General features: G+C 35.5%; 1 protein-coding gene across 4 annotated transcripts; it reads left to right on the top strand.

Moving 5' to 3' along the window:
* Positions 1-12,856: 12,856 nt before the first annotated feature.
* LOC106875780 (monocarboxylate transporter 12-B) lies at positions 12,857-45,683 on the top strand. Of its 4 annotated transcripts, none has more exons than XM_014924041.3 (8): positions 12,857-12,933; positions 24,125-24,301; positions 26,477-26,593; positions 33,137-33,280; positions 34,624-34,885; positions 36,419-36,943; positions 40,649-40,887; positions 42,684-45,683. In XM_014924041.3, the coding sequence occupies exons 2-8, from the start codon at positions 24,151-24,153 to the stop codon at positions 42,833-42,835; spliced, it is 1,590 nt and encodes a 529-aa protein (XP_014779527.1). In that variant the 5' UTR covers positions 12,857-12,933; positions 24,125-24,150; the 3' UTR covers positions 42,836-45,683. The 4 variants fall into 4 exon arrangements, with proteins under 4 accessions (XP_014779527.1, XP_089199848.1, XP_089199859.1 ...); XM_089343722.1 differs by lacking the exon at positions 12,857-12,933 and adding an exon at positions 16,477-16,741; XM_089343733.1 differs by lacking the exon at positions 12,857-12,933 and adding an exon at positions 16,575-16,662.
* Positions 45,684-72,089: the final 26,406 nt, after the last annotated feature.

Raw genomic sequence — 72,089 nt, 5'->3', positions numbered from 1 at the left:
TCCTAAGTTGACAGATCAGATCTCGTTAGCTGCAGAACTGCTCTCCCCAAGCCGGGTGCAGAGAATTGAAAGTGAAATCTGAATAAAGCTTGCTTCAGCTTAACTTGCCAAGCCACCTTTCCTGGTTGGTAATCCAATGATACGGTCGAAAAAACAAGGAAATCTATGAATCTAGACACAAATAAAAAAAAAAAAAAAAGAAAAAGAGAAAAAAAAATTAGAATTCGGTCCAGGGAATGTCAGTACACCGCTGAATAGTGACAACAGACCAGATTGTGCAGAACTGTTGTAATAGCCAGAACACTGAGCAGATACATCATCAGCATAGCTGCACTGAGTGAAGCAAAATTTGAAGAGAAGAGTTAGTTAGGGAAGGTCAGTGCGGGTTATGCAGTCATCTGGATTGGTAAGTCGAAAGAGGTGCCCAGATAAGCCCAGATAATAGTACATAACATAAAAGTACACGCTGTTGTAAACTCTGAGCGGAGCGTCATGTTCTACGTGAAAAATTCTACCAGAATTCGAAATTTCAAACAGTTTAGTTTTAAAAAATTAATTTAAAAATCTGTGATTGAGATGGAATAGAACCCCCACACGGCAGGAAAGACTAACATTTTAGTCGCCGCTTCCACCAGTCTTGGCCATGAAACTGTTTTGTAGTTTTGTCTAACCCTATTTCATTTCCAATTTGATTTAATATTTTAATTTTAATTTCTACAGAAATCGGCCTTCTTTTTTTTGGGCGGGGGTAGTTTTTTTTGGGGGGGGGGTCTCTTGTACGACTTTTGAAACTTGTATTCAAACTCTGAGATATTTTAACTTAATGTAACAAGAAAAGAAAAAGCTCTTTACCACATTCACAGAAGTGAAATGAAAGTAAAATGAAAAGCCGAAATGGAAACGACGAAATAACGAGTTTGTGTTTCTAAAAAAAACAAAACATCATAATGATCCTTTTTACTGAAGGCACAAGACCTGAAATTTTGTGCGAGGAGACAAGTCGATCATATCGACCCCAGTACATGACTTTTATCGACCCTGAAAGGATGAAAGACAAAATCGACAAAATTTGAACTCAAATCGGCAGAATTTTTACTCAGAACTTAAAGGCGCTTCCATGCCTATAGAGTTTATCACGAACTGACTGTGTTCCTCGGTAGCACTGCCAAGCCATGGATTTCTGTAAGTTATCCATAGCAGTACCAGACCCGAAAGTCTTCTGAAACAGATCAGTTAATTCATCGTCGTTGACTCCAAGAGTTACCCCGAGAACATCATCGTTCTTACCCACCACTAGATTTCTATATATTCAGTGGTGGATCGTTGATAAAATTAGTTGGGTTGCAGCTTCAGAAAATTTTAATATTGTGTAAAAGGACACTTACATATAAAAAGAAAATTCATTCTTAACCTTTATCGGTTTGCGTTTTAGCCACTGCCGGGTAGTGTGTTTAATTTGGTCACTGAATACTGCCCGCGAATTCCCCCTTGTTTTTCAAAAATCCCCACCAAATCACAAAATAAGGTGGGGGAAATGTGCCTTATTTTTCAAATCCTGGCAGCAGAATAATAATCTAACTCTACATTTTATCACATTCAAGAATATAAACACGTTTTTAAGCACAACACATGCCTAGTCGAAAAGAAGCCCTACCTTTCAACTGGCACTGTCTTTCACGCAGTGCTCTCTCTACCTTGTGTGAATCTTTCTATCTCGGACATATGGAACTGTGAAGCGCGCAGTTCTATACAAGGACTTATGTATTTTTTTCTATAAACTAGGGGATGGTTACTAACATTAAGCTTAAGGATTATATAATGTACAAGTAGAAAGAAAGAATTAAAGAAAAAAGGACTCGTTGTATTGAATGTTGTCGATAATATCGAGTGGAAATAGTGGGTGATGTAGTTACGTAGTTCCTATACATGAGTCGCCACTGTATATATTACTACCGTAGAACCTCAACCAACCGTCCGACAAGTTGAGAGCAATGAACGCCTAACAACATTCCAAATGCCAGTCGCCTAATCTTAATAATGGTTCAAATTTTGGCACAAGGACAATAATTTCCGAGAATGGGGTACATCAATTACATCAACTCCAGTGATCAACTGGTACTTATTTTATCGACCCCGAAAGGATAAAAGGCAAAGTCGACTCGGCAGAATTTGAACTCAGAACTTAAAGACGGACGAAATGCCGTAAAGCATTTTGCCTGGCATGCTAACGATTCTTACTTCTTTATTGCCCACAAGGGGCTAAACATAGAGGGGTCAAACAAGGACAGACAAAGGGATTAGGTCGATTACATCGACCCCAGTGCGTAACTGGTACTTAATTTATCGACCCCGAAAGGATGAAAGGCAAAGTTGACCTCGGCGGAATTTGAACTCAGAACGTAACGGCAGACTAAATACCGCTAAGCATTTCGTTCAGCGTGCTAACGATTCTGTCAGCTCGCCGCCTTCTTAACAACAACAACAACAACAACAATAATAATAATAATACTTTCTACTAAAAGCATAAGACCTGAAATTTTGTGGGAGAGGACTAGTCGATTACATCGACTCCAATGTTCCACTCGCGTTTAATTTATCGACCCCGAAAGCATGAAATGCAAAGTCGATTCGGCGGAATTTGAAATCAGAACACGAAAACAGAAGAAAGCTGTAAAGCATTTTGCCCGGCGTGCTAACGATTCTTTTCTACTCTAGGCACAAGGCCCGAAATTTTGGGAGAGGGGGGGGCAGTCGATTAGATCGACCCCAGTACGCAACTGGTACTTAATTTATCGACCCCAAAAAGATGAAAGGCAAAGTCGACCTCGGCGGAATTTGAACTCAGAACGTAAAGACAGACGAAATACCGATTTGTTTATTACCCATAAAGGGCTATACAAAGAATTTTTAAAACATCACAAAACATAAAGACAGTACAAAACGCAAACATAAAATCGGAGTAATTAAAATAAAATGATAATATGCAAGAATGAAAAAAATGAGGCGCAATGTCCACTCGATCCCCAAAATCGGGTGGTTACATTTATCCAGTTTTTCACTTTTACGTTCAACGTCATGTAAACATTTTAACGGTTTTGTAACTCAAAAAATTGAAACACTCGCGTAACCTTTCTTCCATTAATCATTGTTACGTCCGTCCTTAACAACTGCAAATAATCAGTTCTAGGGGGTGGTGTCTCCACCAACCATATCCGTTTCGTTATTATATTTTCACCAAGTTCTTTTATGCGCTCGAAGCATCTTTCCTCACGTATCAAAATGCATTTTTCAGCACATTTCTCTGGCATTTTCACTCTTATTATTTCTTCTAACCTCTCGACTTTTCTCTCCATCTGCTCGCAATTCTCGTACTTTATCAAAAGCCCCTTGTATTTCACATCTTTATCCGTTCTCTCCTCTTCTTCTTGTACATTATTAGTTTCTGGCTTTTTTATCTCTTTTTTGTTTTCTGTTGACCGTTCCTTTGACTTATTTTTCCTTCGCTTTTTAGGGTTAGTAGCTCCATTTTCGTTCTTCTCCTTTGTTTTCTCTGTTTCACACTTCTGTCTCTCTTTTATTTCCTCAGTGTGGTCTACAATTATTTCCTCCTCTGTTTGTGCTTTCTCTTGCTGTGGCTGTGTGAACTCATATAGGGGGGCATTTGGTCTTCATATGACCTCTCTCCCCGCATATATAACAATTTGGTTTTCTTCCCTCGACTATGACATTTAACGTTTTCTCGTCCTCCACTTCTATCTGGTATGTAATTCTTTCTATGTCCTTGAATGTGGCAAAAAGCCACATTTCGAGTCCAAATCCCCACCATTTGCACACTTTTGTTTTCGCCACTGGTCCCAATTCCGGCTCCTCCTTGGTTGCAGCCAGCACTGTTGCAACCAACCACTCTGGTTTAATATCTGGTGTAACTCTGGGAATTCGTATTTTCACACTTCTTCCTCTATAGCTTGGTAGCAATGCTATTTTCTCACTTCTTAATATGTTGATTGCATGCTTGGTTGCCTCTTCTATAGTGGCGAACCTCACCTCAACCGTACCGAACTTTCTTCCTCTGCTGATGTACGTGGCTTCATTGACAATTTCACCCATACACTCCTCGATTTCCTCTTCTGTCACCATTTCAATTTTACCGGTTTCGACAGCTTGTGTACGATACACTACTGTCCTCAGAATTTTATTTTCTTTAGTCTCTTTTGGGGGACACAATTTGTACGAGTCTCCCTCAACCTCTATCAAATTCCTGCTTCTGGTCGCCTCCTCCATATAGAACTTGATTAGTTTGGTTTCCAGCGGCACTGGCTTCCTCACCGCAGTGGCTTTGGCGTAGCTCTCCATACTGGAGACACTACCACTTGCCATAGCTGGAGAAAATGCAGCAGCTCACGTGAAATGCAACCGTAATAATTCCACAAAAATCACAATTATTCACCGAGACTGTTTTCACAAAGTAATACAACAGTATTCACAATAATTCACAGAGCCGGGATCTTTTTTAAAACGGGGGTCACATTTTTCATTAACGAAACACTGGTAGAATGTGTCATATAAAACATCTTTTTCTCTTAGTCTTCTTTAAAAAAAAGAAATCCCTAAGTTATTCCATGTTAAAGTTGTCGTATTTCTGTAATTTCAACCAATCACTGACGTCCATTCAGCCGATATACATTAAGTGTCGACTACATAAACAAACGATTCTGAAACAATTCTATCGGTGATAGGGTTAGGGTTGGGGTAAAACAGCAAATTTAAAATGAAAAAAGCAAATAAAACGAAGCTATGGCTTAATCAGCCAAATGAGTAAATATAAACAACTGAATACTTGTCAGTGATTGGTTGAAATTATCGAAATAAGACAATTTTTTACATGAAATAAATTCGAATACAAAAATATTTTTCTGTTCTATAACACAAAATAGATAAGTATACGAAGTTTGAAAGTCTTTCGGTACCAAAAACACTACGTAAAACATTAATGAAAAATGTGGCCCTCGTTTTAAAAAAGATCCCAGAGCCGTTATACCGCGAAGCAGTTCGACCGGCGAGCTAACGATTCTGTCAGCTCACCGCCTTAATAATAATAATAATAATAAATGCCCGGATGCAGTACCAGGCAGTGGTTCTCATGGCTTCTGACCTTAATTGATTGGAAGTGTTATCATGTACATTGTTTTGTCTTGGTATAAAAGATGGGCCACAACACAATATTCTGCTCAATACCACAGATTTGCTTGTCAGTTGTTTGACCTTAACCAGTTGAGCATGTCCCTTAGAGGCTGACGATATGTACATCTCTGATCACGAGCAGAAGTAGTGGGGGAGCATCATAGCCATGTGTTGAGAGGAATTCTTTGGGGCTTGTATAATTCACTTCTGGAAACATGGGTGTTTCGTTCAACATCCTTAAACAACCCTTATTCAGGGTCCTTTTGCGCGGGATGGGCTACTCAACCTGAAGAAAATTCTAACTGGGCCCCACTTGCAGGGTCATGCGCTGTTTATCTTGATATGAGATCACCATGTCGCGCACATATGGTTGTGATGCATGGGCCTGGTGTACCCTTATCAGACGAGTAGTCATGGTGGGTATATTGGGCTTCGTATATTTTACCCCAGTGTCACTTTGATGGCGTGCACTACTCTCTCACTTAATGATAATAATAATACTTTCTACTATAGGCACAAGACCTGAAATTCCGCGAGAGGAGTCTAGTCGATTACATCGACCCCAATGGTCGACTGGTACTTATTTTATTGACTTTGAGTGGATAAAAGGCAAAAGTCGACTTCGGTAGCATTTGAACTCAGAACATAAAGCCGGACGAAATGCCGCATGGCATTTTGCCCGGCATGCTAACGATTCTGCCAGTTCGCCGCCTTCTTTGTTCTCGTGTTAGCTAGAGCACTCGGCACAACACCAAAACCGCTACCTAAGAAGTTGAATGATTCATGTTGTTGAGTTGCAGGGAAGTACTCTCCTCTATTCTGCTAATATTCTTGATATTTGAGAAGACTTGTCACAAAACCTCTGGTTAACATTCCGGTTACTTAAATTAGCATGCAATGGTTTTTAAATAGATAAATCTTTTATCTTTTTCTTATTTCAGTTATAGGAAAGTGGGTTATACATCATTAGATGTATACCTGACTTTCCTATATAATATTAAGAATTAACGGAACGCTGAACTCCAGACTATCAACACAACAACATTTATTTAAGGTGGTTAATATATGCATCATTAGCTCTTCTGTGTTGAGACGTCTTCTGTGTGTGTGAGCATGGTTGTTGGGACGTTGGTATGTAGATGTGAGCGAGCTGTCTAGAGAGAAAGAGACAGAATGAAGCGGGAAAGCTTGGTTGTTGAATTCCACGCATGCGCACAGCGTTACTACACAGTCATTTGACTGCGTCCATGCTGGGGTACCGCCTTCAAGAGCTTTTTTTTTTTTTTTTTAGTCGAATGAATCGACCCTGCTACTTATTTTAAAGCTTGGTACTTATTCTATGGGTCTCTTTGCTGAACCGCCAAGTTACGGGGATGTAAACACCCCAACACCGGTTGACAAGAGGTGGTGGGAGACAAACACCGACACGAAGACACACACACACAAGTATATTAGATTTGCGACCAAATAATTATATTAGTGTATGTTGCTGCCGCAGCTAATAGCTGTTGTATTGTTTTCAGGAGATTAAGATAACACTTTGCCTACTGTATTAAATTATTATGCTAGAGATTTACAATGTTAATGACAATAAATCTCAATAATTCTCAATACTAATTCAATACAAATCTCTTTGTCTATTATCTCTCTTGCCTCCTCGTCTCTCTCTTTCTCCTTGTACATATATATATATATATATATATATATATATATATATATATATATATATATATATATATATATACATACATATATACATACATACATATATATATATATATATATATACACACATTTATATATACATATATATAGGAAAATGAAAAAAAAGCCAGAATGCTGAACTGGAAGCATAATTTAATAAAGATATATATATATATATATATATACATACATATGTATATATATATATATATATATATATATATATATATATATACACACACACATATATATATATATAGTGTGTGTGTGTATCACTATATCGATCGGCCTATCATATGTTGTTTACGGGAGCGTATTCCAAGTGAGATAATTCGAGAAAGGAGCGGAGAATACCGAAAACACCAGTTCCGCTGGGCCGTACACGTCGCAGTTGCCGAATGGTATTCAAGAGATTAGAAAAGGTGTCGTGGAAAGTCTCCACGACGATGGGAAAATGATTCACACACACGTGTATGTATGTATGTATACACAGGTACGTTCGTACATAGTACATACATACATACACAGTGAAAGAAGATAATGCGCTTACGTGTAATGCTGAAGCTGTTGAAAGAAAACTAAGCACCAGTATATAACTCAGTGCTGCTCACACACGTGCACACACATACCCATAGAAATACGTACATTTACATATACACACATCAGCGCTCTTTCAACAGCCTTTAGAATATTTGTGACTTCCGTCGTATTTCAATAGGCGACTAAGCGAAATGATAATTTGTAATATGGTACTTAAAATAGCATGATCTAGGGAATGCATGGAGAAATTATTAGCATAACATCAACCATTCCCACGCAAGAACTAGGCTGATATCTCTTTATAGAGGAGCAAAGGCTTTTCACACCGGAAAACATGCCAAAGATCCATGACTTTTATTTAGTTGGAGAGTTACAACAAAAGGCAGGAGAGATAGGTGTTACACTCGCGGTAGCACCGCTCACCAGAGTGATTTCTGTCTTAACGCAAAATTACCCTGCCCCACCTTGTTGCCAGAGCTACAATTACAATGCCAACGACAAAGCAGTAACAGAAACATCAGAGTAGAAACCCAAACCGCTACCGTGTCAACTAACAGGTTTAATTGCACCACCTTCGAAATAGGAAGCCTCATGCGAATGTTCTCTTTCTCCAAACAACACGAGCACAAATTATACAAACACAATTTTATCAACCAGCGTGTATTCTACCTTTTCGATTTCTCGTTAACTGACAAGAAGGAGATTATCATAGCAAACCATCATCAGAAGTAAAAAAAAATAATAAAATTAAAAAAAAACAAAAAACGAATCACATGATGATAATACTACCACCAAAAAGGCTACAAACTTTATGGATAAAAAACGAAAACAGTGCAACCGCAACAGTAACATCAAGAACAGTAAAAAGACGTCTTTTATGAGGGAAAGTAGCTGATACTTTATTAGAGGCACCTATCCGAACTGACGCAGGAAAATAGTGCAACATACATGACTGATATTGTTCTTTATTTTAATGGGTCACCACATCAAGTTGGGGATTAAAAAATGAAAACTTCTTAGAACTGCTTTGAAGATGGGATCCTTATCTCCTAGAGCATGTGCTACAAGTAGAGCAATATTAAGTTCCCTACCTATCTCCTTTATCGCAGAATGAGTTTGTTTGAGAATGTTCTAATTTTGTGAAGCAGTTTTCAAAATATGTTCGCAGACAATGTTTAGGTTAATATATGTTAAATTAAAAGACGGTAGGTATAAGGTGATTTAAGTTCGCATATTGTAGCGATAAACATAGAAAAGAAATTGCTCGTTTAATCATGGACACCTCGGAAGAACATATGATGCAAATATATAACAACGGTACTAACATGGCACGAAAATATAATGGCGCTCATGCGAAAATACCAGATCAGTATTCAATAGTCATCTTTTCCTCATGTGGCAGGCATTGGCGCAGCTGAGTGTACACCGGACGGCATAACATATTTTATAACGGTTTAAACAGTTTATAACTCATTTAGTGTTGAACCATGGAAGTTATTTATAAATCGCGTAATTTGTTCTATTCACAGTATATCAGATATCATGTAATCTGACAGACTAGAAGATATCAAAACTTTTGTTTCACCTTGCTGGTATTCGAATAGTATTTGAAGTTTAAGTTAACAGCCAAGGAAAAGGAATGCATTGAATGGATTATAAGCATGTGGAAGTATCTAACATTTTAAATCTCCTTGAAGGGTTGGTGAAGTTACGAAACAATTGGAAAAGTATCTGGAATGAAGCCAAAAAGTTGGTGCCAGATTTTGAAATGGAAATCAAAATCTCTTATTGTAAGCGGAACGGCAAGAGCTGAAAGCTAAGACGAACACTCAACGGCATAACACATGATGCCAACTAGACAGAAATGGCTGATATATGTGATTCGCAAAAAGAAGCCTACTTCAGATAATCTGCATTTTATGGTTTGACTGATAATGTTATGGTAGGATTAACTCTACGTAAACGGTTGAAATATTTCACGATGTCTGAAAGTAAGGAGAAAAAGTGAAAGTGTTAACCCAACGATATCCTATTGAATTTAATGACGATTTTGCAAGAGAAAGCTGGTTGGCAGAAGTGTTAACATATCGGGCAAAATGCTTAGCAGCATTTTTCCGGCTCTTTACGCTCTGAGTTCAAATCCTACCGGCTTTCATCCTTTTGGGATCCATAAACTAAGTACCAGCTGAGCAGTGGGGCCGATGTAATCGATTTTAAAGGCACAAGCATGGTATAGGTGCAGGCATATGCTGCGTGGTTAAAAGTTCGCTTTGCAAACATGTGGTTTTTGATTTTGTCCCACTACGCAGCCTTGGACACAGGTCTTCCAACCGACAAATGTCTTGTAAGTAATTTTGGTAGACGGAAACTGTGCGGAAGTCCGTCGTGTGTGTGTGTGTGAGATTCTGGTCAAAAGAGAGAAATTCGAACTTACAAAAGTCCTGTAACAATGAGCATTAAATATCAAAGAGAAAAATAATTTTGTTCAGTTGACAAAATAAATGATTTTGTTCTTGTTAGCCTGAATGGAAGAACCCATCTGACTGACAAAGAATTTTGGAAGGGCTTTTATTTTTAGACTGAGGTCAAACGGCCAAATCCATTCAACCATGCGGTCAATCTTTAGCGACACCAATTAAAGAACAGAGCGAAAGGTATCGAGGATAGGTATTTGAAAACTCCAATTTACGGTCCCCTAATTCCTCTGATTGTAATCATATGGATTACAACGTGTGGGGCGCAACACTAAGGCCGAGGCTGGTGGCCACGATCGAAGATGTGTTCGAAGATTTTCTCAGGGACACAGTGTCGAACACAGATGCCAGGTTCCGGCGCTGTCACGAGGCATGGTGGAATCGGTTACTTTGAGTAAACTGTTATCTCCCAGCCATAATCTAATTGATATATTGAAAAAATTTTTTACTCTTTTACTTGTTTCAGTCATTTGACTGCGGCCATGCTGGAGCACCACCTTTAGTTGAATCAAATCGACCCCAGGACTTATTCTTTGCAAGCCTAGTACTTGTTCTATCGGTCTCTTTTGCCGATCCGCTAAGTTACGGGGACCTAAACACACCAGCATCGGTTGTCAAGCGATGTTGGGGGGACAAACACAGATACACACACACACACATATATATATATATATATATATATATATATATATATATATATATATACGATAAGCTTCTTTCAGTTTCCGTCTACCATATCCACTCACAAGGCTTTGATCGGCCTGAGGCTATAGTAGAAGACACTTGCCTAAGGTGCCACGCAATGGGACTGAACCCGGAACTATGTGGTTTGTAAGCAAGCTACTTACCACACAGCCACTACTTTTATTTTTGGATGGGATATTGTGTTTTCTTTCCTTTTATGCAAACTGTCGAACTTAGTCCGAACATACTGTATTCCTACAAAAAGAGGAAAACTAAAAAGTATCTTTCTCGAAAAGGTGTAATTGAGGAATACGGTTTATTTGGATGATAAAGTTCTGGTTTTAGGAGAAATGTCCACATTCCAAACACCCGCTAAAATAGTTGTGTTACAAATGCAGGGGAACTGCCCGGAAGGGTTTAATCGAACAAACCAACATCAGTAATTTTATTTTTAAGCCGGGTACTTATTCAATCCGTTCTCTTTTGCCGAGCCGCTAGATTACAAGGATGTAAAGAAAACAACACCAGTTGCCAGGCGGTGGTGGAGGACAAACATAAATACATACAGACAGACAGATAGATTCGACGTGTTTCTCTCTATCAAATTTACTCACAAGGCCGCCTAGGGCTGTAGTTGGAGATATTTCCCTCAGGTACCGCGCAGTGAAACTGAATCCAAGATGACATTGTTGAGAGGCAAGTTCTTTATCACATAGGCCTGCCTATATACATCTATACACACGCACGCGTGTATGTGTCTGCGTATATGCATATATGTGTATCTGCGACCGTATGTATGTGTACAAAACGCACAAGTATACACAAGCGCACGCACACACACACACACATACGCGCTCGCGCACGCACACACATGTGTGCGCGCCCACACGTTAAGAGAAAACTGGAAATTTCAGTACAGCTATATATATCTTAAAATATTCTTTCTTACGTAAGCACAAAGCCTCACTTGGCAAAGTTTCGGAATGGCTATCCCTCGAAGCCTTATATCCAGAATCGTAATTTCTGTTATAGGAATTCTTGAAAATGAGAAAAATAAGTCTATCCTTTCTCTTCTCATGAAGAATAGAACTTCGAAGGACAGTGATTACAAAGATACGCTTCACACACATTTAGCGTGAGAGATGTATTTGGTCGATATCAACTCCAGTACTCAAGTGGTACTATATTTTATCAACACCGGCGGGATTTGAACTCAGAACGTAAAGAACTCTTGCTACATATCGTTCCACTTTCTAACAGTTCTTTATACATATGCCGCAAAAATCTCCCACCACCCAACATTTAACAACCGGTGTTGCTTTACGTCCTCGTAACTTAGCGGTTCGGCCAGAAAGACCCGATGGAATGAGTACCAAACTTTAAAATAAATATTGTATATTTGTTCGACTAAACCCTTCAAATACCGTAATCTCCACTCCCACCGCTTGACAAACGGTATTGGTTTGTTAACATTCTTGTAAATTAGCGGTTCAGCGATTTACAATAAGTGTAAATAATCGAATAAGTGGACAGACAAAGGCCTTTTGAGTGAGTTTGGTAAACGGAAACTAAAAGAAGTCTGATGTATGTATGTATGTTGAAAGCTCGGATGGACCTAGTGCAGGCTCAACGGCTATCTAGCAATAGCACGGGTACGCAGAAATTCCGGAATGGTGTCCGGCGTGCTGAAAGACCACTGGGAGTGAGGCACCCCTCAGCTTTTGTTGAAGCATGTCTGTAGGAGAAGGTTACTCTGATGTAAAATCAGATATGCAGGGAATGGCATTGGACGTTTTGGGGATCTTTGGTTTGTGCTAGAGATCACGGCGCTCCCACATCCCTGAGCCTACTACTCATATTGGCACCAGTCATCTTCCTCCGGCTTGTCTCTGGATAATGTCAATAAAATGGAGAGGGTCTATGAGGTGTTGTGCAAGCCTTATTGGGCATAAAACTCTGCACAGGCATTGCCGACCTCTGTTCGATATGTGCATGCCCTCCCCCCTATATATGTATGTATGTATGTTACTTTGTTTACGCCCTATAAATTATTTGTTCAACAAAAGAGATCAATAGCGGAAGAAGCAGGCTTTAAAAAATAAATACTGGAGTTCGATTTCGATTAAAACCCTTCTAGGTGGTGCCCCAATATAGCCGCAGTCCAACGACTAAAAACAGTATAAAAATAGATACTCAATCTTTCTCTGAACAGATGATGTATTAACACTAATCATTGCATAATGTAGTTATCTGAGTGACCTCCCTTGTTCTGGACTAAACATTGTAATATTGAAATGTAAACTCGTGTTTGTCTTTCTGCTGCTTGGAAATAATCTCAAACGAAAATTCGGTAAATATAATTCATTTAATTTTTCTTTGGGTTGTGTTTATATGATATTGCGAATGAAGTTAATCAAATGTTGTTTTACCTTTACCGAATTTGTTTAAAAAATCTACTTTAGCATTATATTCGTTTAGGTAATGCTATATTTTTATTGTATTTTAATGTATTCATTCGCTTTTTATCGTAATCTAAGATAACTTATTTCAGCGATTGTTTCTGTTAAAGCGACAATCACTGACAAGAAGAGAACGCATGTACTATAACGCACACACATTAACTAACCACATTGACAATAGAAGAAAGATAAATTACAGAGAGAGAGAGAGAAAGAGAGAACGCATAAACTGACTACAGAGAGTCAATAGAAGAAAGATAAATTACAGAGAGAGAGAGAGAGAAAGAGAGAACGCATAAACTGACTACAGAGAGACAATAGAAGAAAGATAAATTACAGAGAGTGAGAGAGAAAGAGAGAACGCATAAACTGACTACAGAGAGACAATAGAAGAAAGATAAATTACAGAGAGAGAGAGAGAGAGAACGCATAAACTGACTACAGAGAGACAATAGAAGAAAGATAAATTACAGAGAGATTGGTGAGCCTTCTGCAAAAAGCGTCAATTTAGATACAACGAACAATAATTAGGAAAGTGCAAAAATAACTTTGATACAGGTATTATGAATGAAGCGACAGTCAGTAAATAGTATCATTTCGAAATTTATTTTGATTATAACACAGCGTTACATTTACTTGTAATGTATATTATATTTAACTCTTGTTGATATTGATATACACCCCCCCCCCATTCATAAACTTCCCTGACGAAAACTTTCAAATGGATATTTTTTTGTTAAACTTCTGAAATGATTTATTAAAATACGAAATGTCTTATTCTGAACAATGATTGCTTATAATTAACTAAACGCTGTCGCTGAGAAATGAAACAGTTATCTTACAGAAATACTTTTGCCATATGAATACCCTAATTTTAAGCATTTTTTTCGTTTCGGCCATCAAAATAGCCACGGTATTTTTATACATTCCACATTATTCTTACATTTTAATTGACGCCGCTTTAGTTAAAGGTTTCTCAGAAACTGGATCAATTCTTTTTTTGACCAAGTACTCAACCTTCTACATATTAAGTTATAAGGAAGAAAGGATACATTATTTAATAGGATCTTGCGTATGAAAAAAAAAAAAAAAAAAGGGACTGAGTAACAGCCGAAACGCCTAGCACGATCAGTTTCAATACAGCTAAGGCTAAATAATTAATTCGTTTTATTGGCCACAAGGGCTAATATCAATTAAAAACATATAAGGACAAAGACAGGACGAAAGTTACAAAAGGTTTTGTCCGAAAAGGTAGGAAAGTTCGTCTAAACAGAGGAAGAAAACGGAGAAAAGATATAATAAATAAATAGATAAATAAATAAGTAGAACTCCCAAAGGGGGAGGCGCTTCGAAAAAGGAAAGGTTACACGTGGAAAAACCCATAAAACCACGGGAGCCTGGTCAGAAAAAATAAGAAAGCGGTATAGAGCCCTTTCTCCTTTTACATTACCTTTTTTTTCTACAGGTGTATTCTCAGAATTGGTCCGTTTATACTGGCCATTCTTCCAACAGTCACCCATCTTTCAACGAATTTGCTATGAGACAGCACTTCCCTCTCTACTCTCATCTTCCTTTTCAAGTGGAACTTGAAAAAGTTGAGGCTAAATAATAACTTGAAATAATTTTCACCTACTTAAAAATGAATTTAAAATCTGAACACAAAAGTAACAGAGCAAATACTGAAACCGACTTTAAAGACAAACTATTCTGTGCTACTTTGTCAAGCTTGTTACTCCTTTGTTTGGCGGTCGTGGTATTTTTCTTATTAGTCGATTTTTATTTTAGACGTGTGTGGTGAGCTGGTTCTCGGGGATGTTTATTGCAATTAAAATTTTTGTACAGTTATTCTTTTCAATATTGTAGTTGTTGAATTTATTTGTGTTGTTTACATCACAAGGAAACCTTTACGCTTATCGTGGGCAAGCTACAGTCTGCGGGAGTTTCTAAGCGGCACACCTAATGAAAAATTACCTTTTTTTTTTTTTTAATAGTGCGGTTGGTTTGATGATGAGCCATGTCCCTTGAGGCCCATTTCTCGAAAAAGTTTGTCCATGCCTGCTATCTACGCGGTTGTGCGATGTACGAGAAATCGCAACCAGATATCCCTAGAATCACACACTCTTAAGGAACACGAACAGCAAAAAATAATAATAATAATCCACTTTGAACAGGTATAGTTTCAGAAAGTGGAGGCGCAATGGCCCAGTGGTTAGGGCAGCGGACTCGCGGTAATAGGATCGCGGTTTCGATTCCCAAACCGGACGTTGTGAGTGTTTAAAGCTCCACGAGGCTCCGGCAGGGGATGGTGGCGAACCCTGCTGTACTCTTCCACCACAACTTTCTCTCACTCTAACTTCCTGTTTCTGTTGTGCCTGTAATTCAAAGGGTCAGCCTTGTCATACTGTTTCACGCTGAATATCCTCGAGAACTACGTGTCTGTGGAGTGCTCAGCCACTTACATGTTAATTTCACGAGCAGGCTGTTCCGTTGATCGGATCAACTGGAACCCTCGACGTCGTAAGCGACGGAGAGCCAACAACAAGTTTCAGAAAACCTGGTTCCAAAACCTGTAAAATTAGGGGTGGCAAAGTGATTGGATCTGAGACTATATTGAAACTAAAACAGTTACAGCGTGAAAGTAGCCAATCAAAAACACACAAAAACTGTCACCATTCTTTTTTTTAATTTGATGCCAAAATTTCGTAGCACCAACTGCGACCTGGTCCCACTGCATCACTGTAAAATTGAATAAGCTCGTTCTTCATGAGCTTAGAGTGGGAGTGAATTCTAATGATTCGAAGGGCGCAGTAAGGAAGATCGTAGTACTGGATACCACATTCGTGGAGTAACCTCATGAAATGAAATGTTGGACCTGCTGGCGCTTCGGGCAAGCTTTTTTCGCAGCCCTTACTAGTATAACCTTTAAAAAATTATTTCGAAGAATAAAGATGCAAATCTTAAAAGAAGAAATAAAATGTTTATTTTCTTATTTCCACATTTTCCGCTTTGTATTTCGAAACTTCCGGGTTCAGTCCTACTGCGTGACACCTTGGGCAAGTGTCCTTCTATTACAGCCTCGAGCTGACCAAAGCCTTGAGAGTAGATTTGGTAGACAGAAAGTGAAAGAAGCCTGTCGTATATATGTATTTGTTTGTGTCTGTGTTTGTTCCCCACCATCGCTTAACATCCCCGTAACTTAGTGACACCGATTTGTTCGACTAAAAGCAGTGCTCCAGCATGGCCGCAGTCAAATGACTGAAACAAACGAAGAAAAGACTATATACAATGAGTTGCATTCAGTTTCCATCAACCAAATCCCGGAGCTATAATAGAAGGTGTCATGTATTGGACTGAACCACATTTATTATGGGGGATGGGGGGAAACTAACTGGTTTTTTATAACGTAATCTCTTAAACTATTAAAAAATTCGGTTACTTATATTAAGTGGATTAACAGGAACAAAGAGCCAGACATCAACGAATCTCATTTCCTTTTTGTTAATAGCAATTTTTTTAATTTTAATTTCAATCTATTACAAGGCCGAATTTCTGAGGAAACGGACCAATTGGTTGTATCGACTCCAGGCCAAAGTCATCGAGGGCGGGATCTAAACTGAAAAGTAAAGGAACACTTATTTACATATTCCAAAGCATGTTATCTGTCAGTCTAACTAATTCGCTACTTTTGACAGTTAACAAGTAAGAATTTCCTATCTATCTATCTATCTATCATCAAACAATCAATCAGCCACAAAAATGCGATTGCAATGTATACCTTTCAGCATTTTTTTCAAACATGTTTTCTACTAAAGGCACAAGGCCTGAAATTTAGTGGGTGGAGACTAGTCAATTATATCGGCCTCAATGTTTCACTGGTACTTACATCGACCTCAGTGTTTCACTTGTACCAGTGTTTCACTGATACTTCGAAACGATGAAAGGCAAAGTCGCTAATGGAACTTGTTTTGCTTCGCTGATTACGTCTAATAACCGCAAAATATGTCTGCAGTTATCACCCATTCCTTAGATTGACCTTTCACGTGCCATTTCGATTGATTTCCAAAGTAAAGTAAAACACATTTTACATTTTTCTTACTCACATAAACGGAACAATTTACCTTTAGATTATATTAAAATGATATCGCTAACTAAATTATTATTTTCTTCTCATCACTGCCTAAATATTATTTATTAGATATTGTTTTTCTCGTTATGTTTCAAGCATGATAACACAAACTTAACTGTGTTTTTCAACTCACCTCGTTTTATCCATGGTCCCTAACCTTTTCTCACATCACAGACTGGTTTCATACAAGGCATTTTTTCCACGGACCTGGAGATCACGCGCATAACAAACACAATAAAGTGCATAATATATAATTTAATTATATCATAATATAATTACATCATATATATATAATTTATTCTTTCTGTGCGGCCCAGTACCAAATGATCCATAGCCCGGTGGTTGGGGACTCCTGTTGTAGTTTATACAAGAGAGTAGATCTTGCAACAGAAACCATGTTTATGTTTTTTAAAGATTTGTAAGTGGAATCAGCGGAGAAAATGTTTAATGAGAAAATCCAGAAACGAGATATTTTCTCTTAAAGATCCTTCACTAATTTGCTAATTAGTGTTCAAAGAATTAAATAAATTAAATCACTCATCAAAATTTGTAAACCCCAAAGCAATGTATTTACTTTCTATTTAGAATTCGTATAATTTAACACACTCGCCGGTAAAATTTCCACTCATTTACTTTTGTAATGTAGCTCATTTCTAAATGGTTTTCTATATAATTCGGTAACTTAAACACCCTAATACTCAATTAAATGCATGTAGGAGAATTGAAGTGAGGTCCCATTCGGAAAGCCCCACGGGCGAGAGGTTACCCATGATTTTCTACATAACCCTGAAATTTAGACACCCTAATACTCAAATGCTTGCAGTAGAATTGAAATGAAGTCCTACAGGTTTCATTTCAATTCCATAACTATAGTTTTAACAGCACAACCATTCAGCCACTCACTTCTTTAAACATATTTTCACATGTAGTTAGACTATGATTCAAATCATGCACAGGCGACCTTTTACTAGAAGCGGGCTAGTCGCACTACTAAAAAAAAAAAAAAATTCTATGTAATTTTTTTAGGTGTTTCATTCGGGATCCGGTCAAAAGCCCCACGGTTGTATTTTTCGGTTATTTTTTCGTTTTTAGAATTTTTAGTTGAATGTATCGCCCCCAAGATTTTCTTTTACTTGTTGCTGTTATGAGACTGCAGCCGGCCATGGTGGGGAGAAGAATTTTTAGATGGCTGTGTGGAATCCAGAATTTTTTTTTTTAAGCTTGATGAAAACCACTCCTGTGATATAATTCATTTTTGTTTTTCTTTTTACTTGTTGCAGTCATTAGACTGCGGCCATGCTGGGACACCACCTTGAGGAATGTTTAGGCGATTATATCGACCCCAAAATTTCTTTAGATGATTTCCAACCAGTGAATGAAGTTAAGCCTAGGTCTCTCGACATGCTAGAAATAACAGCTAAATCTCTCGAAATTTTTTTATAACCCCTCCACCACACGGTTATATTTTTTGGTTATTTTTTTTTATTCTCTAAAACTCTTTTCACTTGTTTCAGTCACTGGACTGCGGCCATGCTGGGACACCGCCTTGAGGAATTTTTAGTCGAATGTATCAATCCCAGAATCTTTTTTGGGTGATTTTCAACCAACTCATAAAGTTAAGCCTAGAAAGTCTCTCCACATGCTAGAAATAACAGCCAAATCTTACAAATTTTTTTTTAATAATTTCACATTGACAAAAACGGAAATCACGGCTGTGAAAAAAAATTATTTTCCAAAATTCTAGTTTTTAAGTAAACAAAATATATTCGATCAAAAAATGGTGTCAAAAATCTATGCCCCTCACAAATAGTATATTGCATATGTTTCAATTATTTTCCACGTTTTTAGAATAATTGTAAAGTTTGAAAATGAAAATAAATTGGTACTACTTAAATATAGAGGTCCCTTAACAGTACTACTTAAATACAGAGGTATTACGTAAATACAGGTGTTACATACAAAACATTTCAAATGTAAGTTGTGTGGATGTATAATGACACCCTAGCCCTAAAGCTAACCCTCCCCTTCATATTGTTACGTAGATGCATCGGGACCTTTGTATCTAAGTAGTGCCAATAAATCAACTGTAACATCAATTATAAATTAACAGAACACAAGACTCTTTACTACTCAATGTACATGTCTGAATTCTAACAAAAGGGAAAGCATTTACTTCAAGAAGTGTGTAGAAACATACAAATGATAAGAAGTATGTTTGAATGACTAGCTTTTGGTGCCATAATTCTGTTAGACCTACAACAGCCGAGGAAAGGTTTCTACAAAATAAAATAAAAACCAAGGAGATTATGAAAAAATTTCAAGAGATTTGGCTGTTATTTCTAGCATGTGGAGATACCTTTTAGGCTTAACTTCGTGGCTTGTTGAAAATCATTAAAAAAATTCTGGGATCGTGACATTTGACTAAGAATTCTTCAAGGTGGTGCCTCAGCATGGCCTCAGTCTAATGACTGAAACAAGTAAAAAGTGAAGAAAAAAACGAAAAAATAATCAAAAAATATAACCATGGGACTTTTGTCCTCTTTCACACTTTAACTATGGAGCTTTTGACCAAGGAGCTTTTGTCCTAGGGGACTTCTGTCTTACACTCATTTCATTCATAAAGTCCCACGGGTGACAGATTACACATGATTGATTCAAAGTATAATAAATATACCTTTTCCATCATTAATTGTTTACATTCTGGGGTTTATGTTTAGCTAAGACTGAAAGAAAAGACAATGAAAAAAATAAACATTTTTTTTGTTAATAAATTAAAATAATTTCCATTTTTTTATTAATACCTGATAGTCTATTTACATAATACTTAGCTTTAATGCTTAGATTTTTAACAATTTCAAAGGCTTAACCTTTTATATCATTCACAAGATAAATTATGGAGCAAAATTGATGATATATCTTAGAAACACAAGATTTATATTTTTTTATATTATTCTTAAGATTTGAAAATAAATACTTATCGCTTTAACGTTCACTTTTCCATGCCTACATGAGTCAGACAGAATTTGTTGAAGTCAATTTTCTACATCTGGAAGCCTTTCCTGTTGCCAAACCTCACCTGTTTTCTTGTAAGGTAATATTTCCTTATGACTAGACACAGAAGATTGAAAACAAAGGATACTGCTGGCATTATGGTGACACTAGTTTACAACTGTTAGGTGACGTCAGGGCAAGGATACAGTAACACAAACATACCCACACATACACATGCACACAGGCACACACATGTATACATATAGATCTCTCTTCAGGTATACATAAAGATCTTCTTCAGGTAAAGAAAGATCTTTACAATAGTTAAAGCATACTCATCTCCATTTGGGATGTATGTATGTATGTATATATATATCATCATCATCATCATCATCATTTAACGTCCGCTTTCCATGCTAGCATGGGTTGGATGATTTGACTGAGGACTGGTGAAACCGGATGGCAACACCAGGCTCCAGTCTAATTTGGCAGAGTTTCTACAGCTGGATGCCCTTCCTAACGCCAACCACTCAGATATATATATATATATATATATATATATATATATATATATGTGTGTGTGTATATATATATATATATATATATATATATATATATGTATGTATATATATATATATATATATATGGAGAGAGAGAGAGAGAGGTAATGATGATAATGAATTCTCACATTGATATTGATGTATGTGAATCCATTTGCTTGATTAACTGGACAACCTACTCATTGAATAAGTGTGTAAAATGGTTGAGTATTCCATAGAAATTCTCAGGTAGAATCAATGTAACAAGGCTGGACCACTGATTTACAGGTAGAGCCCATCAATGCATTTCTGTTCTTCCCAATGGCGTTTGAGATATCATAAAATCAAAATAAGTGAAACACTTTGAAAAAACCAAAGCTGAACTGTAAAACTTCACATTTAAGTGTTTCTGATTATTTTATTTTATTTATTTATTTGTTGTTATTAATGTTCCTAATAACATCAAACATTAAAATTAGTTACAGAACAGTCTGACAAAAATAATTACACTGCCAAGACAAAAGAAACTAAAAATTATCCATTGTTCTTGAATTGAAACTCATTATCTGGGGAAAACTTTTATATAGAGGAATCTCTGTGGAATTTTCAAAATGGTTAAGCTTAAGTAATGTTGCCTTGGCCAAGAATAGTATCTGCTAAATTGCTGTGATAACAAGGATTATCTCTTGTGGTAAATGTGACACTGATATAAATTAGAGGATAATGAATTCAAGCTAGAAAACTAAATGGTGCAACTTGGTTATATGATAATATAGTAAATGATGCTAAAAGCACTATATGAGAAATATTGAAAGAGTGGAAAAAAATGGATTTTTTTTTTTTGTTCTGTTTATGATAAAAGCCAAATGGCTCGTATTTTGTACTGGGAAGATGAAATGTATGAAGTGTTTTGTATCTGGACTTTTGAGAGCAGATAAATGGATCTAAGCTTATTTGAGTTTACTTTTCATTTGAATATAGAATATAATGAATATTCTTGATGAATAAAGTATATGAAGAGAACAAAGGAAACCTTAATCTTTTATCTGTGAAATTAATTTTTCATGGTTATTCCAGTAATGATGTTCAAAAATAGAACTGGTATTTTATGCAAGTCTCAATAAACGTGACATATTATCATCGTCATCATTCAACGTCTTTCATGCTGACATAAATTGGACTCTCAATAGAAAATAGTTTCAAACATGACATTCTTTAACCAAAGATAGATTGGTGTATAAAACTGCTTTTCACAGTTAAAGGTAATGAAATTTTGAATGGATATATCTGATTTCTGCAGTAAAAGAGCTAACCCAATAAATTAAATAGAAGGGACAGAAGTAGAAATATATATATATATATATATATATATATATATATATATATAATATAAATAAAATATATATATATATATATACCCACACACATGCATATATGGGTACAGGACGTCACCAATAGTAAACAACTGCTCAAAGGGTGCTTTTTACATGCCACCACCACGGGATTCAGTCAAGAGAGAGAGAGAGAGAGTTGTCTAATTGATGATATAAAGACAGAAAGCAACATATCTTTCATTAATACTTTCCAAGAAATTGACTAAATTTATAAAAAAATGAATAAAACAGACAGTGCTTCAACAATGATTTATCTTTATTCTTTTGATTATATGCTAACATCTTCATATGAATGCTATGAGTTTTTACTATCGGACATACTAATTTATAACAAAATGTTACAGTGCAGATGAAGCTAAAGTTAATTAACAAATTGTCAGAGGTATGAATAAAGGAAAAACTTTAAGCAATACAATTAGTGCTTAAGACTTTTTATAAATTAAAGTTAATTATATAAACAGGCCAGTTTACTGACTTTCTTTTAATTAAAGTTAAGATAATCATTTAATGAATTTCAAAGTCAATAGAATTTCAGTTGATGTTTGGTTTCTTTTGAAATAAATAAACAAAACACAATTCTTCTGAGACAAAATACCAGTCTAAGGCAAGTAAATTTCCCAAAGTTCTGGTTTGTATTTTCCATACCTAAGAAAAGTTGACATACAAAGAAATTCTTGTAATAGATTTGAGTTTTTAAACCATATAAGCTGGTAAGTCCATACCATTTCCACCCAGGTTTTTCATTTTGGCAGCAATGAAACAAAGCAAGCATTAAATATAACTATTTTGACTAACCTAAAAGTATTTGATTTAGAATTACAATATGAATAATGGCACAGAAATATTATTCACGCTTTTGGTATTAGGAAGAACATCTAACCACAGAAAGCATGCCAAAGTTGACACTGGAGCTTGGTGCAGCACTGCAGCTTGCCAGGTTCTATCAGACCACCCAGCTCATGCTAGCATGGAAAATGGATGTTAAATGATGATGATGGTGGTGGCAGGGATGACAACGACAACAACAGTAATGATGAGTTTACATGTGTTTGAGGAAGTTATTATGAACTACACTGAAGCAAAGCAGAGTTTGAGTTCTAAGCTCTTAGATATATTTTGCATACATTTTTCCATGCTAGTATGGGTTTGATGAATATTTTATTGAGGTATTGCTTTACCGTTGGGTGTCCTTCTTGTCACAAATCTTCAACTACTTTTCGAGTAAAGAATCTCTTATCGCTTCTCAAAATACATTTCTAAAACCAACTTATACTGCTCATTATTAGCTTCATAGTTACTCTTAAGCTTAAGTAGAAGTTAAAATAATATTCCCTATTACTCTGCTCTATTGCAAGGATTATCCAGAGGAAATTAAGAAAATCTACAACTTCACTTAGCTGTTTGTTGTTAAACTTTCGGTTTTATTACAGATTGGAAATATCAAATGATGTTTGTTGAGTTAATATCTTACAATGTGAAGGCAGCGAGCTGGCGGAATCCTTAGTGTGCTGAGTAAAATGCTTAGTGGCGTTTTATCAGTCTTTGTGTTCTGAGTTCAAAGCCTGCCAAAGTTGACTCTGCTTTCATCCTTTTAAGATCGATGTAATTGACTTAACCCCTCCCCTGAACTTACTGGCTTTGTGCCAAAATTTGAAACCAATATCTAACAATGTAGGTGTTCGAACCAGTTATTTTCAGAACTTGTGGATGTAACTCATGGAAAAGAGGAAGACAATCGAGACATGGGATTTATTGATTTTGAAGTTAATTAGTAAATAAATTTATTTAATGCAGAACAATAAAAATTAATTTAAAATAGAAGTGTTTTTCTTCTATTCCAATTTTTGAATGCTCTTCAAAAACTAGCATATGTGAGGAGATACTTTGATTTATGCAATGTTATTACCATTCACTGCGTTTTTCTCATGGAGAAAATTTCTCACTGTAGACAAATGGTGTAAATACACCTAAATTAGCATGCAGCACCAACTATTCAGACTTATTGATTTATGTTTAATGTTTATATCTACAGTTCTATGATATATAAATACAAGGAAAATGAATTGCTTGAAAAAAACTGAAGACAATCAGACTTATTCAAAAAAGGTGCATCCAGTAGAAACCAAACCAACTGGTGAGTTGAAGGCACCTGATGGTGGTTGGGGCTGGTTTATAGTTCTTGCCAGTGCTCTTACACATGCCATAATCGGTAAGTATCAATTTAAAATGTGATCCTTCTAATTTATGTAATGTTATCATAGTTGCTTTGTAAGGCTGAAGTTTGCAATTTCATGTGTGTGCATGCATGCACATATATAGTATTTGTAATATTTCACTGTGAACAAATTAAAAAGTATTCAATACATATAATAGAATTACAACCTTTTGTATTTATTAATACAGTTGGTTGTTATTAAACCATCAGTGCCAACTGAACAGTCTTCACATGGAATTTTGATAAAGAAAGCTTTTTTCAAATGATAACAAGCTCAACATTGACATTTAGCATAATTAACAAAATGCGTTTGTTTACTTCCACTAGGTGAGTCAAACTTTGGGCTCATGGCCATAGTTCTAAACATAGGACTATTTTCATGGATATATTTTCGTAACCTTTCTATTTCTACATTGATGTATCAAAATACTATTTCAAGATAATATAGCCATCTGTGTATCATATTCAATGTATATACATCATTGATTGGCTAGTTGCTGCCTTGTTCATCCTGTAATAACATTCTTATGAACGTATTGTGTTCAAATCGCAATATTGGAGGGAGACAAAAATCACCCCAGTAGCAGCCTAAGTAACATAAAAAGAGGGCTATTTTAATTTAATACTACCTCACTTGCATATACCAGATCAAAAGATGGCTATTTTAATTTAATACTACCTCACTTGCATATACCAGATCAAGATAATATATTTTAAAGCAGTATGTAATTGGTAATATCTGATTCCATTTACATAGGTTATTGTGTTCTTGAGGCTTGAACATTCAATTCATGTGCGTTTTCCATAAATGATAATACGGAGATGTTAATATGGTGCATACAGACTACTAACTTCTAAATGAAAAATGAAATACACCAATGAGTTGATGGGAAGGTTATGGGTTCACCATTATCATCAATAATAGCTAAAGTCTATATGGAGCACTTAAAAGATTTTGCTTTAGAAAGTACAGCACTGAAACCTGTGCTTGATTAAGATGCATGGATGACACTTTTCTTCTTTGGCAACAGCAAGATATCCAAGTTGTTGTAGAACAGAGACTTATTAAATAATTCCATGTAGTTCACTCTTGAGAGATAAAACAATATCCTATTGCCATTATCAGATTATTATTGCATAAAAAAACCCAACATCTCTAGACTCTACTTAAATTATTAGTTTAGTTATTCATACAGCTTTAAGAAAGTTATTGTCAAAGGCCCAGGACATTAAACAAAGCTGATTCTCACCATTAAGTCATTTTACAAAGAAGAAATAGCATCTCAAAATACATTTCTAAAACCAGTGTATACTGCTCATTATAAGCTCCACAGTGAGTCTTAAGCTAAAGTAGAAGTTAAAACAACATTTCTTCATTACAAGGGCCTGCTAGAGGTAATTAAGAAAACCTACAACTTCAGTTAGCAGTTTGTATTTTACCTTTTTGTTTTATTACAGGTTAGAATTGTCAAAAGATGCTTGTGGAATTAATATCTGACAATGGAGGTGTTCAAAACAGTTATATTTCAGACTTGTAAAATATAGCTAATGGGAGAGAGGAAAACAGATACAAACATACAGTTTATTGATTTTGAAATTAAATAGTAAATAAATTTGTTTCATGCCAAACAATAAAAATTAGTTTAACCCTTTAGGATTTAAACTAGCCATACCCAGCCAAAATAATCTACTTTTTTTATGTTCAAACTGGCCAGATTCAGCCTCTCACACCTACGTTACAATGTCATTCTAAAAATAAATAATCACATCATTGAAATCTCAAAGCTACGAGATAATGCTTGATTATTTTAAAACAATGTGAATAAATAAGCATTACATTTGACAGAATAATCTGAGTGCTAAGTGGTTAAAGTAGAAAGGTTTTCTTTTATTCAATTTTTTTAATGCTCTTCAAAAAAGTAGATAATTTAAGGAGACGATATATAAAAAAAGTGTCTTTAAATGAAATGGCATAACAAAATTGTTTATGAATAACATCTCTGAACTAAACATCTTCAGAAACTGTGGTGTCACAACAACTTTATTTTAAAAAAAATATTTTTTGTGTAAAGTAGCCAGTACTGTATTTAGTTGACATTGAATATCAATTCTACATATCTACAAATGCAATAATAATAATACAGCTGTCACTGCTTTCTCTTTGAAAAGGTGGTCAAGAACGGTCAGGTGGTATTTTATATTTGGAGTTACTACGTAAGTTTAACAAAAGTTCAACAGAAACTGCCTGGGTAACCTCCTTATCTGGTGCACTCCGATTACTCTGTGGTATGTATTGTAATCTCTTATCATGCTGTCATTATAGTACATTTTTAATATAAGGTTGCATTTAGCTGTTTATTCAACATTAAATACAACATATTCATCACATTTAACTAAAAAGAAAAATAAACATTTATTCAATACAATCAGCTGTACAATTCACATCATCATCATCGTTATTATTATTACTGGCTGACCCTGTGCTGTCAAAAATTACAACTAATTGTAGTATTTTATATATAAATAAAGTATAAAATGAGGTACATAATAATCACAGATCCCTTGTACATGCACACATTTACACACATATATTCAAACAGAGTTGAAATGCTGTTTGATTTTTCTTTTTAGCATTGAACATTCACCATCCCATTTCCATTGCACACACACACACACACACACACACACACACACAAACAAACATTCACATACCTTCCTTTTACATACACACACACAGTTGGAATGCTGATTTTTTTCACCCCCTCCTTCCTTATTCATCTATCACCTCTTCCTTTCTCCATTGTTATTACTCTCTCTCACTCTCTCTCTCTCAGTCAGGGCTATTACTCTCACTACTCTCCTTCACTGAATTACTATTTTCTCTCCTTTCCCTTTAATTATACTACTCTTTCTCCTACTCTGTGATTTTGGACCGCCTGACTGGCCTTCGTAGGATTTTCGAGTGAGATCGTTGTCAGTGCCCCTGGACTGGCTCTTGTGCGGGTGGCACATAAAATACACCATTTTGAGCCTGGTTGTTGCCAGTACCGCCTGACTAGCCTTCGTGCAGGTGACACGTAAAAGCACCCACTACACTCTCTGAGTGGTTGGCGTTAGGAAGGGCATCCAGCTGTAGAAACTCTGCCAAATCAGATTGGAGCCTGGTGTTGTCATCCGGTTTCACCAGTCCTCAGTCAAATCGTCCAACCCATGCTAGCATGGAAAGCGAACGTTAAACGATGATATATATACAAATATATAAAAACAGTATGCTCATTATTATATTAGGAGATTAAAGTGGCGAGCTGACAGAATCATTAGCACACTGGACAAAATGCTTAGGGTATTTCATCCATCTTCATGTTCTGTGTTCAAATTCCACGAATGTCAACTTTGCCTTTCACCCTTTTGAGATTGATAGATTACGTGCCAGTGAAATACTGGGGTTGATGTAATCGACTCATCCCTTCCCCAAAATGGCTGCCCTTGTGGCAAAATTTTAAACCATCATTATTCATCCTTTCGGGGGGTCAATAAATTAAGTACCAGTGAAACACTGGGGGCTGATGTAATCAACTTATCCCCTCCCCCAAAATGACTGCCCTTGTGGCAAAATTTGAAACCATTATTTTTATTTTTGTAGTCCCCATAACATTTTTTTCCAGTTTTGCATTCTGAGTTCAAATTTCATTGAGGTTGACTTTGTCTTTCATCCTTTCATGCTTGAAAAAATAGGTATCAGTTAAACTCTGGAGTCAATGTAATTGACTTCTCCTGCCCAACAAAATTTCAGGCCTTATACTTCTAGTTGCAAGAATTATTATTGCAGTCCTAAATGACTTTAATTCTGTTTCGTTAACATCATTATTTTTTTTTACTTTTCTGTTAACATCTCAGATATTTCTTAATCTGGTATGAATTAAATTAGAATACTATTATATTAGTTAATCATACTTCTATTCTCTTCTTCTTCACAAGTCATTTTTCTTATGCAGTTTTTCAATTAAGAGAGAATTCTATAATGAACCAGTAAGTAAAGGTTAATAAGTTATGTTATTTGACAGTATCTAAAGAAATTACAAAATCAAAACTATTAATAATATAGTTACTTTTTAATATATCATAAATTTATGATAGGTACAGGTGTGGCTGTGTGGTAAGAAGCTTACTTCTCAACCACATGGTCCTGGGTTCAGTCACACTGTTCGGTACCTTAGGCAAGTATCTTTTATAGCCTTGGACTGACCAAAGCCTTGTGAATGAATTTGGTAGACGGAAACAGAAAGAAGCTTGTTGCATATATATAAATGTATATATATATATATATATATATATATATATATATATATATATATATATATATATATATATATGCATATATATATGTATATATCTATGTGTGTGTGTCTTTGTGTCTGTGTTTGTCCTCCAACACTGCTCGACAACTGGTGTTATTGTATTTACATCTCCATTACATAGTGGTTCAGCAAAAGAGACCAACAGAATAAGTACAAAGCTTTAAAAAATAAGCCCTGAGATCGATTTATTCAACTAAAACCCTACAAGGCAGTGCCCCAGCATGGCTGCAGTCAAAAATGACTGAAACAAGTAAAAGATAAAAGATACAATAATTAAACTCAATTCAATTTTAGTTAAGTTTGATCTCTGAGATTTGAAACACCAAAATAAATACCATCTGTGTTAATTTTTCTGCTCTGAAGAATGCAAGACTGAATGCCTTTCAGTGTTTTGTTCATCATTTAATGTCCATTTTCCATGCTAGCCTGGGTTGGACGGTTTGACAGAAGTTGGCCAGCTGGAGAGCTGCCTAGGCTCCACGTCCATTTTAGCATGGTTTCTATGGCTGGATGCCATTCCTAATGCCAGCCACTTGACACAGTATACTGGCGGCTTTTCCGTGGCATTAGCATGGGCTCTTTTACATGGCACCAGTACTGGTGCTTTTAACTGTGGAACTGGCATGGCTGCTTTTTATGTGGCACCAGTAGCCACAAGCCTGCAAGGTTAAATATCGTTCAGCTAAAGAGGGATGTATGGGACATGTCTGTATACAAAGACAGCCATGATTTTACTTAGTTTGATATGTCTTCTCAAGCACAGCAAACTGCCAGAAGTCTCAGTCCCTTGTTATCCCCTCTGTGAGTTTTGCTCATCTAAATTCTGAGTACTATCTCATTGGGCAGCATTTGCTAGTTATCTTAAGAGGTCAAGAAAATAAACACCAGTTGATCCAGATGGCTAGAAGACTTTGATATTGTGCTACGTAACACCACAAAAAATGGAATATTAAAAATCAAATGTACTGATATATAAAAATGATTCTTGATACTATTTTGGTTAAGAATTTCATTAATATAAAATAGATGGTTGTAATTTTAACTTTTCAATAATCTTCTAAGTGTTGTAAACATTGTTGGTAATATTACTTAGAACAAATAAGCAATATGTCTAGGTGATTGTAATTTTCCGTGTTCATTAATTTTATTTCATCTTCCTTTCTACAAGGATTGCAGCTAAGGAATTGTGACTGTGTTTAGAAACTGGCTTCACCAGTTAGTTTTCAGTTGGACTAAGTGTTTGTGTTTCATTACAATCTAAGCCATTCTACTGAATCCTGATCAAGTTATAATGGTATCATGTAGAAATGGATTAAAGTGACAGTTGGGGTAAATATATTTCTATATTTTGAGGATACGCTTTTACCACTTATAATGAAGATCATTTGTACAATTAACTTCAGTTTGATTTTGGTATGCACTCATAATTTCAAATACTAAATTCTGTGACTGGCATCAAGTTTTTTTTTCTTATTTAAGTGTATACAATTCATTAAGCCGGTGCCTTAATTGTAAAACATAAAACTAACTTTCTTACCCATTTGCCCACTGGTCCATTCTTCACATCAGTCTTTATATGGCTACTTTCCTTGATATGTGATGGGGTACCCAAAAGTAACCAGAAACATTCTCTGTGGGACAAACCTGTTGTAGTTCAGACTTCTGCTGCTAGAAGCCACTTGATATGACCCTCAGGTATCAGTCTGCTGACTGGCAGCATCCACTGAAGTCGTACTGCCACGCTGTGTGTCTTTGTTTTGCAGTGCTTCTTCCCTGTTCGTCGATTTTTGCAATGGCTAAAATGAAGCACAGCATGCTTCTATGAAATTCTGTTTTCTACTGGGAGAATCAGCAGCCGAAACAGTTGTCATGCTTCAAATAGCATACAAGGATGCTGCCATGAGCAAAACAAGTTTATGAGTGGTTTCTATGCTTTAGGAAAGTCACTTTTTGCTTGAAGACCAACCTCGTTCAGGACGACTGTTGACCTCCTGAAGGAATGAAAGTGTCATGAAAATTCATGAACTGATCTTGGAGGACCATTACCGAACAATTGATGAACTTGATAATATGACTGGTGTATCCCGGAGCTCCTGCCAATGAATTCTGAGTAAGGAATTGCAAATAAAATAATATTGCAAAATTCCAGTTTCTTTTGGGTGCCCCCTCATATGCTTAAATTGCATTCAAATTTATTTTAAAAATTGACGCAAAAATATGAAGTTAATAGTCCAGTCAATCTTCATTTTTTTCTGATTCTTGTCATTCTGTTCTCTTCATTCTGGATGCTGCCAAAGTCTTAAAGTTAAAATCTCAAAGCAGGATACTGCATAAACATCTTGATGCTTTAAAAATAAAATTAAGAAGGAAAATGTAATTTATTACAAGGGTCTTATGTATTCTAAGTTTTTTTCCCCCTGTCTATAGCATTTCTCAATGTTCAGGCTGTAGAAATTCCAACTGTCTTCTATTTAGACAAGGCAGCATTGTTAATTGCTCACTTTGCAACTTTGTGGTTTCAAACAGTCCCATTGTGAGGCACCTTGGGTAAGTGTTTTCACTATAGCTCTGAGCTGACCAATGCCTTGTGAGTGAATTTGGTAGCCAGAAATTTTGTGGAATCCCATTGTATGTTTGTGTGTGTGCGTGCATGCACGCATGCATGTGCATACCTTTGTATTTCTGTTGGTGCCCCCTCACACCACTTGAAAACAGGTGTTGAATTTCTAACTTAATGATTCTACAGAAGAGATCAATAGAATTAATACTAGACTATAGAAAAAATATAAGTACTGGGGTCAATTTGTTAGACTAAAAACCCTTCAAGGTGGTGCCCCAGCATGACTGCAGTCCAATAATTGAAACAAGTAAAAGAAAAGATAAACCAAAAATATTTAAAGCAAAGAAAAATATGTATATACTTCCCTGCTCAATTTAAGGTTCTTTTTGTTGTTTAGCTCCTGATCAAACCTGACCAGTTGATATACAGTCAGGGGTGCGCTAATTGTGGTCTTGTCCTTTCCATGGGTATTGTGTATCTAGGACTACATTATCCAATGTGTTCTCCTTTTCAAGTTGTTTTGCTGTATATCTAGTGACTATGTACAGGCTTCTGTGTTGGTTGGTCTGTTCACTTTAAAGTAATTCTGATAGGTATTATTTTGTTATCCACAAGATCTTGATAAGCAGAAATGTAGCATGAATCATCAACAATACTGTTGTCTCTGTTATCTATGACGTTATCACAAAAACTTTAGATATGGAGAGAAATTCTGAAATATAACTAAGCACTTCATTGTATCATTAAGATGTTCACTTCTCAAATTATGTGGTTTTAGATTCAATCCCACTGCTTGACAGATCGGGCAAATGATTTTTGGGTCAACCAAAATTAATAAAATTTGGTGGACAGAAACTTGTAACTTGTATAATTCAGGAACATCAGCTCAGACTGTTTAGTCATGTTGCTCAATTTTCCAAGTAGGATCCTTGTGTTTTTTCCTCTGAGGATTCAACCAAGATGAGAGCTCTTGCAGCATGGGTACAGTGGATGTGACAGTACCTTGCAGAGATGAGGACTGACTGGGACACTGCTGAGAACTTACCTGGAATGACCCAAGCAAATACCAATAAATGGAGAATGCAGCAACATGCAGCAGCACTGCATGACCCCAATACCTGATTTCCTATGATAGAAATTGTATAGAAGCCCATGAGAGACACTATTCCTGCTATTCAGTGATAGTCATAATCTAAACCTCACTCTTAGGTGCTCTTAACCCTTTTATTACCAAAATGCCTGCAACTGCCCTTGATTCTATGATACAAACTTCCTGTTTTAAATTGATCAAAATTTTTTTTAAAATCCTATTGAAATTTCATGTTAATTTATGTTCCAAATACCAGCTTAATAATGAGAAATTTATTTTTGCTAAATTCTTCATTATATTCAAATTAATTGGAGAAAGAAAAAAGGCAGTGTATTTCAACAGAAATATGGTAACAAAATAGTTAATGGAGGCTGCAGTTTCAGACATTCTAGCCATGTCATCAGTCTGTGAGGCCCTGAAAATAGTCAAGGAGAGGTTTTCTATCAGGTAAGGCAATAGCCTTACCAATGGGAAACCACTCCAGTGTTCATTCCAAGTCTAGTCATGGTAGCCAAAGTTCCAGTAATCTACTTACCAGCAGCAGGGGAGAGTACAGACCCACCAAGGCCCTATAAATAGTGCATGTGACCTGCCCAAGGGCAGACCACCACTTGATTGCCTTACCACTGACTAATTTCTACACTAGCCTCTATATAACTAATCCAGTAAATTAGTTACCTGTCTGAAACAACTGAAATAACACTATTATAAACCTTCTGACATCTACTCCACAATGCTAAGAAATACAAGCACTTTGTTATCAATCTAAATATCTTCATTCTATGTTTTAATTCTCAGAATAAATACTTTTCATTTTTCAGGCCCATTGGCTAGTTTCCTTGGCAGCAGATTTTCTCTAAGAAAAGTCAGCTTTGTTGGTGGTATATTCTTAAGTTTAGGATTTTTACTTGGAAGCTTTTCTGATACCTTGATGTGGTTTTTCTTTGCCTACAGCTTTTTAGGAGGTGAGTTTCAATTTTATCTTATTCCCAGTTATATGTGTGTGTGTGTGGATGTGCTGAAAAATTCCTGGATTTAAGGGTATAGTGAAAGGTATGGCTGGAGGCCCAACCTTCTGAGTTCTTTTACAGGGCTTAGAAAAACTGAAGAACCACTGCAGTAAGTGTATGAATCTGAGAGGGGAATATGTTGAATAAAATCATAATTAACTGATTCTCCTGTATTTTCTTTTACCCAAAACCAGGAAATTTTCAGCACCCACCCTATATATATATATATATATATATATATATATACACATCTACATATATGTATGTATACACATATAAAACTAAGTGAATAAAATAATATCACAAAATTCTGGTTTGTTTTTTGAGATACCCCTCATATATATATATATATATATATATATATATATATGAGGGGGTACCTCAAAACAAACCAGAATTTTACAATATTATTTTATTCACTTAGTTCTACATGTGTACTATTTTATTGCCTTCAAAGTATTCTCCATTTGAAGCAATGCATCAGTCCAGCCACGTTTTCCAATCTTTCTGCATGTAATCAAGCTATATGCATTGCACTTACAGAAGCACATCTATCTGCAGACATAAGTGATGCAGAGAAAAACATATTAATGTATGCTATCTTCTGTACAGACAGAAGAAAAAGAAATCATAGTGGAGTTGCAATGTACATCCGTGAAGATGTCACACCATTGACCCTGTTATTGAACTCGAACTCGGTGTACGGCACACTCATAGTATATCTAAAGCAACTTGATATAGGGATCTATGTTTGTCCTCCACATCGCTTGACAATTGGTGTTCATTTGTTTACATCCCCGTAAATTAGCAGTTTGGCAAGAAAGACTGAAAGATCAAGTACTAAACTTTAAAAAGAAAAAGTGGTGGTGTCAATTCAATGGTCTAAAAACTCTTCAAGGCAGTGCCCCAGCATGGCTGCAGTTTAATTACTGAAACAAGTAAAAGATAACTGATAAATAATTATCAGCGTCTTCATTTAAATCATAAACTCATTCTTGTGAAGTTTGATAATAAACCAAAAGAAATCACTTCAGAAGAATCTTGTTTTCTTTAATTTTCCTGTGTTTTTTTAACCCTTTAGCATTTAAACTGGCCAGATCCTGCCAAAATATTCTGCCTGTTTTATGGTAAAGCCAGCCTGATACGGCTTCTTAAAAATAAACAGTTACCTTATCAAAATCTCAAAGCTACGAGATAATGCATGATTAATTTAAAACAGTGGGAATAATTAAGCTTTACATTTGACAGGGTCAACTGAATACTAAAGGGCTGATATAGTTATTTGTTTCCTCTTGAAGGTTTTGGTAAATCCCTAAGCTACACATCATGTTTGGTTGCTGTTGGGAGATACTTTGACAAACGCCGTGGATTAGCTGTAGGACTTGCAACAGCTGGTGTTGGAATTGGAATGTTCATATTTCCGCCTTTAATGGAATGGCTTTTTGAAACTTATGGATTCTTTGGTGGTATATTGTTGATGTCCGGAATCTCTTTGAATTTGTGTGTCTTCAGCATGCTGTACCGTCCTCTACATCAAAATCGATTAACTGTTAAAACAAGGTTTGTATATAATTGTGTTATGTACATCTGCATTCACATCATCATCATCATCAATATCATCATTTTTACCATTATCGTCATCAGCAGCAGCAGTAGCATTATTAACATCATCATTATCATCATCAGCAGCAGCAGCATCCTCCTCCTCCTCATCATCATCATCATCATCATCATCATCATCATCATCATCATCATCTTTATCACTGTTCTGGGTTTTCTGTTTGCTTTCCATGCTGACACTAGTCAGAGAAGTTGTCATGATTTGAGTCCCCTTCATTTCTCACCCTCCATAACACCCTGGCAACCTCTACCCATCCACACCTGGTTATTCTGCCTTCACTCACTTCTACTCACTTCATACCTTGAGGATTCACTCAGGCACCACACCATATCACTACCATTTTTATCTCTTCCCAACTGCTCCCTGATCACCCAGTCTTCCTCCTAAAATGTGAGTATCCATGTTAGTTCCTCTACAACGGAGAAACCTATTCTACTGTGGTCACTTTTTTCATCTTTTAACCCTCTTGGCTTCTAGCATAAAGCCAACCCATCCTTCAGGGTACATAATTTTGCAAGCTGCATTGTGATTTTACCAGTGGCATATGTTGGTTGTTGTATTGGATGTGCTGCCATATCCAATGCCACAAAATTTCAAGCAGGACAGAAATTTTCCATTAAGATTTGTGATTAAATTAATGAGTAAGGTTAATATTTATAATAAATTTTCCACTTTTGGTGGGTGTGCAGTGCACACCTAGCACACGACAACCCCCCACCACCACCACCACCACCAAAATACACACTGTAAAGTGGTTGGCATTAGGAAGGGCCTCCAGTCATAGAAACCATACCAAAGTAGACAATGGGACACAATATAGTTTTTGCACCCAAATGATCCTGGAAAACCTTCCAAGCCATGCCAAAGTAGAGAGTGAAGCATGATGCAGTCCTTGGACTCATCAGATCCTGTCAAACTGTTCAAACCATGCCAAAGTAGGCAGTAGAGCACAATGCCATCGTTTGACCCATGACATCCTGTCAAAACCATCCAGCTTGTGCCCACATAGAACATGGACATCAAATGATGATAATATCCTGGGCAAGTTTCTTCTACTATAGCCTCGGGCCGACCAAAGCCTTGTGAGTGGATTTGGTAGACGGAAACTGAAAGAAGCTCGTCGTATATATGTATATATATATATATGTGTGTGTGTGTGTTTGTCCCCCTAGCATTGCTTGACAACTGATGCTGGTGTGTTTATGTCCCCGTCACTTAGCGGTTCGGCAAAAGAGACCGATAGAATAAGTACTAGGCTTACACAGAATAAGTCCCGGGGTCGATTTGCTCGACTAAAGGTGGTGCTCCAGCATGGCCGCAGTCAAATGACTGAAACAAGTAAAAGAGTAAAAGAGTATAATCATATATTTTGTTAATTAGAAGTAATCTGTTTAGCGTAATGTCATTTTGAAATAATTGTTGTTTTTTTGTTTTTTTTAAATGTAATTATATTACATCTCCTTTTTTTTTAGCTGGGAAACACCCTCACCACAAGTAGATCAGGAACATGTTGAACTTCTTCCTGCTACGACAAAAGCAAATGAATGTGAAACAGAAGACAGTAATACAAAGAACAACCAGCTTCCTAAAACTGTATTTTCACCAGCACCTGTAACACTAGGAGTGACACCAGAACGGCCAAACCGAGTGTCCATTGCTCACTCTATAAATTATGAACCAATAACTAGTAGAAACAATGGATGCCTGCCTTCTTTAAAAAGATTTCTATTAGGAAATAACAAAGCAGAAAATAAACAACCCTTATTTGACTGTACTTTGTTAAAAGACTTGCATTTTGCTTTGTTTCTGTTCAGTATTTGTTTGCAGACCCTTGCTTTTCAATCTGTCTCTATTTTCATCCCACCACTTGCTAAACAAAAAGGTGTAAATAAGATGAATGCTGCCTTTCTCATATCTATCTTAGGAATTACTGACATTATCAGCCGAATAGGCATAAGTAGTGTTTTGGACTTGAAATATATCAAACCATATCGCAGGTTAGTGTAAAAATTTTTTATTATTATTGATATTATTTAAAAAAAAATTTTTATTATTATTATTATTATTATTATTATTATTATTGTTCAGTAGTTTTATTTTTATAACGTGCTTTCACTTCACTACCGAGCGCAGCTCTGTGCGCCTTGGGTATGTGCTGTGGTTTGCTGTGGTGCTCTTATGGTTACTGTATTGAAAGTGTTTTGCGTAGGATGTGTGCTGTGCCCAGTAGTGCAATTTTCTGTATGTTATATATATTTGTAAGTCCTGGTGTTTTTGTTATGTATTTGTCTGAATATTTTTTTATTATACCTAAGGCACCTACTATGATAGGAATTGTTTGTTTTTAGATTCCACATTCGAGTTATCTCTATTTCCAGGTCTTTGTATTTTGAAAGTTTTTCCATTTCTTTTAGAGAAACGTTGTCATCTGCTGGTATTGATACATCAATTAGAAAGCATTTTTTTTCTTCATGATCTTTGACAACTATATCTGGTCTATTTGCCTTAATTTCTCTATCTGTGTGTATTGGCATATCCCAGAGTATGGTTGCTTTCTCGTTTTCTGTGACCTTTTCTGGCGTGTGTTTATACCATCTTTTTTCTGTTGTTATTCCATAGTGTTGGCATAGCTTCCAGTGTATATAGGTCCCAGCTCTGTCGTGTTTGTGAATATATTCCTTCTTAGCCAGGACTGGGCAGCCAGAGATAATATGATTTATTGTTTCTTGTCCATCTCCACATATTCTACAGTTACTTGTTATATTTCTTTTCATTATATGTTTTTGGTAATTTCTGGTGGGGAGGCTCTGGTCTTGTGCAGCAATTAAAAATCCTTCAGTCTCTGCTTTGAGTCCTGAGCTTCTCAGCCATTGCTGGGATTTTTCTCTGTCTATTTCTTTCGCATTTAGTTTAGCCCAGTATTTACCATGTAGGAGCTTTTCTTGCCATCATTTTATCATGGTCCGTTGCTGTTCTAGTTTTAGTTTGGATTTCATTTGTTTTATAGTTTTTGTTGTTTCTTCTTCTTCTTCTTCGTATTTGTTAGGTAGATTGATTTCTTGTTTGTATTTGTCAGCTTCCTTAAATACTGAAAACAGTTTTTTGTTTTGCTCGTGTTTTGTGGCTATTTGTATTAGTTTCCCTTGCTTCTGGAGTAGGTATTTTTGCAGTCCTATGGTGGTTATTTTATAATAGTTTTCTAGCTGTATAAGACCCCTGCCACCTTCTGTGCGTTGTATATATATAGCCTTTCTGTCAGATTTTGGGTGGTGCATCCTATATCCTGTCATTATTTTTCTTGTTTTCCTGTCTATTTTACATAGTTCGTTTAATGTCCAGTTAAGGATGTTGTAGCTGTAGCTTATAACTGGGACAGCTAAAGTGTTGATACCCATTATCTTGTTTTTAGCATTGAGCTCTGTTTTTAGTATTGATCTAACTCGTCTATAGTACTCTTTCTTTATTTTTTCTTTCATTTGTGTATGTTGTATCCTATCTAGTTCATTGACTCCTAAATACTTATATGGTTGGCTTTCGTCTAGTTCTCTTATTTCATTGGCTTTATCTAGTGTTATATTGCTACTTTTAACTAATTATTATTATTATTATTATTATTATTATTATTATTGAGTGAGAGAGCAAATCATGCCATCAAAGTGACACTGGGGTAAAATATACGAAGCCCATTATACCCATCATGACTACCTGTCTGATAAGGGTACACCAGGCACATGCATCACAACCATATGTGCGCGACATGGTGATCTCATATCAAAATAAACAGCGCATGACCTCGCAGGTGGGGCCCAGTTAGAATTTTCTTCAGGTTGAGTAGCCCATCCCACTCAAAAGGTCCCTGAATAAGGTTTGTTTAAGAATGTTGAACAAAACAACCATGTTTCCAAAAGTGAATTATTCAAACCCCAAAGAATTCCTCTCAACACATGGCTATGATGCTCCCCCACTACTTCTGCTCATGATCAGAGATGCACATATCGTCAGCCACCAAGGGATATGCTCAACTGGTTAAGGTCAAACAACTGACAAGCAAATCTGTGGTATGGAGCAGAATAATTGCTGTAGCCCATCTTTTATACCAAGACAAAACAATGTACATGATAACACTTCCAATCAGTTAAGATAAGAAGCCACGAGAGCCACTGCCTGGTACTGCATCAGGGCAGTTGTTGTTGTTGTTGTTGTTGTTGTTGTTGTTGTTAATAATAATAATTAATTAAGGTGGCGAGCTGGAAAAATCATTAGCATGCCAGGCTGAATGCTAGCAGCATTCCATCTGTTGCTATGCTCTGAGTTCAAATAGCTGAGTTGAATAGCTTACTTGCAATATCCATATCTTTTCCATCCAGTTCTTCATTTTTAACAAGATTATTACAACTAGATGCCTATCCTATTACTAACCATTTCATAGTAGACTGGATGCATTTTACCATTGACACTGTTTACAAAAACTAAAGTTTACCCTATACATTGTACTCTCATGTCAAAATAAATGGCAGGGTTAGAAGGGCAGAGAAACCAATCAACTGGCAGATGTGCATTGCCATCTCTCATCCAAGTGAATATGATCACAAGGTGGTGTAGTGAGAGAAAGAAAGAGAGTGAATGTTAGGGAGTAATATTTAAAAAAAGAAGCTTAAATGTATTCCTGCAGATAAAGTTGCATTATTTGCTGCCTCCTTTCTAACTTTCCAATGTCCTCTCCATATACACAAAAGAAGATCCTCTCTTTGGCTCTTCTTCTCACACATTTTCTTACTATCTTCATATTATTTCAACATTGAAAAGTGTATTCCAAGTTATCTCTTCCCAAAATCTCACACTTTTTGTTCCTATGTTAAAATACATAACTCATCACCCAATTTATTTATTTATTTTTTGTTTTGTTCCTACATTTCTGCATTTTCCATGTTGACATAAGCTGTCTTCTAATACAGATAATTCTGCTTTTAACACATAAGCAGTTGTCATCACATTCAAATACAGTTATCTCTCTCGCATTCAGTAGTTAATTATTTTAATGTTCATTCTCTCTCTCTCTCTCTCTCTCTCTCTCTCTCTCTCTCTCTCTCTCTCTCTCTATCTATCTATCTATCTATCTATCTATCTATTTGTCTATTGTCTCACTACCATTCGTATTCTGCTGTCTTTTGTACAGGTGAAAATTGCACATTCATTGGATCATATTTATTTTGCCTCCAGCTTCAACACAGCCCCCATATTCATTGTCTGTATTTTATTAATGTATACATCATACTTTTTTACACTATACTCTCTGCATTCACAAAGTGAGAAAGCCCTTCATTACCAACAGAGGTAACAAAAGCTCTCTGAACTTCTTGTTTCCTACACAGGATACTATATTTCCAGCCTCTTTTGTCACTAAAAAAAATCACTGAGATAATAGCTGTACATAAACTTCATGTCCTTGATGCTCTTATTGCTAACTACTGTGCATCTGTCACATTTAAAGTTCTTGTCTCCTATTAAACCAGAGATTCCACTGTACCTTTTGTGTACCCATTATTTACATTGAGTCCTTACTTCTGCTCCTAAATACTGAATAATGTTTCTTCCCAATTATTACCTCAATTTTGTGTTATCTGTTGTTACTAATTAGTGTTTTTGTCTTTGTAATTATATACCTTGAAGTTCTACATCTAAATACTTTTTTCTATTTACAGGTATTGCTACACTCTGATATGTTTCTTAAATAGCCTTCTTATTTTCCTTTATCCCTTGGCATTTGAATATTCAGAATTTATTGCCATTACTGCAGCATATGGTTTTATGAGTGGTGCATTTATATCCCAGAAATCTGTCATAATTGTTGATCTATTAGGTGCTGAAAAATTATCAAGTTCGTTTGGATGGACAAATTGTTTCCAAGGACTTGGTGCCTTAATTGGGCCGCCATTAGAAGGTATGTAGAAAGTAAACAAATGTAATTATCAGTAATTTTTTGCCATAAAGGGTTTTGAATTAGAAACTATATTATGAGATTTAAAGAGAAAAGACAGATAACTTCATGAGAGAATAACAACATAGGAAGAACGGTTTTAGATTAGGCAAAGAAATTTATCAGGAACTAGACATTAGTGGAATGAGAGCAAGTTAGACTAAATACCCTGCACTATTTAATTATGATGTGATTTGCTGTACTTGATAAAATGTGTCAAGCTAAGTAAAATCGCTGTCTTCCACACATATAGTCTTGTCCTTACAGGTGTCAGTGTCACTTAAAAAGCACCTGTGCCAATGATGCATTAACGCACCCGTGCTGGTGCTACATAAATGTATCCATGCCAGTAGCATGTAAAAAGCACCCAGCACACTCTGTTAAGAGGTTGGTGCTAGGAAGGACATTCAGTCATAGAAATCATGCCACAACAGACAGTTGGAGTCTGGACAGCTCCATGTCAAACCATCCAACCCATGTCAGCATGGAAAGCAGATGTTAAATGATGATGATGTTTATGCTTTGAGTTTAAGTTTCATCAGGGTTGAACCTTCTGATATATAGGCTAAACACTTATGTGCTGAGGGTGCTGGTGTACTCCATCTCTGAATTCAAAAGTTGATGTTTCATCAGGCAATAATGCAGCTCTGTCGGTATTTCAGCCCCTTCCACTATGACACCAGAGCTGCTGGAACCACCCACCAATGTTGAGAACTAAAATCCCACACAACAACAGGAGTTTTCTTGTGTCAGTTGTTGCAACTCTAGGCCAAATGTTTCTACCATCCTCAATGCTTGTTCATGCTGTACCATTCATCCAGATGTAATGGCTTGCCTTCTCAGCACATTCTGAGAATTTTCTAACCACATCTTTTGTCTTCTTCACAGCTAGTCTAAGACTCTTAAGCATTGAGTTAACTCTTGTTCTAGCAAATCCTCTGATACCTATTTCTACAGGAAGGCATATTTGTCTCCCATCCATTGTTTCTCAGAGTTCAGAAGTTTCCAGATTCAAATTCTGGCAAGCTCGTATGTTTATATAGATATATGTATACGTACGATGATGATGAGTTTGCATAACTTATTTTATTTTTATGTATGCATACCTGTATATGTATCTGTCCATGTCCAAGTATGTGAATGTTGATATTCCACATATTTGCTTCTCATTGCCTGAGCAAAATACTGATGTGATGTTTACATTCCCATACTTGAAAAAAGATAGTTGAGAACTGGTAATATGAAGGGGGTCTATCTCAAAAATGCTGCCTTGAATAAATTTCTAGTATCTAAAAACATAAGTAAAATGACAAACCAGTATATGATTCATATAAAACTGAGGCCTTGTGCTTGTGTTAAAAGTCAGTATTTAGTAATGAAAGGGCAGAAATAGGGGTGCATTATTTAGTTATATCATTCTATGTTATTTTGTTTGAATTTAATCAAGTAGGTACAGGCATAGATGTGTGGTTAAGAAGCTCACTTTGCAGCCATGTGGTTTTGGGCTCAGTTCCACAGCATAGCAACTCAAGCAAGTGTTTTCTACTATAGCCCCAAAATGAGCAATGCCTTGTGAGTGAATTTGGTAAATGAAAACTGTGTGGAAGCCCATCATGTGTGTGTGTGTGTTGGCAAAGTTAAACTTGAGTTACACTAGGAACCAAGGTTGTAAAATATAACCCTCTTCTAGATAATTATAGCCTTGTGTTAATGTGACAAATATATTACTAATATATATATCTCTTTTTTCCTTTTTTCAGGTAAACTAAAAGACATCTTTGTCTTATATGATTATACATTTTACTTCTCCTCTGCTGTAATTTTCGCTGGTGCTAGTCTTTTATTGGCAAGCAATATCATATACTATTATCGATTAAAGCAAGCATCTGCAACCACGAAAGAGGATTCCTAATAGCAGTAATAGTAAATGTTCCATTTTATCGAAACTGTTCATTTTAACCATAGGCTTTGAGGAAGCTATTAGATGATGCACAAGCACTCAACTCTGAGTGCACAACATCTTGTAGCAGAAACAGATGTAACCTAATGAAGTTGATTACATAATTCCTGTCCCCCTGTCATATATTTAATTTCATAAAGCGACTGATATACTTTATTGTTTAAAAAAATGTTGTGTGAACAGTATTACAGTATATTGTAGTACATTTTGTTACCCCGTAATTACCAACATTACTATTTTCCCTTTTAAATACAGCCACTGGTCTGTTTCATGATGTACATATGATGAACAAGAGAATTCTGTGCCTTATAAAAAATATGTATTTATTTAGTCATTTTGTAATGTCCAGTTTTGTTACAAAGCTCCACATTCTATTTAAGTCTGTTTTGTTTTTCTTTTATACATTCAAACATAAGAAATATCTTTAATGTGTTTAATCTAAAAACAAAAAAACTATCAAGTTTTTTTTTAAATTTTATTTTTATTTACTATTTTATTCCATGCAGAAAAACTTATTTATATCATTTCTAAACATCCTGCTACCATAAAAAGTAATAATTGCATGTGTTTATTATTACTGGCATAATGCCCCTCCCAAGGTTCAATATTATTATGTTCTGTTGTTTTTTAATGGTTTTTTTTTTGTTGTTTTGTCTGTTATACAAAATTAGTCCATCAATTATGACTCCATTTATATGTGTGTGTGTGTGTGTATGTGTTTATTGGAGTCCACTCTGTTGCAAGCATTCAGGCCAGGTCCTGGTTTGAAGATATCTCCATCCCATCCTCCTACCTGGAAGCCCTGTAAAGAATCCTGGACACTGTCATCTCTCTTGACTAAAGATAAAGAAAAAAAATCCAATAGATACAGTTACATACTCAGCCCTGCATTGTGAAAATATGACATTTTTGGTTTGATTTTATAACCAGTGATGAAATAACCTTTTGCAGTGGTTCTTGAATGAACAAATACCAAATACTCACTCAACTCCCTGACACCAAATATTAGTGAATTCTTTTTTTATTGTTTTTGTCTCCCACTCTATATCAATGAAAGTGAAGGCACATGGCTTAGTGGTTAGGGGCATTTGGCTCATGATCGTAATGTCATGAGTTCAATTCTCAGCAGTGCACTGTATCCTTGAGCAAGACACTTTATTTCATGTTGCACCAGTCCACTCAGCTGACAAAAATGAGTAGTACCTGTATTTCAAAGGACCATGCTGAATCTCCCGGAGAGCTATGTTAAGGGTTACATGTGTCTGTGGAGTGCTCAGCCACTTGCACATTAGTTTCACAAGAAGGCTGTTCCATTGATCAGATTAGCTGGAACCCTCGTTGTCATAATCAATGGAGTGCCAGTTTATATCAATGAAAAAGCAAAAGAATTTGCATCTACATATATTTTCTTCCTTTGCCATGATGCTGGACAAGTTTCATAAAAAGTTTAAAAACAACTGTATCTTTACTAAATATGGCAATTTACCTGCTCCCATCTCTATGGAAAAACATTGGTCTATTGCAGGGGTTTTCAAACTTTTTGACTTGTGGACCCCTTTATATTTCAGGTTTTACCTTAGGGACCTCCTTATAAACACTTATGAAATTTATACATAAATATTTGCTTAAAATAACATTTTTACATTTATTTATTTAACAGTATTTAACAAATAGGTCTATTGTCAATTAAAAGATTTCAATTAAAAAACACATATAAAATCAAATTGCCCATAAAAAGTATTTGCTGTCCACGGACCCCCGTCTTGTCCTTGTGGACCCCCTGTGGTCTGCAGACCACAGTTTGAAAACCCCTGGTCTATTGGATCCTTATGTTTGACTACAATCTGAAATTTGTAATTTACACTTATTTTGTTATTATTTTTTAGCTCCAAGTAAAACTTTGAATGAACAAACTTATGATCAAAGGCATTCCAGCCATAACCATCCTGACTCTCTTTTTAGAAATACATCTAAAAATATGTTACTCAATGTCCCCTTCTTTTTTTTAAACCCTTTTGTTACCAACCCATCTAACACTGCTTCTGATTCTACGATACAAACTTCTTTTTTTTTTTAATTTTCCAAGTTAAAATCTTCCATCAAAATTCGTTCCAAACATCAACTTAATAATTACAAAGTATTTTACTAACTTCTTTATTATTTTCAAATTTCATTGAAACAAAGGTGGTGTATTCCAACAGAAGTATGGTAACAAAAGGGTTATGACAGTAGGTTGTGATTTAATGGAAATATGGATGCTATTTTTAGTAGGTCAGGTGCCCCTTACTCCCATAAAGGTACACCCATTGGTTTACCTTTATTGTTCCACTTTTGTGGTGCTTAGTTCCAGATATTGATTCCAATTGACCAAAATCCTGTCAACATATCTTGATATCTATTTAACATATCTTTATAGCTCTAAAAATATTTTGTAATTTTACAGGAGTCAAAAGATTTAAATAGGTGAACCCTGAAAATATAGCATGTGAATACAAGAAAATAAAATATAGGCACAAGAAATCACTGTTACTTTTTTTAGGGTCCTTCTGAGAAAGTTCTGTATAGAAACTGTAATATGTCTGCTAATACTACATTGAAATTGTAAACATTGTTATGACTCTAGGCACTTGTGTTTTTTTCATTTTTTTTTTTATTATGCATACGTATTGTTATTGTCTTTCAATATAAGATAGGCAATTTTCATTTGGATTTTAAAACTTCTTTGATTTTCAAAACGTATATTTTGTCATGCAGATGTTACATTATGGAAATAAAATATTTTCTGTATAAAATATTGAAATATGTTCTAACATCAAGATTTTTAATGACTTGGTTGAAAGTGGACACTTAAATTTTCCTAAATAGTGTGAGAGAGAGAGAGAGAGAGAGAGAGAGAGAGAGAGAGAGAGAGAGAGAGAGTGAGTATGTGCATGCATGTGTGTGCATGCATGCATGTTTGTTATTGGTTTGTTGTCCAGAAGTCAGAAAGAAAACACTCTAAAAGAGAAATTGAGCCATTATACTTTTGTATTTTTGAATAGTATATTCCTGGCTCTTGCAGTTACTGACTGTTATCTGCCATCAATTGCACTTAGCAATAATGATGACTCTTCACATATATTGGCCAGAAACGACATAGCTCCTTTTACGTAAGTGCTTCTGGCCTACATGTCCCAAGAGTCATCAATATTGCCAAGTGTAATTTCTGACTGGTTGGTTATATGACATAACCAGGAATTAATTAACAATATAAAAGTATATATATATATATATATATATATATATATATATATATATATATATATATAAATATATATATATATATATATATATATATATATATATATATATATATATGTATGTATGTATGTATATGTATCAGAAAAAAAAAAAAAATTTTATTCCACAGAGGTAGAAATATAGAAAAGGAAGTTGAAAATGCATGGTATTCATTTAGATTTTCTATTTTTGAAATTCTTAAAGATGTAACCAGTTTCACAGATTTCTCTATCTTGCAAGACTGTTGCAGCATGGCTCCACATCATTCTGTGTCAACTTTTGAAAATCAAAGAAATCTGTGAAACCAGTGAAGTCTTTAAAAAAATTTAAATAAAAAAATTTAAACAAATCCCAGTGCATTTTCAACTTCTTTCTTATATACATATATATTACACACACACACACATATATATATATATATATATATATATATATATGTATATATATATATATATATACACATTGATGCTTACATACATACATGTGTGTGTGTGTGTGGAGACACGTGGCTTAGTGGTTATAGTGTTGCACCTGTGATTGTAAGATTGTGGTTTTGATTCCTGGACCAGATGATGTCTTGTGTTCTTGAGTAAAAATAGTTCATTTCATGTTTCTCCAGTTCACTCAGCGAAAATGAATAACCCTGCAACAGACCAGTATCCTGTCCAGGGAGTAATCTATTTACCATAGGATCCAGGAAACCAGCTTTGGCTCAGAAAGGACCATTGATCCTTTTTTGATATGTGTGTGTGTGTGTGTGTGTATTTAATTCTCAGTCATTTGTCTGACAAAATATATTTTCTGTTTTGCATATTGGGAACTAAGGAACAAAAGTTTATTGAAAGGTAATTTATATTATATGGCAAAAAGGTAAGAAGGGGAAAATAAGGTAAACAATGAAAATCATATATAAACACATATTTTGTCAGACAACTGAATATGGATTAGATATTTTTTATTCACAGAGTACTTTATTCTGAGTGGCTGGATATAGCTTCTTTTTGGAATAATATACATACAGACAGGCAAATATATGCATAAATTTTTTCTCTGAGTGTGAATGACATTGTCATTATCTTTATCATCATTGTTTAACATCTGTTTTCCATGCTGGCATGGGTTGGACAGTTCAACAGGAGCTGGCAAACCAGAGGACTGAATCAAGCTCCAGTATCTGCTTTGGCATGATTTCTGTGACTGGATGCCCTCCCTAATGCTAACCACTTTACAAAGTGAACAGTTTAGGTTAATATTATTTAGTCATTTAAGGCGGTGAGCTAATAGAATTACTTGCACACCGGGTGAAATACTTAGTGGCTTTTCATCCATATTCATGTTCTGAGTTCAAATTCCACCAAGGTCAATTTAGCCTTTTATCCCTTCAGGGTCAATAAAGTAGTACCAGCTGAGCACTGGGGTCAATGTCATCAACTTTGCTTCTCCCTCAAAAACTGCTAGCCTTGTGCCAAAATTTGGAGTGAGGGAGGAGTGAGAGAGAGAAAGAAAGAGACAGTGAGTGAGTGGGTGATGAGGTTTACCTAAACTTTGAATGGTGATGATGATATATAATGATATATATAATTATGATATATTGTTACACCATTCTCTCTCTCTCCCCCACACAAAAATGAAACTCATTTCGGCGCCAAAAATTGCAAAGGGAAAATGCTTTAGTTATTTCAAATATATTTTGCAATCTGGGATTATTATATATATTATATCCAGTGATTTTAAGAGGTACAAAAAAGATATTTTAGTTTTAATATTATACTTTTACTTCGTTTCACACATACATGCAAAAACTTTATCATCTTTTTTTTTTTTTAGATGAATTTATCATTCGCTATCTCTCCACACACTTTGTTCCCACTAACTTCTATAACCTCTGCATTTTCACTTATTCATTTCAAATTTCTTTGAATTTCCAATCTAATGTAATCCACACTTTCTTGAAAACATATTTCTGCAAAATGTTATCTAAAATTATGGGTAAAGAAGGAAATAACAAAAAACATTTGAAAATGGGGGTGGGGATGAAATTTCCAAGGATTCCACCCCACTGCATCCCATTTTCTGGACCCAAAAAAGAGTTTTGTAGCATATCAGAAGGTCACCAGAATTCATTCAATGAAAAACAAAAAAAAAATTTCCAATGATTTCAGGATATGAAGGGGGGGGGGATATGTTCCCTCCCACCACCACCACCCACTTTTTTCCCAACAAAAATAAGGGGTTTGCATTATATTATGAGGTCAGGGTACTTGATTCATGCAAAAAGTCCGAGTTTTTTTTCTTAGTGAAAATTGCACAGGTGAAAAGATCAATGGGGGTGGGGGATGAAATTGCTGAGGCTTCCACCTCACCCCACCCCATTTTCCAGACCCCAAAAAAGGGTTTTGTAGCATAAAAGGATGTCACTGGAATTCATTTAATAAAAAGAAAATTTCCATTGATTCTGGGATGGGAGGGGGGGGGTCTCCCCCCCCCCCCCCCCATTTTTTTTCCGAACAAAAATAAGGGATTTGCAACATATTAGGCAGTCAGGGTTCTTGATTCTACGCAAAAAATCCGAGTTTTTTTTTTTTTTTTTGCTAGTGAAAATTGTGCGGATGAAAGGATCAAAATTTACCCAAATATCCACTAAATAATCATACTTTTTCACATTTTTTTTTTTTCACTAAAACACTTCTTGATTACCTCTTTTGTAATGTTGAAAAACATCATGACCATTGGTCCAGCTGTCTCACTGTGAAAAGGGAACAAACAGAAAGACAGACAGATGGACATAACGCCCATTATAGTAAGATGTGTATGTGCAGGCAACATCAGCTGCACTCAGAAATTTTAATTCATTATTTCTTGACTTTATTAGTGTTTGAAAGCTCTCTCTAAAAAATTAGATTTAGATCTCATCATTCAATTCACTGTGATTTATCAGTTTGTCACTTTTTTTGTGGTGGAGGGATGCTTGAGAAAGTTTTCGTGAAGAGATTTCAAGATATCTAGGTTTGTGAATGCAGTTGTCTAAGCATATTGGTTTTATTTCTCTTTCTCACTGTAACGTTATTGATTTGGTTGCTATGCATGTCAGCAATCCTCCATAGATTTGACCCTGAATGCATACACCAAGAGTATGCTCTTCACTGGTTGCTTTTGTATTTCAGTGTTTCTTATTTTACTATTACACTTAGGTAGGTAGGATGGGTGTGTGTGTGTGCATGCGTGTATGTACGTGAGTTGTATATGACTAAAACAGTTGTTCTTCAAAGTTAATATATTTAAAATTACGTGTCTTTTTTCCAGTTTATTTGTTTACAACTCATCAGCACAAGCAAAGTGATATCATATCCATTCAAACCCATCACATCTAAGCGTTTGTGTGTATGTGGGGTGGGGGGTGGGGGGGCAGAAAGAGTATGTGGGTGTTTCTGTGTATGTATTGTACATGCATGTGTGTTTGTGTGTGTATGAGAGAGAGAGAAAATTCAAAGTTTATGGGCATCACCCCTCTGTTGCTCTTTAACCCACATAGTGAGATGACTAACATTTTTTTAAACATTTAGCTGACATATTTTAGAAGATGTTTCTGTAGAAGTAAATTTTTTCTACTATAGAAATGCAATTCTGTAAATTCTAGGAACATAGAATTAAGAAGTCTCAGATATGCATGCAATTAAACAAATGAAATTTTACAATTGCTGAAATGCCCAGTGAAAACATCTTGTTGTACTCTAACAGTTTGAACTGCTCCAAAACTGCTTCTTATTACAACTGGAAAAGTGTCTATGAAATTTTCTACAGCCTAAAGCCCTTCTTGTTGCTAACACTTTCCTGTTTCCAAGTAAGGTAATATTTCCACATGACCAGAAATATTTTCACAGGACATCACTTGCATGATGGTGACACACATTTACAACTATCACACAATGTTAAAGAGTGGTGACAATAACACACACATGCGCACACAAATGTGCTTCTTTCAATTTCTGTCTACTGAATCCCACACAAGGCTTTAGTAGTTGACCCAGGGCTATAGTAACAGTCATTTTCCCTAAAGTGTTATACAGTGTTAACTAAAATAGATGTCTGTGCTTTATATTTTAGTTAAAATTTAGAAATTTTCTGGGTTTTTTTTTTCTTAAACATTTGATTTCAGTGGTAGTATTTAAAAAAATGTTTAGATTACTCATTTAATCTATAACTTCACTTTTGTAATATTCACTCTTATTATACATGAAGAATTAACAATAGACATGTTGGTGCAGGCATGGCTGTGTGGTAAGAAGTTTACTTTCCAACTACATGATTCTGGGATCAGTCCTACTGCACACCTAGTGAATGGATTTTGCAGACAGAAACTGAAAGAAGCCTGTTGCAGACATATATATATCTATTCATCTATCTATATATACATGTCCATCTATATATACATATGTCCATCTATATATATATATATATATATATATATATATATATATATATATATATATATACACCATTTTGAGCGTGGCCGCTGCCAGTACCGCCTGACTGGCCTTCGTGCTGGTGGCACATAAAAGCACCCACTACACTCTCGGAGTGGTTGGCGTTAGGAAGGGCATCCAGCTATAGAAACTCTGCCAAATCAGATTGGAGCCTGGTGCAGCCATCTGGTTCACCAGTCCTCAGTCAAATCGTCCAACCTGATAGAATAAGTACTAGGCTTCCAAACAATAAGTCCTGGGGTCAATTTGCTCAACTGAAGGCGGTGCTCCAGCATGGCCGCAGTCAAATGACTGAAACAAGTAAAAGTGTAAAAGAGTATAGTAATGCTCCAACAGATAGACTCACCAATGCACTGACAATATAGTAGAATGAATAACATGAAGTTTACTGCTAGTTATTTTATGACTAATCTAATAGAAATACTCAACAATCTATTAATGAAGCTTATTAACCCTTTAGCATTTAAGCCAGCCACATCAAGCCAAAATATTCTACCTACTTCATGGTCAAACCAGTCAGATCTGACCCATGCACACCTACCCTACAATGTCATTCTAAAAATAAACTATCACATCACTGAAATCTCAAAGCTACAAGATAATGCTTGATTAATTCAAAACAATATTAATTAATAAACATTACATTTGACAGAGTAATTTGAATGCTAAAGGGTTAATAATACACTGAGCTTAACTCCTCTACTCATAAATAGCTCATAACTGAAACTCTGCAATGCCTACATTTTAAATTTATTTCCAGTGTGTTCAGAGTGGCTTGATGGCTGCTGTTGTTGTTGTGGGTTGGGGTTCTATTTATTTAATTTTTTTCTGAACTGTTTTCCGGTTTTTTTTTTTGACATTTTATATGAAGATATATTTTACTTTCTAGTTGCAAGATTTATGTTTCTAAAATTTTATTTTGATATATAGAAATAAAAAGGTTTAAATTTATTTTCTTGAATTCTTGCTCTATTCAAAAATTAAAAGAAAAAACAATAATATATAATCAAATGTTGCATTTTTTTTTTTTTTGTGAAATAAATAAAACAAGACAATGAGGGGTGAGACTGATCGTTGGTTGTACACTGACAACTCTGATTTTTGTGTAGCAAGTGTTCCTATGTATTTTTTTCTGTGATTCTTTGATGTTGTTATATCACTCAATATGAACTCACTAAAAAGGGGACGAGCTGGCAGAAACGTTAGCACGCCGGGCGAAATGCTTAGCGGTATTTCGTCTGTCTTTATGTTCTGAGTTCAAATTCCGCTTTTCAACCTTTTGGGGTTTATAAATTAAGTACCAGCTGCGTACTGGAGTCGATCTAATCGACTCTTCCAACCAAAAAAAAAAAAAAAATTGGGGCTTTGTGCCTAGAGTAGAAAGGAATATTAACTCACTAAAATAACGTCATCTTTCTAGTCATTATGAGATCTAGCAATAACAATTAGACTTCGTCGTTGAAGTCTAAAGCAAAAATACACCCACAGTTGTATTGTATTGTACTCTGCAGAGACTGAAATCTCTCTCTCTCCCTCTCTCACACACACACACACCACTACCGGCATGCAAAATGGGAAACAACTCATATAATTTCCACATCAAATACCTTAACTTTTCAGTAACCACTATACTATCATGATCCCCACTGTGAAACTTTAAGTAATAGAACTTGTTTATTACACCATTCTTGAGTTTACCCCGCCCCTAAAACTGCTGGCTTTGTGCCGAAATTTGAAGCTATTATTATTATTATTATTATTATTACTATTATTATTAAATTCCACCAAGATCAACTTTCATCTTTTCAGGGTTTATAAAATAAGTACCAATAGAGCACTGGGGTCGATATAATCAACTTTACCCCCTGTTGCCAAATTGCTGAGTTTGTGCAATTTGAAACCATCATTATTGTTGTTGTTATTAAATTTAGCTGAGGCTGAGTTTGTCTTCCACTCTTTCAGGGTCAATAAAATAAGTACCAGTCGAGCACTGGGGTTGATGTAATCGACTAGCCCTCTTCCTTGAAATATCTGGCAGAATTGTTAGCACGCTTGGCAAAATTCTTAGTGGCATTTTGTCTGTCTTTTACGTTCTGAGTTAAAATTCTGCCAAGGTCAACTTTGCCTTCTGTCCTTTTGGGGGCAATTAAATAAGTACCAGTTATGCACTGGGGTCGATGTAATCGACTTACCCCTCCCCCTAAATTTCAGGCCTTGTGCCTATAGTAGAAAGGATTATTATTATTATTATCATTGCCATTTGGTACTACACTGCATGTTCATCGATCCTTGAATGATCCAATAGTTGACTGATAAGTGTTTATCATTTTGGAAAGGCTGAAGGACAAAATTAACTTCTGCAGGATTCGAATTCAGGGAGCAAAGATCATGAGCAAAAACTACAAGACATTCTATCTGATACTAATGTCGCTCTACCAATTTAGAGTTGCTCATGTTTGGTATTTAAACGATAACACAACATTATGGACCTAAATAGTGAATAGTTTCTGCTTCAATATTATGGACCTAAATATTGAGTAGTTTCAATCAAATTTGAGGCCGTAAATATCAACTATGACAACATTTCACCAGATGCAGGCAACCTTGAAAGATGGTGTCCTTATCCTTGGTTCACCAATCTCTTTCTGCTGTCCAAACAACCTTTGAATCCAGTCTCCACCAGCTTGAAAAGCTTAAGGAAACTGCATTTGAATGACATCAATCTAGCTTTTTCCTCTAGCAGAAAGCATTTCCATGCCAAAACTGTTGTACCTGAGCCCTGAGCTACAACCAGATATCTTGCTTCATATAATTAGGAAATTCTCTGGTATAGTAGGGAGGAGATGACATTAGACGGCATCAAGTCACTCTTCCAATCAAATACAGTGACCTTGACCATCTGTCAAATTAGCACTGCTTGCTTATCTATCATCACTGGCTTCTTGTGTCTTCATCAATGATATTTTCCAATCCCACAAAATCTACTGGAATCAAGACATATGAAATGGCCAATGTGATCTGGACATGACTTGATCTTGATCCTGCAGATATCCCATCAATGCAGAATAAATGGGAAGTCATCCAATGACGATGTGGATTGGCTGACATGTTTCTTCAGCTCCATTTCTCACAGTAGTACATGTCCGAATGCTATACCCACAAGGTAGTCTGGCACCTGACTGGATAATCACTGTCTCTGAATTGATATTTCACTGAAGCTTGGACTTCACACGTCAACAATACTAAAATTGTTGCAGGTTTACAATAGACGTTTTCAGACTCCACCCATTGTCATGCTGTCTCACCATCAACCACTTTCCTCAACATGCTGCTCTCACTGATATTGTCAGATACAGTTTGAATGCAACCAATTTTCCATTGCAACTAAAGCTGATGAAATTATACAGTGGTGATAAACTAATAGCAACCCAGTCTTTCCATTCCAAGGTGGAAAGTCTTAAATCTGAAATGTGACCTGCAGTGATATGTTGTCCAGTGGCAACCAGGTGAAAAGAACATCTGATCAAGATTTGTCACCTGACAGGTGGAGAACTGCAAGCTGACAAAGTACTAGTCACTTATTTCTTTTTAGGCCTATAGCAGTTGAAATTTCTGGCTTCTTGGATCCCAGAATTACACCTACTCACTTTGATTGGAACAGAGATACCGTCAGTAAGAATGAACTCTATCAGTGCATATTAGTCACTGTTCTTTGGATCGACATATTCACCACATTATCTGCTGGAAGTAGGAAATGTTTGCTATGACACACTGCAATATATTTCTTAGTAGAAATGTGATTGTGATACCATTTTAAGGGGAAAATAATTTACAAAGAAAGATTTTGTTAAAAAGATTTTGAAAATATATAGGTTTAAATTGCAATTTAAACCCCAGGCTGACTAAAAGCTTGTGAATAGATTTGATAGAAAAAACTGAAAGAAGCCCATCGTATGTATACACCTATGTGTGTGTATCTTTGTGTCTGTGTTGTCCTTCACCACTGCTTGACAACCGGTACTGGTGTGTTTACATCTCCGTAACTAAGTAGTTCAGCAAAAGAGACTGCTAGAATAAGTACTGTGGAGGCACGTGGCTTAGTGGTTAGGGTGTCAGCATCATGATCGTCAGATTGTGGTTTCGATTCCTGGACAGGGCGACGCGTTGTGTTCTTGAGCAAAACACTTCATTTCACGTTGCTCCACTCCACTCAGCTGGCAAAAATGAGTAACGCTGCGATGGACTCGCGTCCCGTCCGGCTAGGGAACACATACGCCATTGAAATCGGGAAACCGGGCCCATGAGCCTGGTTAGGCTTTAAAAGGGCGCCAGAAGAATAAGTACTAGGCTTAAAACGGTACTACTAAAGCAGCGCGGACCCGAACGCGCAGTCGCGCGTCCGCGCTAGCTAGTCTTGAGTGGTCGATCCTAACCCTATCCCTAACCCGCGTGTGCAAATGAATACGTGTTTAGGGTTAGGGTTAGGGTTAGGATCGACCACGCACGACTAGCTAGCGAGGACGCGCGACTGCGCGTTCGGGTCCGCGCTGCTTTAGTAGTACCGCTTAAAACAATAAGTCCTGGGGTTAATTTGTTCAATTAAAACCATTCAAGACGGTGCCCCAGCATGGCCACTGAAAATGACTGAAACAAGTAAAAGATAAAAGAAAAAGATCGTAAGAAAAACAGAATTAAAGTCAATATTTTCTCTAAATAAGATATTTTGATACAAACTCACTTGAGACCATCGCTGGTTCTTTCATAGGAAACTGTATTTCAAGAGTTAAATTTAGTTCTCCAATATAATGTTAACCAAAAACCTTTCTATTACGCTGTTTCAAAGATTTACTGTCCCAACAAATGTTTATTGGTATGGAGAACACCAATGAAGTTTACTAACCCTTCCAAATTCGTGACTATTTTCAAAATTAAATGAAGCACACTGCCTTTCCATTCTATAATGTTTTGGTCACAAAAAGATAGAGGAAATATCACAATTTGAAAAATCCTTTAAAAAATAAATTATGCAGGTTACAGAATTTTTCTTTATACGTATAAAAAGAAAAAAAAATTAAAAAACGGATGTTATTAAACTTACGTATTTCAGATGAAAACTATATGCTTTGTTTTTGATTGTATTTGAAATTCAAACACGATCCCAGTCGACAAACAGCCCCCCAAAAAAGTAGATGAGATTTCTTTAAGATAGTCACTGAAGCTTTATTAAAATTATATAAATGTTTTATTTTTTAAACATAAAAGATAGTTGGGTGGCAGAATCACCAGGGCGATGTTATTTAGTTGAATTCCTGAGTTCAAACCCTATCGAGGTCTACTAGCTCTATTTCATTGTTCTGAGAGTGAAAAGGTTAAAATAAAAACTAGTTGATAAAATAAACATTGTAATCAATGAGAGTGTAACTCCTAGAAGGCTCCAGTATGGCTACAATCCAATGAATGAAATCAATGAAACAACAAATCGTATAAGTTTTAAAATTTCGAATATAGTTATCCATGAATTATTTCCCCTTGATTGCCTAATTTCTCAACATTTATTTAGTCGTATTGTAATCAATTCAAATTAGTTACAGCCCCCTTATTAAATTGTGTAGTTATGTGACAAAAAAGAGAAATCTGCATTTGATTAGAGGTAATAATTTATTACTTAGGAATTCAGTTCCATTCCAGAATTCTAACTGACTGAAACCGAGAGGCATAGGTTTTTTTTTTTTTTTTTGCGTGTCTCTATCATCCATTCAATTAAAAATAAATCCACAATTTGTCCCAGTCTTGTCTTTCATGCAAGATAAGTTTTAATAAATTCCTCAGGCAACCACCCATTTCACTTTATTTTCAGTCTAAAGTGTTTACTGCGTCTTCTTTTTCATTCTGCTTCTGGTTTAATCTTGACTACAGATTTAATACTACCTTCAAATTTTGGCACAAGGCCAGCAATTTTGGCATTGGTCTAAGCCGATTACATCAACCCCAGGACTTAACTGGTATTTATTTTATTGACCCTGAAAGGATGAATGATAAAGTCGGCCTTGGAGAACTACAGATTAAATATTGTCTGATACTGAGCAAAAAATATCCAACCCCAAATTATCAAATATTGTATTGAGATAATGACAATTAAATCTGCTAAATATTGTCTTTCTATATGATATTTTACATATAATTTTCATTAAAAATGTTTCCAGGCGAGGGATAGTTAGAGATGAATGTACCATAAACATCATAGCCTTGTTTATCACCAAAAATATTGTTTCCTACTTCTTGTTGCTGCTTCTGAGGAAATATTGATTTTACTGTAGCTATTTTATTTAAGTTCATATTGTCATATGACACTATTTCTATTCTTGTAAGAGATTGATTCTGTATGCGGCAAAGCATTTAAATGACATCAGTGTTCTAATTTGATGAAAATTTCACTAAAGCTATTCAAAATCTATATAGTGTATTTCTATTTCAGGATAATCAAATTGTTTTAGGACAAAATACTTGCAACCAATCCTGAAGAGTGAATATCATTTATTTGAACAACACAAACTTAAAAACGCATATTGTTTTTTGATAATATGCATCTTGTTGCTAGAACAATTGCTAAAGTAAGTGGTAGTTTACAGATTCTGTGATACTTCTTTTGTAATTTAATAATTTCCTCAAGCTCTTGGAGTAGTCTATTAAAAATAATTCTTTCTAATTTTGGCACGTGACCAACAATCTTTGAGGGGAGGTGGAGTAACTCGATGAAACCAGTCCCTGTCATCCTCAAAAGTGGGGATTCTATCATCCCCCAAACGACAAAGTCTTCTGCAGTATTCAAACTCAGAATGAAACAAGATGGGAGAAATGCCACTAAGCATTTTGTCCAATGGACTAACAATTCAGTCAGCTTACTGCTTTAGTGTATTAAAAATAACATCACCTAGACAAGTGCCTTCTGTTAAAAGTCCTGAGGTGACCAAAGCCTTATCAGTGGATTTGGTAGATGGAAACTGAGAGAAGCCCTTCATGTGTGTGTGTGTGTGTGTGTGTGTGTGTGTGTGTGTGTGTGTGTGTGTGTGTACATATTATTGTCTCTCTGCTATAACATTACATTGTAGTTGCAAACAAGTGTCATCTCCATGCAAGCATGGAACAGTGGACATTAAAATGATGATGATGATGATCATCATCATCATCATCATCATGACGATGATGACAACGATGACAGCAATGATAATGATGATGATGGTGATGATGACAACAATGACGACAGTGATAAAAGTATCAAATTGTATAAAATATAGAAATTTATCTGATATTGATTTCACAGTTTGATACAAGGTCAGTTTTTGAAAGGAACAGAAATATCAGCTGAATTAACACTGGTGTATTACAAGTATCTATTTTATGAACTTTGGTGGTTAAAAGATGAAATTCTGTCAGGATCTAAATTTGAAACATACTTAAAGGAAACAAAGTACTGTTAGATATTTACTGTGCTTTATCATATCAACTAATTTATTGCCTTTTATTTAATAACATATAATATAAAGGTTCCATATTTTGGCACAAAGCCAGGAATTTTATGCTAGAGAGTCAGTCAGTTATATCAACCCCAATGCTTAACTGGTACTTATTTTATCAACCCCAAAATGATGAAAGGAAAAGTTGACTTTGTGGAATTTGAACTCAGAAAGAAATACCAATAAGCATTTCATACAATGTGCTAATTACTCTGCCAGCACACCATCTTAATGATATATGATATAATAATCCTTTCTACTAAAGGTACAAGGCCTGAAATTTGTGGGAGGGAACTAGTCAATTACATCGAGTCCTGTGTTTCTCTGGTACTAAATTCATCAACTCTGAAAGGATGAAAAGCAAAGTCAACCTCAGTGGAATTTGAACTCAGAATGTGAAAACAGACAAAATGATGCTAAGCATCTTGCCTGGTATGCTAACGATTCTGCCAGCTCACCACCTTGACATATGAAATAATGATAATGAGCTTATTATATAACAGTATGCAGGTGCACAAAGCCCATCCGAAGAGGGTAAAAGAGAGGACAGACAGACAGAAATGAAAGCCAAATGTGTTATTAGAGCACATAAAATAAAACACAAAAAGACAGAGGAACAAACTATAAAGGAACAATAAAAAGGAAAGGGTGCTTAGACATGGCAAGAGTATTGCTTTTTCCTTTTACTTGTTTCAGTCAGTGGATTGTGGTCATGCTGGAGCACTGTCTTTGAAAAGCTTAGTTAAATAAATCAATCCCAGTATTTATTTTTTTCAAAGCCAAGTACATATTCTGCTGTACTCTTTTGCTGAACTGTTAAGTTATGGGGATGTAACTAGACCAACAGCAATTGTCAAACAGTGGGAAAGGCGGTGGGGGTGGTGGTGGTGGCAAACAAAAACAATGGAACACACAGATGCACCTGAGCACTGTATACAATAAGTTCATTATATATATATATATATATATATATATATATATTTATATATATATATATATATATATATATATATATATATATATATATATATATATATATGGGAGAATATACAAATAATAACAACAGACGAGGACAGGTGGTGTAAATAACAAAAGTATATATTAGTATGACGCTCGGGAATACGGAAAGTCTTTGACGTTTCGAGCTACGCTCTTCAACAGAAAGAATACGGAGACAAGGAGAAAAACACGGAGAAAAAAAATTAACAGGCTTCCATTGGTTGGCTTGGAGCTATAGCAAAAGACACTTGCTCAAGATGCCACACCGTGGGAAGAACATGAACCTACATGGTTGCAAAGTGAGCTTTTTAGTCACAAGGAAACACTGGAAAGGGAATAATTTAATGAAATATTACATTTATGTCATGTTTAAAAAGAAGGCAGGGTTTCATTTGTAATTATTTTGACCATTTAGTGAAGAAAGAGTTAAGGTAGTGTCCATAATCCTTCACAGGGACTCCGTGACCGGTGCAAAGGAGAGAGAGGAGATTGGCCCAGATGTTGCAACAAAGAAGACCCTGCAGAAGGAACCTAAACTGCTGGGTGGTGGTGGTGTTTAACCAGGTTGACAAATGAAGTCTGCCACCTTAGTAGACTAAGGTGGGATTTGAACTTAGAAGACCATGTGGCAGAACAAATACCACAAAGCAACTGGTCCAATATTCTAGAAATTCTGCTAATCCACGACCTGAGTTGGTGTTTTTAATGACCCAGAAAGGATGAAAAGCAAAAGTGACCTTAGTCAAAATTGAGCTCAAAATGATACAGGGAGGGAGACAAAATACCACAAGACACTCATTTCTCTCTGATGCTCAAATGACTCAGCTAAGTCACTGCCTACTTAAGTAGATTTGTAAAATATCATCATTGATTCACAATTCCTAACTGAGCTGTGCTGATAAATATTGTATCAATGCAGCATTTGATAATTGGGTTATGAGTAGTATACATTTTTTTTTTCTTTTGTAAAATGAACTTGACAGGTTTTTCCACTGTCTTTTCTCAGCATGCATAAAAACCTAAGGATGTATAATGTATCCTGAGAATTTAAATTGAATGGTTCATGTAGAATTCGATTTCCTGATTTAATGGAACATCTGCAGTAGTACTTATAATATGAGCTTATATTCAAACAGCTTATCCATTCAGTCATTTCATTTTTATAGTAACTGCTAAAAAAAATCAAATAGATTTGTTATTTAAAACATGACCATAATCATCATCATCATCATTTTAATGATCACTTTTCCATGCTTGCATGGATCAAGTGGAATTAATTTAGGCAGATTTTCTATGGCTGGGTGCTCTTCCTGTTGCCAACTCTTACCTGTCTCCAAGCAAAGTAATATTTCCCCATTGCCAGATATGTTTCCACAGAATATTAGGAATGGGAAGAAGAGATGGATGGATGGATTAAGGTTTGAGTGCAATAAATTGGATATACTTCTACAATACACAAAATATTCCAACAAAGTTTTTATGCAATTCCTAATATTCAATTATAAAAATATAGTAGGATTCTTTAAGCATTGACTTGTTATGAGGGTTCACCTGAGTAAAATAGGAATCAAAGGGGTCCATAGGGAAACGAAAAAAATGGTTGAGAACCACTGTTTTACTCTGTTGCTCAAATGGCAAGAATTCACAAGATCCCTCTTTTAAATTACATTCCACCATCATAATAGGAGAAGGATACATTGAATAATATAGTTTTGGGTGCATTATCTGATTGAACGATGGGATGGTCATGACTGGAATGCCATTGATCATAAGTTTACTCAGTGAGGATTGAACTGTAGTTAAATAACATCACTCAATACCAGCCATTATACTCAAATCTCTACTGCTCTCCTAAAACACAATCTCAGTTATTACATTTGGGGTCTCCTTTCCAGTCTTTTATTGATTTCTTATGACTAGACATGATATCTGAGATTTATTAAATGGCAGAGGTGATGCGTGAAAGATGTGATATTTAAGCGTTTCTCAAGCAACATGTGAAGTGAAATAAAAAACCAGGTCACAAATTCAACTAGACAAAGCTGACCTAAAATGGTCTTCATTTTATGTTATTCACTGCTTAACAAGATGCACACACACACACACACACATATATATATATATATATGTGTGTATATAATGTAAATTAATTTTAATGGTGGAACTCAAAGTAAATAAAGTTATAAATGATAGTGTGTAGAATATTGGGTTACAAAAAAATTCTTTATATGGTAAAAAAAAAGTCACTGACTACATTACAAGTACAATCTGTGAGTGGAGCAGTAAAAATATGCAAGACTTTTCTTGAGTTCCAAGTGTGAATTTGTGTGTTAACTACATCCCAAAGATAAAGCCTTGTATCTTTGTTGGAAACTAGCTCACTCCTCGGTGGAAGATTTATAATAATTAAAATATAGAAGACATATATATATGCACTTTCCTTAGCCTCAGAAGCATCATTTAATGTCCATCTTCCATGTCAGCATAAGTTGGACAGTTTGACTGGAGCTGGCAAGCCAGAGAGCTGCACCTGGCTCCACTGTCTGCCTTGGCATGATTTTTACAGCTGGATACCATTCCTAATGCCAATCATTTTATAAAGTGCACTAGATGCTTTTTACGTGGCACCAACACCAGCAGGATTGCCATGTAATTTGCAAGATGAAGAGCTCCCAACTGGGAGAGGGAGTGGAGCTGAGGGAGGTGGCTTTGTGACAGTTGAGAGATTCAAGTATAACAGAAAAATAGAGATTGATGTCTTACTATAGAGGATGTACTTGGCTACCCCAGCAGGAAAAGAAAGATGAGGAAGGAGGGATAGAGAGAAAGATAGAGAGACAGTCAGAGTGAGTGAGAGAGAGAGAGAAAAATAGGTGGTGGAGTGGGGTTATTATATATGTATATGTGGCTGGCGTTAGGAAGGGTATCTAGCTGTAGAAACTCTGCCAAATCAGATTGGAGCCTAGTGTAGCCATCCAGTTTCACCAGTCCTCAGTCAAATCGTCCAACCCATGCTAGCATGGAAAGCGAACGTTAAACGATGATGATGATGATGATATATATATATATATATATATATATATATATATATATAATATTATTAGGGACAAAATCCAAAATTACAGGTAAAAAAGTCAATTAAAATCAATTTATAAAAAATTAAAATTAAATTGAGCCTTATAGATAAAGTATATATAAAATATATATAGTTTTAGGGAAACTAACCAATTTTCAAGAACTCATCGATGAAAATCCACTATCACATATAGAAAAATTAATATTAAAAGCACAATAAATGAGTATAATATAAAGTAAAGTAAATATCATAAGATAAATATAATAAAAAGATTACACGTGTTTCATAACCAATTTTCAAAATAGAAAAGAAATTTAAATCGATTAAAATCAATTGAAATTATCGAAAATAAGTTCTATTCAAAAATATAGCTACTCGTCAGATCGTAATTAGAACAATAATTAGATATATATCTCAACCAACAATAAGTACCAAATGAATTAATATGAAATACTTATTATATAAAGATAGAAAAATTATTTTAAAAATATCTTTATATAATAAGTATTTCATATTAATTCATTTGGTACTTATTGTTGGTTGAGATATATATCTAATTATTGTTCTAATTACGATCTGACGAGTAGCTATATTTTTGAATAGAACTTATTTTCGATAATTTCAATTGATTTTAATCGATTTAAATTTCTTTTCTATTTTGAAAATTGGTTATGAAACACGTGTAATCTTTTTATTATATTTATCTTATGATATTTACTTTACTTTATATTATACTCATTTATTGTGCTTTTAATATTAATTTTTCTATATGTGATAGTGGATTTTCATCGATGAGTTCTTGAAAATTGGTTATTTTCCCTAAAACTATATATATATATATATATATATATATATATATATATATATATATATATATATATATGCACACATGAGTGGGTGTTGGAAAGTTCCTGGCTTTAGGTAAAAGAAAATACAGGAGGATCAGTTAATTATGATTCTATAAAACATATTCCCCTCTCAGATTCACGCACTTATTGCAATGGTCCTTCAGTTTTTCTAAGCCCTGTAAAAGAACTTAGAAGGTTGGGTTTCCAACCAGGCCTTTTGCAGTGCCCTTAAAGCCAAGAACTTTTCAGCACCCCTTCAGATATAGAAACACACACACATATATATATATATATATATATATATATATATATATATCTTCATCATCATTATCATCATTTAATGTCCATCTTCCATGCATGCATGTGTAAGAAGATGGTTGACAGGAGCCAGCCAGATAGAAAAACTACCCTAGGCTACTGTTTCTACTTTTGGCAGGGATTTTACAGCTGGATGCCCTTCCTAATACCAACCACTCTGCAGTATACATATATATATATATATATATATATATATATATATATACACACACGTTAGAGCAGAACTGTAACTCTTTTCAAGCTCTTCATAATAACCATATCAATTTCCCTTCCAATCTCATCTAAATGTTCTTTCAAATAACTTATGTATGATTAATACTTCACCTACCTGGAATTAACTGCAAAAATATTACATAATTGTATTAGAAAATATGCCTACAGTCTATATACTATAGGCAACATAACTACAATCTTTATACTATAGGCTCATAGTTTATTTATATTGCTTATAATAAGGCATGGTATTTATTATAATTATGAGGTTATGGTGGGTGATAGAGGTTATGATAGTAATGGTAATAATGGTTTCAAATTTTGGCACAAGGTCAACAATTATGGGGAAGGGTAAATTGATTACATCAACTCCAGTACTCAACTGACAAAGTTGACTTCAGTGGAATTTCAACTCAGAATGTAGAGATGAATGAAATACTGCTAAGCATGTTGCCTGGTGTGTTAACAACAATTCTGTCAGCTCACGGCCTTATTCTGCCAGCAATAATGATATAACCTAACATGGGCACAAAGTCAGAAATTTTACATAAGGGAAAATTTGATTGAATTAACCTTAGTACTTAACTGGGATTTTATTTAATTCACCCTAGAAGGATGAAACACAAAGTTGACTTTATTCTTTTCTTTTATTTTCTTATTTGTTTCAGTCATTAAACTGCGGCCATGCTGGAGCACAACCTTGAAGTATTTTAGTCGAAAAATTCGCCCCGGAACTTATTGTTTTTTAAAGCCTGGTACGTATTCTATCAGAAACACACCAACACCAGTTGTCAAGTGGTGGGGGGGGGGACACACAGAAATACACACACACACACACAACAAGTTTATTTAAGTTTCCGTCTACCAAATCCACTCACAAGGCTTTGGTCAGCCCAAGGCTATGGTAGAAGACACTTGTTCAAGATGCCATGCAGTGGGACTGAACCTAGGACTATGTGGTTGGGAAGCAAGTTTCTTACCACACACCCACACCTGCACCTATACACACAGCCATGCCTGTGTGCTTAGCAGGATTTGCATTAACCACCGTAAAATATTTAATTTGGATTAACATTAATGGTTTGACCAACCCACTTTTCTCTTGATGACAAAAACAAGAGCAAAAGGTTGTCACTTTTCTGAGTTTAAACAGATCACTACCTAATGACACAAGATGTATCCTAGTTCTCAAACCTGAACATACATGATGATGGTGGTGGTGGTGGTGAGTGAGTATGAAAAGACAGCCTGGCTTGTCTTTGTTATAATGGTAAAGACATTAAAGCAAATATATTTGAAAGCAACTTCAGACAGATGACATTCATTGTAGTTGTTGTTGGATGACAATATCAGCTTTTGTGATTGTGGTAGGAATATAACTGGTTATAACTGGAATACAGTTTGGTAACGTTTGTAGTTGAATGAAGCAAGTAATGATAGACTTCATGATAATACTAGGGAGAAGATATCAGGTATTTTGTCCAAGTAGAAATAAATGTGTGGACAATAATAGATTGCTGTGGTGATTGTGATCAAGGTAAAGAAATTTTATCAGCAAAATCATATCAAGAAACCTTGTTTTCTGAATGTCTTCCAATATGCTGTTTTAAAAAAATCTACGTAAAGATAAATAAAAAGTGAACTTGCTTAGTTCCAGGTTCTACATTTTCTCATTGTCTGGAAAAGCTCCAATTCCAATTCCAGCATGTGCCAAACAACTGTAAGTAGAATTGTGTCAGTTACACCCACTTCATGTTAGCTTCTATTATTATAACCAGTTACAGCTTAAATAGGCCGGTCATGTATTTGGAAAAGTGAATTCTTGCAACCACAGTTATGCCTCAACAATATGCTTCTTCGTGAATACTGCCAAATCCTTTCTTAGCACTAATATAATTCTGTGCTCCTCACATCGCCTTCTTTCAACTTGCAATCTAATGATACATTCCAAGCAAATTTGCCAACTATCTTTTCATTATCACACCAAAATTCTTATTTCATTTTGTTTCTTTAAGGGGATCAGTGGAGCTGAATCAATTAGATAGAAAATATCATCTGATAAATTGAGAAATTTTCATGCATTAACAGTCTTTATATGTTACTTGCCAAGCTATATCTTCCTTCTTCCACATTTATCTCTTCTGCATTGGTCACTAGTTAACCTAAACACTATAAACATCCATCAAACTTTGAACAGTTTTCTTTTACTTGATCATAAATATACTCACCATTTTACTAGACAACATTACATAATGTCGACTGGCTAACTACACCTTAGAATGTCAAGTGATTTTCAAACATACAGCAAAATCTTGTAGATTTTTAGCCTTCCAAATAGAGTGCTATGAATATCACCTAACCTTTTCAATCTACTAGGCTGTTAGATAAATTTGTTTGTCTCTTTCCAATGTCATTTGAATTAACATGAAAAATATTTTTATTGCAGTGTTTTATGGTTCTTTGGTACTGTATTCTTCCTCTATAACTTTTGTTTAACACGTTTGATATTTAAATGAATTTTACCTCTTTTCAGGCATACGATAATTACAGATTACCAAGAAGTAAAAAAATGAGCATTTTCAACATCTGGTTCTCTTTCTTTCGGTCAAAGTTCCAAAGCTGCCAGTCACTCATGGCGTTTGTGTTGTGTATAGAGAAGGTGCTATTAGTAAAGAAATAAAAACAGCACAGAAATGGTTTACATGCTTCAAGGCAGGGAAATTCAACCCCACAGACTCTCCATGTTCTATTCAACCTGTTCTGTTCAATGATGATGACTTGAATGAGCCTATCCACAAGGTCCACATCAATCTACAAGGGAACTGGTCCAACAGATGAGATGCTTTCATGGTACTGTTGCCCTGCCAGTTAAACAAGCTGAATGGCAACACAATATACTTCTTCAACATGACGACACTCACCTTCATATCACTAATTTGCCCCAGAAGGTAGACATTGCAAGAGCACAGTTGGAAAATACTGTTGCACCCACTATATTCTCCTGGTATAGTGCCTTTAGATATCTTTTTCTCAGTTAAACACCAAAAGTGTGCGGGATAGTTTGTTCAACAACATGGAGCTGAATAGTGGCTCAATTAATTATTTGAGTCATAACCTGGAGATTTCTAGACATTGACAAGCGGTGGAACATTGGTTAAGAGTTATGATCAATGAAGGAGAATATATTATTGATTGATTTGTAAAAATTGTTGATGCAAAATAAGAACAAAACTAAATGAGAGAAAAATGTATAAATTTATCTGACAACCTAATATATATGTTCATACCTTTTCATCTCTGTCCACAATGTACATATGGCATCTTTCACTGAAGACATAACAATAATCTTCTCCTGTAGCTCCCTATACACAATCACACATCCATTCTGACCAAAAATACAGAAATTAGAATCCTGACTCTACAAAAATAGATCACTAACAACACATAATACATCTCTTATCGCCATCTGATCAGAAACGCAAAAACTATGTTTCTGATACACATCACATTCAACTTAAACAGCATTCTCCACTAGTCAAATACAAACATTACATACTTTACAAGACTGAGACTTAGGAGTATAGTGTGGTTTTAGAGGAAACATAAGAATAGGTACAGTGTTTTGTCTAGTAATATTTAATGAAGTCAAAACTACATCTCATTAAGATTTAACTACATAGCTTTCTCATGTGTTCAGAATTAATTCCTAAATTCACCTACTGGCAGCTGAGAGTTGATCTTGATATTTGTGTGTCAGGTTTAAGGATGTTAACATTATACTGGCATTAAAATAGGCAGTTTTCAAATATTGTAAGGTATATTAGCTTTGTGGTAGAGAACAAAGCAAGTAGTTAGTTAAAGCTGTTCTTGATGCTTTGTTTCTTAAAAATGGCATATGTGTGTTTTTGTTTGTGTGTGCATGTGCATGTGTATGTGTGTGTGTGTGTGTGTGTGTAGCATGTATAAACATAGTATGCAAAAACCTCTTCCCCAAAGGTTTGTGGCATTCGGTTCTCTAGATCATTTTAAAAAATAGTTTATGAGTTTTGAAAGACCTTTTTTAAAGATTGTGACTATATGAAGTATTTTTTTACAAAAACTTTTAAATATGTGAGTGTGTCTGTATGTGTGTGTGTGTCTGTGTGTGTGTGTCTGTGTGTGTGTGTGTGTGTGTCTGTGTGTGTGTGTCTGTGTGTGTGTGTGTGTGTGTGTGTGTGTGTGTGTGTGTGTGTATTGTCATCGTTTAACGTCCACCTTCTATGCTGGCATGGACTGGATGGTTCAACAGGATCCAATGATTCAGAGAACTGCAACAAGTTCTACTGTTTGGTTTCGCAAAACTTTTATGGCTGGATGCCCTTCCTAATGCCAACCAATTAACAGAGTATACTCCATTTTCTTTCTTTTTTTTTTTTGTGGCCCCAGCACTAGTGAAATTGCCATGTAATTTGCAAGATTAAAAACCCCTATAATGGGCATGAAGGTTTAGATACCTGTGGAGTATCTCCTTCTCCCATTATAATTGTTTTGTAGTTTCAAGGAGCTGGAACATGTCGCCGATTTGTGACATCCGTATGAAACGAGGTGATGAGAATGGCTCCTTAGTACATCACACAGTCAATACAGTAAATATAAATAGAACAATGCATATATGTGCCAGAGGGAAATAAGAGACACAACCAGGTAGAATGTTTAAAAGAAAATTTATTGATATGTTAACATGTGTGACTGTGTGTGCGTCATGTATACAGAATAATAGACAGGCCGTCATAAGAATAAGATGTTTGCGTATGTATGTAGGCATAAATGTATGCATGTTAAGAACATACAAGGATGGTGATGAAGAAGAGACAGTGAAAAAGTCTATAGCCATCGAAGTGAGGAGTAAGTTCATAGACACAAGAATGATCAACACCAGTTCGTAGTCAATTGTACATGATAGTTGAAATACTGTATCAAAAAGTTGCAGCGATGATGCAGGGCCAGTTGCAATGCATGTCGCATGTGAAGTTGTGGCTGTGATGCTGCTGCTTGGGTCACTTGGTATAGGAGCTCTCGCAGGTTGTATATTCGCTGTTGATCCATGGTGAAGTAGTTCACAAACAGTGCAGTATTGTAACCTGAGCGAGTATGTAGAGAGATGTTGGCATTAGGACGAATGGTGGTGACAGAGATGGAGGTCGCCGTAATGCTGTTGCACGAAGTTGGTGAGTCCCACGTGGTTGCTGTTGTGTTGTCACTGGAACTGGCAGTGTCTTGTGTAATCAGTGGGTAGCAAAATTGTAGTTATATGAGAGAAAGGGCGATAATGAGTGAGAACGAGTGGGGAAAGGTTGCAAGAGTGTGGTGGAGTGAGAGAAAACGGTAGACTTGCAGTGTGAGGGATGGAAGAGGTCAGAGATACATGGTGGAGAATATAATGAGTGCTGAACAAAGATGGGGAGAAAGGGTCAATGGCAGGTATGAGAAGATAGTAAGAAATGAGGTATGGGTGTCAATAAGATGTAGCTCAGGGAGAGGGAGAAAATTGATGGTACAGAAGGAGAGATCAATGGAAAATATAGGTGGCGAGGGATGATGTTGAGAATGTGGGATAGATGTCAAAGTGGTTCAAGAACAGGAAGAGATAAACTAATAGCACAGAAAGAGTGTGTGCAGGTGTGTGTGTGTATATAAGAACAAAACCATGAAACCAACGGTTAGAAAATGTGGACGCCCAAACTGTAGAACATACCCCAACCTACTTGAAGGCTCGGATTTCCTTTTCAAACAAGGAGAGAGGTTCACAATTAAAACTAGCTTCACTTGTGCCTCTGAGAATCTAATTTATGTAATAATCTGCTCTGGTTGTGGACATCATTATATAGGACAGACGAGTATGACATTGAGATGGAGAACCACTCTACATAAAGAGCAAATCCAGTTCCCGCAGTATAGACAGATTCCTTTAAGTGAACACATAGGGAGATGTGCAGGTAACATCAAACCAAATTTCACACTTTTCCCCTTCTACCTGTGCAAAGATGCAATTTCTATACAAGCATATTTAAATAAAGAAAATTTATTCATCGAAAAATACAGAACACCTCTAAATATACACGCATAACTAACTTTGATCTCTATACATATTTTAATTCATGATTATATACCCATCACAGTACATATTTCTCACCACCACTCAGGCTTTTGAATTTTTGTGTAGATTCCCCCCCAGCCCGCCAAAAGATGAACAATTATCTCCTCTGTCCACAATAACAACGATCACCAATTACCTCCCCTTAGATTTTTCTACTTGTTGAATCATTCGTTCCTAAACTCCACACACAACATGGACAAAAATATTCTTAAGAAAATACGTAATTAAAATAATTTTAATGTCATGATTAACAAAAGCGAAACTGGTTGACAAACAATATAAAATATATTAAAAAATATATTACAACTATGTAAAGTGTGTGCATTTTCCTTCTTTAATTTCTTATATATATTACAGCTCAAACACGTGGGGATAATCAAAATTCATCCGTTTCTGTTATTATATATATATATATATATATATAGCTCAACTCTCGATTAACTACAACAGTAGAATAATGTAGTAGTTAGAAGAATGATGGAAAGATGAGTGCTGGGAAGATGAAATGGTGGTAGGAACATACTAAGTGTGGGACCTAGTTGTGTGCACCTATATAAACAGAATACTTTTAGGACATTTAGGACCATGCCAGCATCAAAAGAAGATGTTAAATTGTGATGATGATGAGGAGGATGATGATAATGATGATATCCCTTTCTTTTTACTTCTTCAAGGCCTGCTGTTAAGCCCTTATGATATTTTCCACTCTAATATTCCACCACAATATTTTATGATACCCTAATTGAGGACATGTTCAATCACAGAATAGGTTGAAGTTTGAAAGATGTCTTAGAACTGTTCTTTATGTTAAAGATTCCTATCTCCACCTTCCAATATCAATCAGCGTCCCAATACTATTTAGCTGTCTCGACTAACAAATGAAAGATATGTTTTATCTTACATATCTTCCATTTCCTACTTGTCTTTCAGTTCTTACTTGGTCTTATGCTCAATCTAAAATCCCTCACCATTAAACTATGTTGAAGAGTTCATCCCTCGCAACCTAAGAATCTACTAATTACAACTATCAATCAGTCTAGATTTCTGGTAAATATAAAAAGCAATCTGACTCCCATGCACACATAGTTGCACTAGAAAGATTCCGTAATTGCATTGCAGAACTCCAGAAGCTTGACTCCTCTTAAACTTTCATGCCATGGTCAATATATCTCCCCTGATAATTTCTGACATGACCATTTAAACTGCCAGTTATCGTGATAGTATCACTGTCATCAATTCCTGAGCTAGCCTGCACAAGTTTTACACATCTATCAATCATATTTATGGAGAATAAAGAGAGATAAATGTTATCATGTTGATTACTACTGTCTTAATTTAATTATTCTATCACCTATTTTGGCTACTTCAATCACTACATCTACCCACTACTGCTTTGTTAAGCATATACCTACACCGCCCATACCACAAAGTAGACTGAAACATACAGCAGCTGTGTAATCTCTTATTTCCCATATTCCTCTTTTACTGTATACGTGAAATGTATGTACCTACTCGAGTGAACAGTCAGAGATTTTGGCAGGATTCTTGAAAAAATAAATAGATAAATAAATAATAAGAAAAAAGAACAGTGCCTTCCACTAACAAGTTTGAAATGCAAAATAGAAAACACTCAATATGTCGAGAATGTAGGACAATGATTTCAAGTTAGATTCTCAATCCATAGTTAAATGTAACCTTTAATGTAGTGAATTTTATGGTAATGAAAATTATAATAATATTGATATCAAAGGTGATTGTTATAAAACTGAGAGTAATGAGGATGATGGATAGAAGTTGAAGAAGTAGTTCTATAGTAACATTAAAAGATACATAAGACGAAATCTTCAGCTGACAGTAATAATTTCTCATTGAAACAAATCTGTAATCTGGCTCAGTTCCTAGATCTTCACTCATAGTCAAGGGAAAGCAATAAATGTAACAAATCTAATTACTTCTTAATAAATATCAACATTATAATAATGTCTTGCATCATATGCAGACTGTACAGGGAAGGGTAAGGTAGAGTTCCATTCTTACATCCCCAAGTGGGAGAATAGAACTTGGTTTCTTAATCTAGGCAGGTATGTAAAAAGAAAGTAGACTTTGGTGAAAGGAAAGAAAAGGTAACAGACAACCACCTGAGTACATTCCTTCTCGAGCAACAACTTGAAGCTCTAGAAAAGAACCTTACTGTAAAATAGCAACTAACATTCATAATCTGTTAATCTCTTAATTGGTTTCAGTCATTGGATTGCAACCATGCAAAGTCACTGCCTTCAGATGTTTTGTATTGACTCTAGTAGCTTGTTTGGTATTTATTTTAACAAATTTTTAAGGTT

Source organism: Octopus bimaculoides, chromosome 2 (assembly GCF_046866305.1).
Source record: "Octopus bimaculoides isolate indiv1 chromosome 2, ASM4686630v1, whole genome shotgun sequence".
NCBI classification, from domain to species: Eukaryota; Metazoa; Mollusca; class Cephalopoda; order Octopoda; family Octopodidae; genus Octopus; species Octopus bimaculoides.
This window is presented reverse-complemented; position numbering and strand designations above follow the sequence as displayed.

Coding starts and splice junctions, on each gene's coding strand:
- LOC106875780 (XM_014924041.3), top strand. CDS start 24,151: ATGAATTGCTTGAAAAAAACTGAAGACAATCAGACTTATTCAAAAAAG. Junction 26,594..33,136: donor TGCACTCCGATTACTCTGTG/GTATGTATTGTA, acceptor TTCATTTTTCAG/GCCCATTGGCTAGTTTCCTT. Junction 36,944..40,648: donor TATATCAAACCATATCGCAG/GTTAGTGTAAAA, acceptor TTCTATTTACAG/GTATTGCTACACTCTGATAT.